The 70,425-nt window shown below is 37.9% G+C and overlaps 7 protein-coding genes across 7 annotated transcripts; 1 reads left to right on the plus strand and 6 right to left on the minus strand.

The window, feature by feature from the left end:
- Nucleotides 1-8,324: 8,324 nt before the first annotated feature.
- Nucleotides 8,325-9,953, minus strand: LOC120418779 (odorant receptor 49b-like). Its single transcript, XM_052706951.1, has 5 exons — nt 9,631-9,953; nt 8,955-9,206; nt 8,798-8,897; nt 8,645-8,743; nt 8,325-8,585 (listed from the first exon to the last, which is right to left on the minus strand). The coding sequence occupies exons 1-5, from the start codon at nt 9,951-9,953 to the stop codon at nt 8,367-8,369; spliced, it is 993 nt and encodes a 330-aa protein (XP_052562911.1). The 3' UTR covers nt 8,325-8,366.
- A 4,268-nt stretch (nt 9,954-14,221) lies between these two features.
- LOC128092654 (uncharacterized) lies at nt 14,222-14,801 on the minus strand. The gene is made up of 2 exons (XM_052706952.1): nt 14,492-14,801; nt 14,222-14,436 (listed from the first exon to the last, which is right to left on the minus strand). Exons 1-2 carry the CDS (start codon nt 14,799-14,801, stop codon nt 14,222-14,224), a joined length of 525 nt encoding a protein of 174 aa, XP_052562912.1.
- A 359-nt stretch (nt 14,802-15,160) lies between these two features.
- Nucleotides 15,161-17,028, minus strand: LOC120418787 (uncharacterized). Its single transcript, XM_039581265.1, has 6 exons — nt 16,665-17,028; nt 16,062-16,215; nt 15,757-16,005; nt 15,602-15,701; nt 15,444-15,542; nt 15,161-15,376 (listed from the first exon to the last, which is right to left on the minus strand). The coding sequence occupies exons 1-6, from the start codon at nt 17,026-17,028 to the stop codon at nt 15,161-15,163; spliced, it is 1,182 nt and encodes a 393-aa protein (XP_039437199.1).
- A 2,106-nt stretch (nt 17,029-19,134) lies between these two features.
- LOC120418780 (odorant receptor 4-like) lies at nt 19,135-20,663 on the plus strand. The gene is made up of 6 exons (XM_039581259.2): nt 19,135-19,441; nt 19,496-19,709; nt 19,770-20,018; nt 20,073-20,172; nt 20,237-20,335; nt 20,393-20,663. Exons 1-6 carry the CDS (start codon nt 19,135-19,137, stop codon nt 20,597-20,599), a joined length of 1,176 nt encoding a protein of 391 aa, XP_039437193.1. The 3' UTR covers nt 20,600-20,663.
- A 2,784-nt stretch (nt 20,664-23,447) lies between these two features.
- Nucleotides 23,448-24,907, minus strand: LOC120418781 (uncharacterized). Its single transcript, XM_039581260.2, has 4 exons — nt 24,604-24,907; nt 24,332-24,545; nt 24,122-24,275; nt 23,448-23,654 (listed from the first exon to the last, which is right to left on the minus strand). The coding sequence occupies exons 1-4, from the start codon at nt 24,905-24,907 to the stop codon at nt 23,448-23,450; spliced, it is 879 nt and encodes a 292-aa protein (XP_039437194.2).
- Nucleotides 24,908-25,037: 130 nt separating this feature from the next.
- On the minus strand, nt 25,038-26,671 carry LOC120418776 (uncharacterized). The gene is made up of 6 exons (XM_039581254.2): nt 26,196-26,671; nt 25,922-26,135; nt 25,616-25,864; nt 25,463-25,562; nt 25,309-25,407; nt 25,038-25,252 (listed from the first exon to the last, which is right to left on the minus strand). The coding sequence occupies exons 1-6, from the start codon at nt 26,500-26,502 to the stop codon at nt 25,046-25,048; spliced, it is 1,176 nt and encodes a 391-aa protein (XP_039437188.1). The 5' UTR covers nt 26,503-26,671; the 3' UTR covers nt 25,038-25,045.
- An 8,966-nt stretch (nt 26,672-35,637) lies between these two features.
- Nucleotides 35,638-40,342, minus strand: LOC120418778 (uncharacterized). The gene is made up of 7 exons (XM_039581257.1): nt 40,036-40,342; nt 39,760-39,973; nt 39,447-39,695; nt 39,290-39,389; nt 39,127-39,225; nt 38,930-39,067; nt 35,638-35,718 (listed from the first exon to the last, which is right to left on the minus strand). Exons 1-7 carry the CDS (start codon nt 40,340-40,342, stop codon nt 35,638-35,640), a joined length of 1,188 nt encoding a protein of 395 aa, XP_039437191.1.
- Between the last annotated feature and the right edge of the window lie 30,083 nt (nt 40,343-70,425).

The raw sequence follows: 70,425 nt of genomic DNA on the forward strand, positions 1-70,425 counted from the left end.
AAAGTTTTGAAAAAGTTACTTTTTGCGATTCTCTTTGTTTCGTCGTTCGTGTCTGTCGCGGGTGACGATGAACGGCCATGATCGATGACGACCAACTTTTTCAAAACTTTTTTTTCGTAAAATCGCGATAACTCGTGATGTTTATAAGCAAACCCCTTATGTCTATATATCAAAATTTTTGTAATTGTCTGCTCTACAACTTTGTAGAACATTGTTACACTCTAAAAAAGAACCTATAATTTTTTTCTAAGCACAAGTCACCCTACCACCCTTATGGTCGCTCAACAAAATTGGGTGGGTGGAACGCAACTTGCCTCAGCTGAACCTAGAGAAGCAGAAGAAAAAAACTACAGGCCAAAGTCCGTCCAGCTTCATACATCAATTTTGATGACTGGTCAATAATGCGTTTTTTATACCTCTTTATCAGGGGAGGAAAAAGCAAGCCAAAAAAAATCTGCACGACACGGGAAAGCTGCTTGGCCAGGAAAAACATATGAACACACACACACAGCTGCACGGTCCATTGTGGACAGTTTTATGATTTGATAAATTTGTTTTCGATCGGCGAAAGATATATGCTAAGATTTATATTTTTCGGTGCCACGGATGATTGATTGGGTGGAGACGGCGATAAAGTTAAATGTTTGTGATGAGCTAGCAGCTTTGATTTTGTTATTTGTATTTCTTATAACATTTTTTTTGTGACTATTTTGGTGTGAAATTGCAAGCCAAGCAAACAAAATATGTTTGATTTTGAATTAATGAATTATGCAGAATGATTAAATTTTACAATGTAATTTGAATTTCATAGCCTCATTAAACATTTTTATTTTTACTCATCTCACATGCACTACGCAAATTCCCAAAACCTTTCCAGTCAGCGTGAGAACAATTAATATTAAATTTATTGCTTTATTCGTTGAGCACACACATACGTGGTGGCGGTTAATTGATTTCCGAAGGCTGTTCTTTTCACGCACATTTGCATCGTCAGCAGCAGCAGCTAATTGTAATGCACACACGTGTCAAAATGCGATTCATTACCGAAGCAATAAATTCATCAAATTAGCTCCGTTTCCATTTCTCATTGATTGCTGAATCCAGCAGCAGCAGAATGGGCATTTACAATTGTTCTTGCGTTGCTGGCGTTGATTATGACGAGGATTATTATTGTTTTAATTCGTTCCATCATTGAACGAACCAATCGTCATCGAAAGGAATATTGTTGGTTTGAGGTAGAGGGTGACGAGCGGGAATTCCCGGGAAAAAAATCCCGGGAAATCGACCATTTTTGGACCTCTCGATTCCCGGGAAATTCGGTCGAGACTCCCGGGAAATTTTAAACTTATAAATATTGAAGCAAAATTATATAAACTAATCAAGAATTATTTGAAAAATTCAAAATTGTTTGGAACATTGGATGTCTAATATTCGATGTTCAAATTCAAATAAACCAATGCTTCTCTAATCTTCCTATTCATATTTTTTTTATTTTTTTAAATTTTAACTTGTCAAAAATTCCAATAACTATAATCGAGAGAAGCCAAAAAAATGTGGACCCCAAAATTTACCTTAAAACATACTCTGCAGTTACACCCTAGAAATGAAATTTAATGTTTTCTTTTTTATAAATCCAGAGTGTTTATAAGAGCGTTGTGAAAAAAACTCTAGAAATATTATTTTTATTTATTATTTCTAAGAGGTAAAAGCTTTTTCAAGATAAGTTCAAAGCATAGCAATCCTCTTATTTTTTTTAAATTCTAAGTACCCAACTTAATTTTCAAGGTAATTTCTTTGTTTGTATTAAACTTTGGTGCGGTAATCTTTGTAAAGTTAAGGTTCGCCAATTGTGAATACTCCGGTTTTCCTGATAACTGTTAATATATCTTCAATTAAAATTTAGGTACTGTTGACCTTAAAAAGGATGAAAAAAATTAAATTATTGTTTTGAGTCGTTATTTATCATATTGCAAAAATCTCGATACTGGAAAATTTTATATCAGCTATGTTTTTACTTCACAAAAATTGAATAATAAGAAGTTCATGGAATAAGTTTGTGAAACATTTGAAAAGTCACTCATTGCGAATTATGATTCGTAAACATTTTAAAACAATTATAGTAAACTATATAGTTCCTCAAAATTATGAGGATACTTAATTAGATAACGAATAAATAACGAATAAATAGCGAATGTAATACATACTTTTCTTTTTAAATTTTGCCACTATTGGCATAGTAAAAAAAACTCCCGGGTCCCGGGAATTCCCGGGAAATGGCCAAATTCAACTCTCGATTCCCGGGAAATTGAAAATCTCGAGAATCGTCACCCTCTAGTTTGAGGTATTGGGAGCAATTCTGTAACTGGGAAAATCGCCAAAAGAAATTTTATTTTAATTCCCCCTGAATGTTCGCCCAAAATCAGGAGGCAAAATAAAATAATATAAAGAAATTCTCTTTCGCAACATTTTCACGACATTTGATTGCATTTTTTTATGAAACTAAACCCATTTTACATCATCAGTTTTTCCAGTAAAGAGTTATATACAATTTGGCGAACTGTTCAAGCAAAATGGGCTCATAAATATATTTTTAAACTTATATTTACTTTTTAATATATGTAAAGCCGTTGCAAATATTTTTTAAGTTTTTGTATGTCGACGCTGACCAAAGAGGTGGAAAAAATAAAAGAAAAGGATAAAATTAAACACGGTTTCAACGTTAATCGAAACTGGGAAAAAAAGTATTTGTGGTGCTATTTATCGGAGTTTCATAAAAATTCAAAATGTTTTTAAACCAGTCAAACATGTCAAATATAATTACACTGCACGTGGTCCAGATCGCAAAATTAAGTGAGAAATGGATTTTCCGAAAAGTGCCTAACTTTTCTTATCGTTTTTTTTTCAGGCAAATTTTTGGGATTTTTTTGGCCTTCTACAAAGTGGTTGAGCTTGTCAATCAAAACAACTTTGTTCAAGACACCAAAATTTTATCTCGCAATCTACGCCTTCTACGACCAAATTTTGAGAAGGCATCTGAGTAAACCCTCAAAAATCATTTTTTTTTAACGTGGCAATTCAGGGTTATGTTTAAAAGAAATGTGATGTTGGGGGCACTTTTAGAGCTCTAAAAACAAGCCCTTGATATCTTAATTTGAAAATGTCTAATTTTCAAAGGAAAAGTGTACGGGACCACCCCAACGAAATTCGAAAATTGTCCAACTATATGTTTTTTCATGTAATTTTGACCGCTGAAAATGAATCTGCCAGTCAGAATTGAGCAAAAGTGACAAATTATCGATTTTTGGTCATATTTTGGGTTTCCATGTAAAATTGTCTTACGAACCCGGTCCCAGTCCTTACTTTAACCCTCTACAGCCCAAATTTTTTTTCGAAATTTTTTATTTTTCCTTTTTATGAGGTCATTTAGAGCAACTTTTGTTCTTCGAAAAACTTTACATCTCTTGTTTTATGTTTATCTTGTTTTATTTATCTTTGTTTTTGGTAGTATTTGGCCTATTCTACCACCTCCTATCATTACATTTTGCCTTTCTATTTTTCTTTTTGTTTTGAAAGTCACTTTTTAAATTTTTGCGTTTTTTCATATTTTCTGCTCTAGAATTGAACCATTTTCATTTAAATTGTAAAAAAAAATGGGTAGAGCCTTAATCTGGTACACTAGAAAAATAACTGCATACTCCTTTTTATATAAAATATAGGATATGTTAGTAAAAAATCTAAAATTTTCAAAAAAAAATAAGAATTCTTCTATCCAATGCTTTATTAACATTTTGAATTACCAGTCCGAAAAATTATATGAATCCTTTTATAAAAGCAAATGATGCAAAAAGGCATGGACAAAGCTCCAATAAAAAAAACAAAATTTTCGAAAAAAAATGCATATTAGCATAGCATAGCATTGGTGTCTACCCGTAGTTGCTACTCTGTTATTGACCAGGACCTCCAAGAATTGCTCCGTGGACCACAGATGAAGAGTAGGAACCAATCAACACCACTTCGCAACTTTCAAATGTCCCTATCATGCTAGCCGGGGAAGTGGATAGGAATTTTAGTCCGATACTTGAGTGATGAAGACCGCTAAATCAGCTGCGTCTTCGACAAAGTATCACGTGAGGTTTGAGGGTGTTAGTAAGATGGGTATGAAGCCAGGATTCACCGTGGTAAGTGATGCGGCCGGTCAAATCTATTTATAGTCCTTAATTCTTCGTATGTTCTTGGATTCATTTTTGGAAGCTTTCCAATTCGGTTCACCAAGCTTTTTGTGGTGAATTCTGGTCGTGTTGAAAGTTCAATTTTCGCCTAACAATTATGCAACCAGTGTCCTTGAATTCAACTTGCATTCAATATTGCATTTTCCTGTTCTTAGGTTCACACAGATTCCAATCAAGTTTCTTGGATTCTTATAGCATTCTTAATCCTTCTAGACAACTAAGCCTCGATGGTCTGGTGGTTAGCATTTTTGTCTGCTGACCCAAAGGACGGGGGATCGAACCCCGCCGCGAGCTAATGAATTTTTCGTTCATATTCAAGTGTTCAGAATTATTCCTTCTTTCCATAATTTCTCGATAGGGGCAGATGGGAATCGAACCCAGAACCTTCCGCTTACAAAGCGAACAGCGTAACCATTCAGCCACGCCTACCCCTAGAATTTTAGAAAAAAAAATGCATATTATAGAAAATCACTTCATTTAAAGAAAACAATAGAAAAATGGGAAGAATAAACTTTGAAAACTCATTGCAACTCGAATAAGAATAACTTACATATATTGAGGGTTTTTTTTTTCACTTTAAATCATATCGGACATCTAGGGGAAATATACCCATTTTAATCACACTAAGCCGTTCGACCAATTCTCATCACTTTTGCCGTTTTCCGCTATTAAATCAACATTTTCAGATGTATCAACAATGGAGAGTTGCTTGCTCACTTTTATTTGAGCTATTTATTACTTTGGAACAGTCAAAAACACTTTATGAAAGCTTTAATTCATGTTCAAAGTGCTGATAGGCCGATAATAGAAATAGGCTGAGAAAGGGTATAGTTCCCCTACAATCTGCCTAGCAATTTTGAATTTCAGGATCACAGATCAAAAAGACGAAAAATAACACAAACAAACAATTACAAATTTATGTATCTAGATTAGGATGTAACAAAAATGACTTTTTGGCGGGCATTCAAGGGTTTGTTCCGGTGGGCATACTTAGGCCAAATCCAAAATATGAGCTTGATTGGACGTAACAGGAGCTGGGGTCAATTTTTCGAAAAAATGACATACTTTGAAGGTCTGTACCGAGCTCCAGGGTGCTCAAATTTCAATGTTATATATACCAAAAGTCCCGCCCGTGTGGATCAATCGGACCGCGCACTGGACTCACAATCCAGAGGTCGCCGGTTCGAATCCCGCGGCGGGCGCTCTAAAATTCTTTGTGTAAATATGGGTAATCGGCGCCGTCGCTCCGTGCCATACTTTCATACACTTAGGAGCCCAGGGCGGCGAAGTCCTTGTAGATAAAAAGGAAGACACTAGTGGTTGGTACTAGCAATGGTGGCCGACAGCTATAAAGTCAACTTCGTTTTTGCCTTCCTCACCTCACTGAGGCAAGGCTATAAAATCACTCAAAAATTGAACTTTTTAAATAAGCCTTCTAGATATACCTTTACGTATACATATCGGTTCAGAATCAAATTCTGAGCAAATGTCTGTGCGTGTGGATGGACGTAGAATTTTTTTTCTCACTCACTTTTCTCGGAACTGGCCCGACCGATTTTGTCCGGATCTATGTTTTTAGATTCGCCTTCGGGTCCTTTAAGTCTTTTTTTAATTTCATCCGGTTTGGTGCAGTACTTCAAAAGTTATGTTAGAAAAACTGTTTTGGTTGATACTAAAAAGGGTCATTATTTACATAATTTGAAAGCTCCGGCGGATAGCTGTCGGAACTTTCCGCTCAGTGCACGTCGTGCACGCATACAAACACTGCAGTGCTTTCAAATGAATAATAAAAATTAATCATAGATGGCAGCACTCAGATGTATAGTGTCTTTACTAAGTAAGCGTTAGCCAAAGCTTTCAGGAGGAAGGCAGCAACCACCTTCTGGTGGATTAAGTAACGTTTTATATACCAAAAGATGCGCAAGGATCTGGCCTACACACCAATGATGTTGAAAATAAATGCTTCAGTGACCAAAATGCCTCAAAAAGTGACGTATTTGAAAAAATCTTTTTTTACGGGTTAAATCCCATTTAAAATTTAAATACAAAGCGCCAGCTCCTGTTACGTCCAATCAAGCTCATATTTTGGATTTGGGCTTAGTATGCCCACCGGAACAAACCCTGGAATACCCGCCAAAAAGTCATTTTTGTTACACTCTAATCTAGATATTCTCGATTTATTTACAAAACCATAACTGTTATCATGTGAAATCATTCTGAATTGATTTTTTTAGTATTTAAGAAATCCTATTTCTTTCGTTGTAATTTCCAAAAACAGTTTTTGGCATCACAAATAAATTCAAATATTACTCTCACCTGCAGCGAATTAGAGCAAATTTGTTATCATGTTTTGGCACAATATTTTGACATTTTTAAGGAAATTAAAATGTTTTCTGGTTTGCCCTAACCAAACGAGTCGAACCAACATCGGGAAAAGTAATTCTTTCTGTCATAGCTTTTATTTTTAGTTTCGTGTCAAGTAAGTTGATTTTGTCCTAGTTCTTATTAACTAGCATAAATAAATTTGAGAATGTTTTTATTGAAGAAATATACAGGTAAAAATAAATCACAAATGGTTGGCGTTCCGAACGAATATTAATATTGCAGCAATGCAAATATCTTTCAAAATTGTTCTCAACAAATTAAGAAAAATATAAGGGTTTTAAAAAGAGTGCAGCAAATCAATGACATCTTTCCATAATCGTTAAATGCAATCGATTAATGCAACATAATGCAACGCATTTTTGTTAAAAAAAAACAGAAAATCTGACTTGACATAAACAAATTTTTCTATGGAAATAAAAAAAAACTAAAAAAGCAACATGTGCTCAAAATAGCAACTCTTTCGTCATCAGATCCATGACCAGTAGCCAACACGTGCATTGAAACTGGATAAATAAATAATTTATCGATTCCGTGCTGCCACACACATGCCACTTTTCCCTGGGACTGTCGGCCGACACAATCCCACCGTGTAATTCCAGGTTATTTCCGCGACCACCTTGGTTTTCTCTGGGCTGGAAAACGCAAATAATATTTTCGCGCCGCTGCTGACGATGCTTATTTTGGGTTTGATTATGTTTGACCATTGTTGTTTTACAACATTGAATTTCGGATGATTTTTGGGGTTTAAAATTAAACTGTCAAAAGTTTTTCAGTGATTTCCCTGCAAAAAAAAACAACCACACAAACGACCATTCAAACAATAAAGATATTAAATCCTTTAAAGAATTGCTGCGCTTTTATCAGTGCCGCGGCAATAAAAGTAAATAAAAACATCATAATAACAAAGTAATAAAGGGCCGCGCGTGAAAAGAGTGAAATCCCTCGGACGAGAGTGGTTGAGTTGGCTGATGGTAGCATGGAAAAAGGGGCAAGTCAGTTTCGGTTCACGTGCGCCAGGGCCATTAAACTCAACAAGGCACGCGAGTGCGCTTCCTTCGGCGATTTTCCAAGAGAACATCTCAAGCGCTGAAAAAGGAGGAACTTGGGAAGGGGAAGGAAGAGATCGGACCAAGATGGAATGGTTTGGCAAATTTGGGGAATGAGAGGGAACGGCTAGAACCGAATTTTATGACTTATTACAGTTTTGATTTATATTTGTTTATTATGGTGTAAAAAGGGATGTGATGGGACTTTTAAGGTGGTAGGAATCATCTTTACTGTTATATCCAAGGTAGACATTGCACAGCAAATAAAGTAGTAATCCAGCTGCGTGTAAAAGGCCTGGGTGTAAAATAAATATTGTATTATTCTATGAAATTCTGTGTAATATTACATCCTGAAATATGTATCCCATCAGTATGGGAAACCTACTTGACCGAAATGTGAAGCTCACATATACGTTTATCCTTTAAATTTTACATCGGTCTGTTGGCCGAGCGGGCTAAGGCGCCAGTCCTTACTGTAGGTGCTGGGTTTGAATCCCGTCGGTTGCAACTTTTTTTTGTGTTTGCAAAAATTGTACATGCAGCGTGTAATATTAAGTGTTTATTTTGACGAAGGTGATGTGCATGCTTTTGCATGCGATTTTACCATCGGATTTTTTGCTGTGTGGGCTAAGAGGTTTTAAGAAAACTCAAGAGAAATCATTTTTCAAATAATCCTTTTCGATTGAAACAAAGAAATACAATCATCCTAAGCTTTGCTGGCCAGTCGATCTTTCAGCACCACGTAAATCGAGTAGGACGTTTGAACCATTGCTCCAAACCGTTCGACATTCACTTGGTAGAACCGTGCCGCCGTGATGCCTTCCCATTTTTGAGCTCGTTGCAGAATCAAGCCAACACCTTTCTGGACATCTACGGGCAGCTCAGTCCACTGAGCATTGTAGGCCTCAGTTGCGACGGCAAAACTCTGTGAATTTGTGAAAATTGATTTTAAATGAAAATACAAATTAAGCTTATTTAGAGTACCTCTTCGGTAAGCTCGTTTCCGTATTGACATAGCAAAAAGGTTTGAGATGTTATAAGGATAAGCAGTACAAGTAGATTTAAAGCGTTCATATTTGGACTCTAAAATAAAAGTTTTTTAGTAAATTTCATTTTTATCATGACTTTTCTGCATACATAACTGACACAAAAGACCATTGCAACCCAGACGATAACAGTGTTCATCAATTGTAACATCACTCCTATGCTGGAAATACTCTCCAAAATTTTGACGCACCTGAAATTTTAATTTTCAACTCTTAATGACACTATCGACATTTAAAAAAAATCAAACCTTAAAGCATCGTTATGAATATCAACCACTTCTTTCAGTTCCTTCCGAAGCTCATCGACATTCTTAAAGTCATGGAGATGACTTAGTCTTGTAGAAACCAGCCGAAAAATCGAACCAATGCTCTTGATACCACAGAAAATTGTAATATCGGTGGCGGCCAACTTAAGCCCCAGAATCACGTGAACGGGAGCTATTAGCATTGCATGGATGAAATAGAGACGAATGTCTTCCTCGACGTTGATGCCATTTTGTCTGAAAAAATAGGTAAATATTAAAGTTATCAAGAAAGTTGGATTGATGCCTTCATGTGACTTATCAATAAAATATAATTCATAAGTATAAAAATATAATAAAATAAAGATAAAACTCACTCATGCACTGACGATGTAACAAACTTCCTAACTTCAACTCCTTCCCTTTGGTTCATGAAATAAATAACAATTGTGTGCAATGCTGGAAAAATGACAAACACTGCACCAGCAGTCCCTGCGAACATAACATAATGTTTGGCCATCTTGTCCAACGTTTGGTTTGAAAGAAGAATGATTTTAGGCATCAAAGCATCTGAACTGAGTTTTGTCACTAAAATTACAGAAAAAAAGCACTTCAAATCAAATTTTTGAGCCAAAAAAATTTTTACACTTAAAAACCTTTGCCAAACATAATTTCCACCAACTTAACGAGCTCTTCCAATTTTGCCCTATTCATATAAAATATGATCGCCTTCGAGTCGATGTTGAACAAAAAAAGCAGTTCCGAGTATCCTCGAATGTTCAGATCCAGCTGATCACCAAACCCAAAGTAGGCCTTTGGAATCCCCAGTAAAATCCATCCCGCCAGTAGGAGGCACACGAAACGAAGCGACCTGGTGTGACCTGTTCCTCCTCGCATGCCAAGAATCGTGAGAAATTCCAGCAAAAAGGGAGTCACAGCCGTTGGCTTCTGTAGCTCGAAAAACTTCATGGCTGACTGAGGAACAAACTGATGAAGTGGCACCATGTTGATTGAAAAGGTATAATTTGAAATTTCGGTGGTTCCCAACTCAACTGTACTTTATTAGTCTAACTTTATTATACTGTTCCGGTTCAAAATTTAAAAAATGCACAGGAGACTAGTGAGTTCAAAAACTTGTTTCTCAAGATATCCAATTTAAAAGATGTTGTTGAATAGTTTAAACTAAAAATGGCTATAACTCAAAAATTTTCACTCTATAACAAAAATCTACAAACACCATTTTCTAATAAGAATTCAATTTTACACCTTAAAATGACTTTTAGATTTATTTTTTTTTGTGCGAACTTTCAATACTTTCAAAAAACACAACACAACAAAAAAACAAAACGTCCGTCTTAATCTGTAGCTCACTTGTTGGCACTTTTTGTCTGCTAGAACATATAAAGTTTCTAAACAAAAACGATGGTGGTAAAGTTTGGCAAAGTAGGGGAACAGCATCTAATTCCAGCGTGCCTCTAATGTTGGCAGGTCAGAACTTTGACACTCAATTAAAGCTAATTAAAAGCGTTTTCAACTTGAATCGAGTGATAAATAGCTCAATGAGAAGTGAGCAAGCAAGTTTCTATCAAAAGTTTTGCAAAATTAGTTGTTTAAATAGTGAAAATCAGCAAATTGGATGGAGTTAGGAGCGAGTGCTTAACCTGCCAAACATACGAGAATTTCCCCTACATATCGATCAGAATTTTTTTCTCGAAGTACAGATTTTCAATTGTTTTCATAGCGCTTTTCTATGAACAGTCCCAAAATTTGTATGAAGCTAATGATGCAAAATGGCTTATTTTGACATCAAATATCGATGAAAAAAGTTTCATATGAATAAAAAAATAAAATGAAAAGTCGACTGGCAAAATTTTAGTGAATTGCACTGCTTTTAACAGCTCAGATTATCTATAAAATTCGTCATTTTCTTTGAAATTTTATTTAGTTTTGTATGTATTTTTTGGTTCATAAATTTTCTATGCCAAAAGAAACCATTTTATCATCATTAATTTGTCCATACAAGTCTCCATACAATGTTGCAATCTTGCTATACAAAATGAGTAGAGCAAACTACTCAGAAAAAAAGATGGTAATGTTCATCAGCAAGACGCCAAATTGATCAGGAAATCCCTTCTCGAGGTACAGATTTTCAAATATTCGCATGCCCCATTTGCATCACCAAACTAATTGCCTCTAATGGCATCTTTTGACATAGGAAATGCATGGACAAAGTTTTTTGACTGGACCAGAATGTTATTTCAAATATTTGCTCGATTTTAAAAAGTGTACACATTTTCTTTCGTTTTTGCACGGTATGGAGGAAGCAAAATATTATAAATCGAAAACACTCATGGGAGATCTATAAGTAGAAAGTTGTGATTCAACTTCCTGATTGAGATTTTTTTTATAAAATTATTTTTATTAGGTCCTTTTCGGTACTGGGACCTGGTTTGGACCGAGTCGGCTTTTCTGATTAAGAATATGTTTGATTCAAAAGATTCTATCGGTAAAAATAACGTTTTTTCAGAAAATATGTGTTTTTTAATACTAATGGAGACGCTTGGTACTAACTAAAAATTGAGAAATTTGATTAAAAAATACTTTGTTTTAAAATTTTATGCTTTCCAAAGGTATAAAAAATGTAAAACATTTTGAAACACGACATGAAATAAGACTTATTAACAAATTATTAAAATTTACTTGAGCCACCATGCGCCTCCTCCCATGGTATTTTAATCAGTAAGGTGAAACACAACTTTCTACGTATAAATCTCCCATGGGTGTTTTCGATTTATAATATTTTGCTTCCTCCATACCGTGTTTGATTTTAAAACAATTTGAAATTTGAGAGTTTTGGAACTGGTTTTGGTTTACGAGACAGAATACGAAAATAAATCTCAATTGAAAATTGAACAAAATTGTACACTTTAATTTATTATCGACGTATTTTCATATATTTTTTCAATAAATTAAACGAAAAAAAACTATCGAACAATTTTGTTGAGAAATAACTGTTGGACAATAAAGAAAATTACTTTCTCTTCGAGTTTTTGAATATTTCAAACCAAATGTGTCCTCATATCTGTTGTTATCTATTTTTATTTTAATATTTAAACGTTATTTTAAAAACGTTACATCATCCACCTTAAGGTAGTTGGTCTCTTCCTCACATTCATATAGTTTATTAGGTTGCATGTACAATTTCTTAACTAGAACAGCAATTTTTTAGTTTCTTTTTTAAACAACTTCCCTAATTTTGGGTATAATTGTTTTGTTTTTGATTTTTATTTGATTTAAGTAAATCATTTTACACTCAATAATAAAACTTTTGATTACCTATTCAACGATGGGTCTTTAAATTAAATCCGTTTTTGTCATTTACCCGTGTTTGCACATGGGCTCTTATTTTCATCGAAATATCTAAGATCCAGCCTCCAAAATGTACTAAAATGTCATTTAAGTACTCATAACTTTTGATAGGGTTGTCTGATCATCAATCTTTTGTGCCCATTGGAAAGGTCTTTCAAATACATTTTTAAGAAAGTATAACATGTTGTTTCTGCCAGTCCAGAGATAATCAAGTGCATATTTGTCAGTTTACACAAATAGAAAGAGTAAAATTTGGCTCGTCATCTTCCTGTAAAGATTTTATTCAGCTGTATGTTTGTTACCATCAGTAAGCTTTTTTGCTTTCCTCGCCTTACTGAGGAAAGGCTATAAATTCACTCAACAAACAAAATTCTTAATTTGACCTCCTAGACCCACCTTCATGTATACATTAGGGTGTTTAATCCAAACAAAAAAGTTCTCAGAATCAGGCAAACCGAGGTTCCCCTAGTAGAGGATACCCACAGGGACTCTCATGCCAAATATCAGCCCATTTGGTTGAGAATTGGCCTGTCCCCAGCGGTTTAAAGTTTACATGTAAATTACTATGGGATTTTTATGCTTTTCGTTCAATCGTTCCTACAGGTCTGGGGACAACATGGATTCACTCGGAATAAAGACAGGTGTGTAGGGGATGGTCTAATGAACACACTTCAGAAGGAATTAGGGTTGTCCATTCTGTCCCCAAGGTGCGCATTGGATCGACGTCCGGTGTTTCCAGAATCAACGATTTACCCTTCAAAAGTACGCATTGTCCTTAGTATGCTATGATGGCTAGGTGAAAATTACGACGCCCCATGTCAGACGGTGAACACGTGGAGAAGCATCGATTGCATTATAATTACAATATCATCAGTTTACGTTATTTAGAATCGTTCAAATTGTTACAGGAACATCAATAATTATAATTTTATTACTTTAAAGAATGTTTCTGAGCCAAAACTTGAGTGTATGCTCTGCCACGTGTTCACCGTCTGACATGGGGCGTCGTAATTTTCACCTAGCCATCATAGGATTATCTCGGCACTGGCTGAACCGATTTTGACCGTTTTGGTCTCATTCGATTCGTCTTGGGGTCCCATAAGTCGCCTGAGAAAATTATAAAGTTTAGTTAAGTACTTCAAAAGTTATGCTTAAAAACGATTTTAACAGAAGTCCGGAAGATTGTAAAAAGGGTGTTGTTTTGTAAGAAACCCCGTCATGTTATACATTTTTAGAAAGGTATTCGAAAGACCTTTTCAACGAGTTCAAAAGAATGAAGATCTGATGACCCTATCAAAAGTTATAAGCACATAAGTGCCCTGAATTATGAAGATCTGGCTACCCAATCTGATGGTATGAATAATAAATCAAGTTGATAGAACACTGAAAGGTTCGCCCTTTTGTAACTATTTTAGATAGCATTACCCTCTAAATGTGAGGAAGGCACCAACCACCTAAAGGTGGATTAAGTAACGTTTTTTCATAAAAAGATATAAAAACAGTGAACTGCTCCTATTAATATACTGTTATACTTATAAAGAATTCAAAGCAACAGGTAACCAAGTGATTCATCAAATATTGTTGAGAAATTCAGCACCTGATAATGACTCTGTTATTTTTCTAAATAAGCTTGCTCAAACAAATGATTATAGATTTTTTTTCAAGATTCGATGTTTGAATTCTCCAATAAATAATGTCAATTATGAGCCTTGAAAAAAAATACCTTAGTTACAAGTTGCAAAAACGAAATATCAAATTCTGTCGATTGGATATTTAACACCCAATTTTTACAGAAGGTAACGAAAAATCAACAGAAAATAAGATTTCTTAATGTAGAGCTTCTATTAAAGAAGAAAAAAAGAACATTAAGCCGAACATAAAAACTAATTCTTCTTATACACTACTTACTCGTGCACTGACGATGTAACATATTTAAGAGTTTCAGCGCCATCTCTATGGTTCAAGGTATAAATCACGATGGTTTGCAATGCCGGAAAAATTACAAAAACGACCCCAGCAACGGCTGCAAATATCACGTAGGTTTTGGCGATCCGGTCCAACGCTTGATTTGACTTGAGAACCGTGGTGTACGACGGAGAATCTGGGCTCAGTTTTGTCACTGCAAGTCACAAAGTTATAATTCAAAGCACATTGATTTAGATCTAATGTTTCACCTTGATTAAACACGTTTTGCACCAGCTCGACAAACTCATCCAATTTCGCAATATTCAGGTAAAATATGATCGCCCTCGCGTCGATGTTGAACATAAACAGCAGTTCCGAATATCCTCGTATGTTCAGATCCAGCTCGTCGCCGAAACCGAAGAAGGCTTTGGGAATCCACAGAACAGTCCAACCGGCCAGCAGGCCACCCACAAATCGAAACAACCCGGCATGGCCTCCTCCTCGTATGCCAAGGATCTGAAGAAAATGCAACAGGAACGGCGTACAAGCCATTGACTCTTGCAGCTCGAAGAACTTCATGGCTGGCTGGGATTTGATAAACTGTGTGGCAGTAACGGAGGGATTGGCTGGCTCTGGCAAAGCTGCATTTAAAATTCATAGACCTTTAATTGGTCCGTTTAAGTCATCAACACCATTTTGCGACAACGGTAATTTTGCATGGTATCGATTGGCTGAAGGAAATTTCCATTTTTGCTATATTAAGTTTGTTTTAACAGTGATATTTTGCAAGTCATTTTCGAATAAGTCATTCAAATGCACTTTTAACACATTCGCCTTTGCACTTCTGAATTGTTATATACACTTAAAAAACTTGAAAGCATTTTCTATAATCAATAATATAACATTATAACAAACTAGCAAGAACTAAACGTTAAAATTTATGAATGCATCAATCGCTCCCTCAGTATAACGAAAATCGAGTATGAAGTTTGCACCATGGCCCCAAATCGTTCGACATCCAGCTGAAAGAAGTGCGCCGCCGTAATTCCTTCCCACTTTTGGGCCCTTTGCATGATCCGTCCAACTCCTCTCCGGATATCCGCCGGAAGTTGGATCCATTGACAGTCGTACGACGAGGTTGCAACGGCGAAGCTCTTTGAAATAAGATTTGAAATTTGGAATAATTTTAAATAAAATAAATAACAATAATAATTTTGATACCTCAGCAGTGAGTTCCGTTCCAAGACGACACAATAAATAAGATTGAGCCGTTATAAGAATGAGAAGGACGAACAAATTAATAGCATTTGCGTTGGGGTTCTACAATAACAATTTTGAGTTGTAAATTAAATCCGAGATTTAATTATGATCAAACTTACATTGCTAACGCAAAGCACCATGGCAATCCATATGATCACTGTACTGACAAGTTGAACCATTACAATGAAACTGAAAATAGTTTCCAAAATATTTACGCATCTGTAAATTTACAGATGTTTACACACTACATGCCAAAAATTTCATACTGCTTTACCTCAAAGCATCCACATGAAGGTTCACAACATCAAAAAATTGTTCTCGTAAAGTTGATCCAGAAAATTCGTGAAGTTTTTCCAACTTTGCAGACACCAATCTAAACAACGAAATTGTAGATCGAACCCCGCAGAATATCATTGTATCGATTGTGGCAAATCGGAGGCCTAATAGCAAGTGCATCGGAGTTATAAGCACGAAATGAATAAAACAGTAAGCAATATTTTCATCGACGTCCCAACCGCTTTCTCTGAAAAATGAAATAATAATAACAGGCAAATAACATACTTGTTTTCTTCAAAATACTCATGAGCAGTTGCCGTAACAAATTTCGGTACAACAGTATCATTCCCGTGATTCATGAAGTAGATTCCACAGGTTTGCAGTGCTGAAAGCACCAGGAATACTCCACTTGTTCCAAGGGTATAAAGCACGTAACTCTTGGCACTTTTATCCATCACCCGACCATACGGAAATAACTTGGGAATAACATATTTTGATATTTGAAAATACTAGGCCAATAACATTTTATGTTATTTACAACAAAATTTGTTATTCGTCGTTATGATTTTTTTGTTATTGGATTGTTATTGTAATAACAGACTAATAACATTTTTAGTTATTTGTCGAACAAATTTTTGTTATTATTTTTTGTTATTTTAACAACTAATCCGATCATCCCAATAACATTTGGAGGTATTCTTCCATAACAAAAAATGTTATTCCAAAGTTGTTTTGGCTTTCAACCAATATCAGACCAATAACAAATTTTGTTATGATAACATAAACTGTTATTAAAGCCTTATGCAAAAATGGATTTTTCATGAATATTCCATAACACTTTTTGTTTTTTTAACAGTAGTTGTTATTGAAATGGCATGAATTTTGTTATTACCGTCTGCCCGGGCATTTGATTCAATTTCAGAACCATTTTGTACGTTGAAGAATCGGGACTAAGAATGCTAACATTATCAAACGCCCTTTGCACAATTTCAACAAATTCTTCCAATTTTTTTCTATGCCAGAAAAAGATCAACATCCGTACGTCAATGTTGCACATGAACATCAACTCCGCATAACCGCGAACATTCAGGCCAAGATCGCTGCCAAAGCCAAAGATGAGCTTCGGAAGCCCAATCACGAGCCATGGTCCCAAAAAGCTTAGCCCAAATCGAAGCAGCCCTCGAGGGCATCCACGTAGGCCTGAAAATAGTAAAACTCGCTGAATAAACGGCAAAGCAGCCATCGGTTCGCGGAGTTCGTAGAATTTCATGGCGTGCTGCCTGTTCCAGGAGGACGGAATGACTAGGGAAATTGTTTAGTGTGAGCAAAGTATGCTTTGTTTACGTTTGTTGATGACTGTAATTAACGTTAAGCATTTCAAAATGTACCATTTTAATTGTAATTGAAGCGCAAAGAAAAAGAATGAAAACTTAAGACTAAAGACTAAAGACTAAAGACTAAAGACTAAAGACTAAAGACTAAAGACTAAAGACTAAAGACTAAAGACTAAAGACTAAAGACTAAAGACTAAAGACTAAAGACTAAAGACTAAAGACTAAAGACTAAAGACTAAAGACTAAAGACTAAAGACTAAAGACTAAAGACTAAAGACTAAAGACTAAAGACTAAAGACTAAAGACTAAAGACTAAAGACTAAAGACTAAAGACTAAAGACTAAAGACTAAAGACTAAAGACTAAAGACTAAAGACTAAAGACTAAAGACTAAAGACTAAAGACTAAAGACTAAAGACTAAAGACTAAAGACTTAAGACTTAAGACTTAAGACTTAAGACTTAAGACTTAAGACTTAAGACTTAAGACTTAAGACTTAAGACTTAAGACTTAAGACTTAAGACTTAAGACTTAAGACTTAAGACTTAAGACTTAAGACTTAAGACTTAAGACTTAAGACTTAAGACTAAAGACTAAAGACGAAAGGACAGAAGACAGACAGACAAGAAGGAATACAAAGATTGACAGAAGAAAAAAGAAAAAAAGACAAGACTGAATGCTAATGACTGATGACAGAAGACATAAGACAAAAGGACAGAAGTACGGAAAACAGAAAACCAAAGATTGACAAAAGACTGAAAACGTATGACTGAAGGCAGAAGACAGAAAGACAGAACGAGAGGAGAACAGAAGACAGGTGAAAGAAAACTGAAAACTAATGATTGAGAACTGATGACTGATGACTGGAGACAGCATACAGCAGGACAGCAGGACAAACGGACAGAAAGATGGAAAACAGAAAACCAAAATGACAGGAGACTGAAAACTAATGACTAATGAAAACTAATGAAGACTGATGATTCATGACAAAAGAACAAAAGAACAAAAGAACAAAAGAACAAAAGAACAAAAGAACAAAAGAACAAAAGAACAAAAGAACAAAAGAACAAAAGAACAAAAGAACAAAAGAACAAAAGAACAAAAGAACAAAAGAACAAAAGAACAAAAGAACAAAAGAACAAAAGAACAAAAGAACAAAAGAACAAAAGAACAAAAGAACAAAAGAACAAAAGAACAAAAGAACAAAAGAACAAAAGAACAAAAGAACAAAAGAACAAAAGAACAAAAGAACAAAAGAACAAAAGAACAAAAGAACAAAAGAACAAAAGAACAAAAGAACAAAAGAACAAAAGAACAAAAGAACAAAAGAACAAAAGAACAAAAGAACAAAAGAACAAAAGAACAAAAGAACAAAAGAACAAAAGAACAAAAGAACAAAAGAACAAAAGAACAAAAGAACAAAAGAACAAAAGAACAAAAGAACAAAAGAACAAAAGAACAAAAGAACAAAAGAACAAAAGAACAAAAGAACAAAAGAACAAAAGAACAAAAGAACAAAAGGAATGGATGGAAATATGGAAGGACTGAAGGACAACAGACAAACTCCAAAGATAGAAGACTGAAAAATGTAAACATAGTGAAATTCAAGTGAAATAACGCCAGAATGGATATTTCCAATCAAAGATGTCAAATGGTACCAGGCTGAGTCACTTCATGAACGTGATAAATCCTTGCTGCGTAAATTTGATTATGAATTATGAACTTTGTTGTGATAGACAAAACTGTTTTTGAATGCTATGATTTAAAACGAAAATACAGATGGCAAGGCCGGTAAAACAATCTCCCTTGATGAAAATGAAGGTCAGTAAAGGTTTGTCGATTTTTCAGTATACCTTTGTGAGAAAAACCACAACTGCTTTTGGTTTGGTGAAGTATTTTTAATCCCAGATAATGTTTGGTTTAAACAAACCAAAGGTCATCATTTCCGAAAATCAATCGTCATGACACGCATCATTTCACCACTAAACTGTGTATAAAATCTCGCCCGAACATCCCAACCATTCACAACAGTCTAACCCGACGATGAAATCCCACAGTCCCCTCAACTGCATGGCAGTGATGCCATTCACGCTGCGGTGCGTGAAACTGTTTGGATTTCGCGGTGGTCTCCACAATCGAACTCACTTTCTGGCAGCACTGGCGTACCGTTTGGTGGTGATCAACTTGCCAAAGATTGCGTTCGGTTTGAGCGATCAGATGGACGTTGCGATCCGTAGCGTTTCGGAGCTGCTGTTCCAGTGGCACATCGACATCAGGGTGGTCCTGTTCGCAGCCAAAGTGTCGGAATTTGAACAGCTGGTTCGCATTTTAAGGAGGGTTTACAACAAGGGTAAGCGGTTGGAGTGATATTGATCGTTTGTTTTAACTAGGAGATATCCGGCAGTCAAAACACTGGACTCGAACTCGTCGGAACGGAAGCTCATCGAAGACTCGAACCGATCGCTGGATCGACGCTCCAAATCGTACGCACTGTACGTGGCAGTGGCCGTTACCATCTTTTACTGGGTCCCCGTAGTTCAAACCTCAACGATTTGGTTACGAAGTCTTGGAGACAACAGCACTACCCGTCCGAAATACGTGATGATGATGGAAATGGAGTAAGTTTGGAAGATTCCCAGACATTGTTTGAATGATTTCTCCATTTTTAAAATACTCAGATTCTACGGGCTGGACACTCGCGGAAACATTTGGCATTACTTGGTTTATGCCTCCCTTTCAAGCATTGCCCACTATTATTCGGCGGTTTACTTTGCCCTAGCTGGAATGGTGATCTTCAGCTGTATCAAGTCAATTGCAGCCCTCTTTGAGCTGGTGTCAGCGAAGCTGGCAACACTGCACGAGCTTTCCGGTAAGGCACTTCGTGAGGAGTTGGCCGAGCTGGTTGAGCTGCACGTTGATGGATTGAGGTTCGGTTGAGATTTGAAGGTAATTCAAATGGAAAACGATGTCGAAAATTTCAGATGCATCAAACTGCTGGAAGACATTCACAGCCTGGTCATGATGGCACAAATGGTCAACTGTGTTCTGATTTGGATATCGATGATTCTTTCAATCAGCACTGTAAATATTTGATTTACCACAATGAGAAGTGATTTGTGGAATACGTAAGTACCATCTATTTCAGCGCTTTACCTCGGAGACCACAAGCTTGTTGGTTTTGCTAATCGTGATGACTGGCGAAACGTATGTGCTGTGTCAACTGGCTACCGAGCTGTCCAAAGTGGTTTGTACTTCATCAACCAGTGAAAGTAGAAGATTATGAAATCAAGTTTTTCTGCAGAGCCTAACCATAACAGACTCTGTATGGAACTCCCACTGGATCAAGCTACCGGTTGATGTTCGGAAAGGACTCGCGATGATGTTGCAGCGGGCTCAGAAAAAGGAAGGTCTTACGGCGGCCAAGTTCTTCTTCATGGACGTCGAGCGATTTGGGCGCGTCCTGCAGACTTCGTACTCGATTTTTGTCGTGCTGAAGGAGCGGTTGTAATGGGGTTGGTGCCTTTCTCACTCCTGTGTTTTTCGGCATAACGTCATGATTCGAAATCCGGACAATTAGTAGCATATCATTTTTTTATAGCTGGCAAAAAATAATGCAGTAAGTTGGAAATGCAGAAATATCATTAGGATGTAGTAAAAACAGTAAATTTTAAGAGAACGGAAGCAAAATATGTCTTTTCTACACATTTAAAATAAAAATGACTTGTTATGCTTCGAATACCGGACACTGATAAAAGCTGATTCGAATTCCGGACACTTGTTTTTGCATATGAATCGCACAAATTTGAACTGAAATTTTAGTGAGTGGCATTTTTTAGGTCTCAAATAAGTTGTTAACATCAAAACAATTGATATTTTACATAAAAATTTGCAATTTAAGGAAATCAGAACCATGAATTTCTGCTTTGCCTTCCCGGTGCTTCAAACGCCTATGACATATTTCCATGAAATGTTTCACATTTTTGGTAAACTCACATTTTTATTTTATTGTTTTTTCATTGACCACTGCGTCCAAACAAATTTGACATGAAATTTGATGTTATAATTCATCAAATAATACAGTTTTGACAATTATTATGCAAACTTACATACGAAAAATTGATAAAATAAGATGAGGTATCCGGGTTTCGAAGCGTCCGGGAATGCGAAGCATAACGTTACACAACTTTTGGTCACGATTTTAAATGAGAATGAACATGACTTAGGGAGCGTTCTTTTATTACGTAACGCAATAAATCGGATTATTAGAACCCCCCCCCCCCTCGTAACAAAATTTCCATACAAATTTAAAAAAAAAGTTAGGAGCGTAACCTGGCCTCCGAACCCCCCCCCCCCCCCCCCCCCACTTTGTTACGTAATAAATTAACGCTTCCTTAAATTGTGAATATTACTTAAATTAATAATCTTTGGGTTTATGTAATTTGTCGAAAAAAATTCAAAATGTATCAATTGTATTTTGTTTAGTTATGTTATTAAAAAAAATTAAAGCATGGTTTTTGAACATCTGGGATGTTCTAGTCCATCCGAAACTTCGGGGAATTTTGTGCAACAGGCTTACCAAAGAAACAAGTCGAAACTTCAAGATTTTGACAACGGATCCTAGTCAGACTGCTTCAGAAAGTGTGGTAGGCTACAGTACATTGTTGTTAAAAACTAATTGGGATGATCTGGGTCATCCAAGGACTCCATGGAGTTCAGATCTGTGGGTCTACCGCCGTAACAAGCAAGAGGTCGACGGATATTGGACTGGCGCCTTAGCCCGCTCGGCCATCAGATCGATGATGAATGGAATGGATAAACGCATACACAGCGAAAAAAGTTGAATTTTGGAATGTTGAAAATTTGGTAGGTTGATATTACCTCTTTTTTGAGTAATATTACCTGGAAAATGTGTAAAAATTTTCCTGAACCTGATGAATATTCACAAGACATTGATGAAAATTCATCAATTTTTGATGTAATATTACACATTTTTTTGACACAAAATCTGTCACCATTTCCTGATGATTTTTTTAAAATCATTTTTTTCTGTATGTATGAGCTTGACATTTTGGTCAAAAAGTTTTCCGATACTGATGGGCTACATATTTCAAGGTGTTAAATTACATAAAATTTCATTAAATAATGCAAAATTTATTTTACACCAAGGCCTTTTACACGCAGCTGGATTGCTATTTTATTAATGTGTATTGTTCAGAAAAAAAGTTTTTTTTTCATAAAATTATTTTTATTAGGTCCTTTTTGGTGCTGGGACCTGGTTAGGACCGAGTCGGCTTTTGTAATAACATTGTTCTTAATGCTAAGAGTAATTACAGAGGATCTTGTGTGTAAATGTCAGTGGGAGGGGAGCCGATTACCCGCGGCCTTATCGGGGTTAGTAAAAAAAACAGAATCGACGTAACACCTTATAATGTGGCCCTCTTAAACCTTGAGGTTTCGTCAACGGATCCACAGGCGTGTATCGTTCTTTTTGCGACAAGACTACGCCTCCCGGGTCTCCTAAGTGTGAAGGTATGGCACGGGGAGAGGGCACCGAAAACCTATATTTACACTTAGAATGTTTTGCGTCCGCCTCGGGATTCGAACCGGCGACCTCTGGATTGTGAGTCCAGTGCGCGGTCCGATTGATCCACACAGGCAGACCACTCGGGGTTAGTAGGGAAGGGATTGATGTTAAAGACAAGGCGTGGGAAGGGAAGGGGGATTGTGTAGGGGTCTTGGTTGGCTCTGCTGGCCTTTGCTTTTGTCCTCAGCCGCAACTCGGTGTCCAGCTGCTGGGGCGATCTTGCTTTGCTTCCGGTGCAAACCAAAAACGACGGCTTTGTGTGAAGGCGAGTTATACTAACTGAAGGAAAACTAACTAGAGGAAAACTAACTGAAGAAAAACTAAATGGATATTTTGGAATCTAAGAGGAACTGATAGATAGGATAGAGAACATCAAGGTCTAGTTGAGATAACGCGTCTCGCATCGGGATTTCTGGTGGTCTTCCTCGGGCCCTGAGGGTATCTTTCAACTTAATTCTGTGAACATGGTGATCCGGACACGCCCATACGAGATGGTCGATGTCCTGATAACCCTGCCCACAGTCGCATAAGTTCGTATCACTCATGTTGATACGGAGAAAAAAAAAGTTACGAAATTCTGCTTTCGTTACGTGGAGTGAAATGCCCAAAACCAATAACTACAACTTGCTGCAGACAGCAAATCGATCACAAAATGTCTTTCCATGATACAGATTTCAGGTTTGGTAAAGAGAAAGGAACGTCCAATGAAAAATAAAATAGATTTGGAAAAATTCTAAGTGAAAAATTCTAAGTGATGCATACATTCTTCAAACTAAATCACATCCTTCAGCACAATAAAGATCGAGTACGACCGTTGGGCAATGTTGGCAAACTGCTGCACGTCCACAAAGTAAAAGTTGGCCGCCGTAAGACCCTTCCGCTTCTGCGCCATTCGCATCATGAAGGCCAGCTTCCGGCGAACGTCCACCGGCATCTGGATCCACTGGCAGCTGTAGATGGCATCGGCGATCGCCAGACTCTGGAATTCATTTGAAGGAAAAGTTTGAGGTCTTTGACTTTTTTTTGTAAACTTTTAAATTACCGCTGAGGAAAGTTCTGTCCCAAGACGGCAAAGTGTGTACGTTTCCCCTGTCATAACGATGAGTAGTACTAACAAGCTTATTGAATTTAGGTTGAAGTTCTAAAATTAAACAAATAATGATAGTTTTCGATGTGGTTGATCGACAGAATCAACTCACAGCGTTCAAAGAAAGAAACATTAGTATCCATATAGCAATACAATCCACGATTTGTATCACAATGCCAAGGTGACTAACGTTTTCTAGTAGTTCAATGCACCTAAAAATAAATACATATTTTAATGTGATCGCATCAGTTAGTCACAGTTTACTTCAAACTATCGATATGCATTTCAACTAGTTCAGCCAGCTCTTGGTGAAGTTCATCGTTCGAGAACTCGTGCAGTGTTGCCAACCTCGTAGATACCACCTCAAATAGCGTCGTGATGCTTTTGATACAGGAGTACATTATGAGCCCGGAAAGGGTAAAGAACGCAGCACTGTAGTGATGGCTCGGAAGGGCGAACACTATGTAAATTATGTAGTGAATCGTGTTGCCTCGAATATCTAACCAATAAAACCTGAAAAGATGAGAGCGATTCCAAATGTGGACTGTCGGCGATTGTGCATGACTCACTCTTGTTCCATAACTGTAACGAGTTCAAGTTTGCTGCCATTGCTGTCATGCTGATGGTGGTACCAGATTGTAGCGGATTGCGCCACTGGAGGCCAAAAGAATAACGAAACTGCTAGCATCACGTACAGAACATATCTCTTGCAGTACTTGTCGATCTTTCGATTGGAAGTTTCCACAAGTTTTCTTAATGGTGAGTTGCAGTTCAATGTGTTCACTGCGAAAAATCGACAATTTTATCAGCTAAACTTCGTAAACTTCCCACCTCATAGTACCTTTATTGAACTCCCTGCGCAGTATCGTAATCAACCGCTCAAACTCCGCCCGTTTAAAGGCGAAAATGATCACCCGACTGTCAATCAGTGCGTCAAACAGCAGCTCCGACACACCCCGGATGATCAGATCGATCCGGCTTCGATACCCGAACACAATCTTGGGCACCGTAATAAACGCCAGTACGAGAAACATACCTACTCTAAAGTGCCACGGGTGGCGACCTCGAAGTCCGAAGAAGCTCAAACAACGCAACGTAAATGGCATCACTGCCATCGGGTCGAGAAGCTTGAAAAAGTGCCTCATGGTGAATACTAGGGAGTTCGATGCAGACAGTGCGGTTAGGTGGCATGTAATGGCTATTAGTTGAACGAAGTGTTTACTTTTTTAATTGCTGTTTGATGAAACCATTAACTACAGTAGTTAGCAATAACTATCTTCAATTCAAATGCTATCCTTCAAAATTACAAAGACCGAGTACGAAGATTGTGCCACGCGTGCAAAGCGCTCGATGTCCATGAAGCAGAACTTGGCCGCCGTAAGACCTGCCTTTTTCTGAGCCCGCTGCAACATCATCGCGAGTCCCTTCTGCACGTCAACGGGCAGTCCGATCCACTTTGAGTTCCAGATTGAATCCGTTATGGTTAGGCTCTGCCGAAAATGTAATTTAAAAGTTTTTTACTTACACTGTTTGATAAAGTACAAACCACTTGGGATAGCTCGGTTGCCAGTTGACACAGAACGTAAGTTTCACCAGTCGTAACGAGTAGCAGAACTAACAAGCTGACCACCTCTGGGGTGAAATGCTGGAATAGATTCAGGTTCGAAATCTGTTTTTGTTGTGGTAATTGAAATACTCACTGAGCTGATTGAGAGAAACATCGAGATCCAAATAAGTACACAATTGATCATTTGTACCATCATTGCAAGGTTGTTGATGTTCTCCAAGAGTTCGATGCATCTGAAGATTGGAACGTTAGTTTTGCTTAGACTGACCAACAATTTTAACCGAACCTTAATCCATCAACGTGCAGCTCAACCAGATCAACCAACTCCTCGCGAAGTTCCTTCCCGGAAAGTTCGTGCAGTGTTGCCAGCCTGGCTGAAACCATATCAAACAGAGCAGCGATTGACTTCACGCAACCGAAGATCACCATTCCGGACAGGGCAAAGTAAACCGCAGCGTAGTAATGGGCAACGCCGGAAATGGCCGCATATATTACGTAATGTGCGATATCCTTACGATTGTTCATGCCGTAGAAGCTGTTGTAAAACTTAGTAATCATGCACAACTAGTTACAAATAAATCAACAAACTTACTTCAACTCCATCATGGTTACAAACTCCGGCCGATCAGTACTATTTGAACCATGGGTTAGAATCCAAATACCCGTCGTTTGAGCCACGGGAACCCAGAAGAAGATTGTGCACGCGACTGCAACGTACACGACGTAGGACTTGGAGCGTCGATCAATCGCTAGGTTCGAAGCTTCGATGATCTTCCTTTCCGGTGAGTTGACGTCTAGAGTTTTAACTGCCGTAACAAGAGCAAACAATCAAAACCCTTCAAATGTTCAAACCAATCATTCCCCACCCTTATTGTACAACTTCCGCAAAAGACACAGCAACTCTTCAAACTCGTCCAACTTGACCGCAAACAAAACGGCATTCAAGTCGATGTGGCACTCGAAAAACAGCTCCGAAATGCTCCTTATCACCAAATCTACCCGATCCCGAAAGCCAAACACCAGCTTCGGAACGTAAATCACCACGACGCGGTACAGCAGGGCCAGCAAAAAGTGCACCCGATTGCGGCGATCCCCGCGTAGTCCGAACAGTCGCAGACAGCGCAGTGTGAATGGCATCACTGCCATGCGGTCCTGGAGCGGGGCGAACTTCATCGTTGCAGTTGAGGCGAAACTTGAGTGGAGGCCAATGCAATCCTTGGTGGGTTTTATAACTGACCTCTGAACAGCGGAGGTTGTTCAGTCATGATGATAAGACAATTGGAAAACTCTGAGTTATAGTAGACCTTACATTAGAAAATTACTTTCAACGAATGAATCTGAAATGCCACTAACCAGTAATTTAGCAACTTTTGAAAAACTTCACAAGAAATTCTCTACCATAATTTTATAAACTACTTAAATACATGAATCGCGGGATACAATTGGTTAAACTACTATCTACTAATCAATAATTCAAAGCTACTGAATTGATGTCCTTGTAAGCTAAGAAATAGGGACCGCACAAACATCGAAACGAGGACGCAAAGTTAAAAAAAAAAAGTGCATTGAAAAATGATTTAAAAATTAATTGAAGGTAATTAGTGCAAACCGATAGCAGTTAAAACTTCAAGTTCAAAAAATAACAATGGTTGATTGAACATTGATGGAAAACCCTTATACAAACAGACGTAAATATCTTTTGAAATCAATTTATCAGCAATTCAACGTTCAATTTGAAAGTTATCATGGAAGCTTCAACACCAACATGGACTTTTTATACGTTAAATACATTGTTATCTTTTCAAAACGGAATCAACCCCACGATTTTATTTTATTTTATACTATGTCAATCCATCAATCGACACATTATTTTTCTTAATTTCATCGTTTTTGGTGACTATCGTGGAGACCTGCAGAAAATAACCACACGACAGCTGAGTAGTTCTCTAGATTTCCACTTTTTTTTATTTATGTATCCCTGGCATCAAAAAAGTTATTTTTTTCTCAATACAATATTTGGAAACGTAAATATATAAAAACCGTGTCATTAAATAGGATTAATGTTCGATTTGGTGTCTTCAGCAAAGTTGTAGTTTACAGTTAGAGCTATTTAGAAAAAAAAACCATTTCTGTATTTTATTTATTTATTAATATAACAATAACTTTTTCACAGAACAATGCCGGAAATGATGCAAAACTTCAAGGCATCATCCTAATACATCATTCAGGATAGATACATGACATGGTCAAGACCTTCGGGCACCGGAACAGGTTCAAACCGGAAACGGTTCACTGAGCTGATGTAGTTTGGTCCCCAACTGGAACCGGCTCCGGTGCCCCTTAGGACTTAAGTATGTCAATTATTTTTGCAGGATGATGTATTAGGATGATGCCTTGAATTTTTGCATTATTTCCGACATTGTTCTGTGAAAAAGTTATTGTTATATTAACCCGAACCCCAAAAACCCCACTTTTGTTTTCGGCCGAGCTGTTTTCGTGAGGAATTGCTGTATATTTATTTTTAAATGTGGGTTTTGAAAAATAACGAAAATGAGATCAACAAAACATTATTTTATCAATAAAAATTTTCAATTAAATTAGTTCGATTTTTAATGCTGAAAAATGCATAATTTTGAAATTTGGTCCGAGATATGTATTTATTGGGAAAGTCAACGATGGGTCGCATGATTGATTCGGACATCATTTTTATCAAAATATCAGAGATCAAAAAAGAGTATAATTAAGCTCCGAGGTGCTCCGTTTTGTATGAAACTTTCAGCGGGAAAAGGGAAGGTGTAAAACGGGCTTTGAAGTTTGAGGTCCAAAAAACATAAAAAAAATCCTAAAATTGCTCGCATTTTCGTAAAACTTTATCAATTCCAACTCTCTTAGATGGGTCATTAGGGTGTAATATCAAAATCGATTCAGTGTCTTGCGAACCTTCGTGGTGAACGGACACTAGAGCTGCGGTATTTTTTACTACCTAAGCTCAGAGTTATTTCAAAAAAATTCACAGTCTTTTTAAAGACTACCTGAGTTATTTTCCCAAATTCTAAACAGTCTTTTCAAGACTAACCCCACCTGAAATTTTGTTGTATTTTACAAACGAAGCCATCTTTTTAAGAGAACTTTGCTTGCAAAATGCGTCAAAACAAAGGTAAACGCAAATCTTCTGAAGATTTGGTCGTTACGTCGGTGAAGCGTTTGAACGCTAAACCGGCTAACGGAAACAGAAAAAGAAAACAGCCTCATCCGAGGTCTGATTCTGATTCTGAAAGTGAGGTCAATCCTCCAATTCCATTGGCAAACGGTTTCGGTGTTTTATCCGAAACTGTTGACAAGGATCCTTCTCCTCGTACTGAGCCTTCTGCCGTCGAGAAACGAGTAAAGGCTCCGCCAATTGTAGTGACTTCCGTCTCCGATTTGGCCAGCTTTCGAACGCAACTGAAGAATTGCCAGGAAACTTGCAATTTGAAGGTTTCGTTCCAGCTTGGTCGAAGAGGAGAATGTCGCTTGTTGACGGAATCTTTACAAGATCACCAAACTTTTGTTGGTTATTTGAAAAACCACAAACACAATTTCTACACGTATGAGACCAAGAATGCTCGTCCATTCAAGGCGGTCCTAAAAGGTCTCTCCAACGACTTGTCGGTGGATGAGATCAAAAACGAACTTAAGGTGTTGCTTGGCTTTGCCCCATCCCAAGTAATACCAATGAAGAAAAAATCAAACGGGAATATTTCTCGCTTTGGTTTGACTTCACAATTTTATCTGATTCATTTCAACAGAAATGAAATCAACAATTTGAAACTATTGGACAAAGTTCAGTTTTTGTTCCATGTACGGGTAAAGTGGGAGCATTTTAAGAAACATGGCGGTAATGGCCAGAATCTGACCCAGTGCCGGCGTTGCCAGGCATTCGGTCACGGTACTGATCATTGCTCCATGGTTCCAAAATGCATGGTTTGCGGGGATTCTTCTCACGACAAGGACAATTGTCCCGTGAAAGAAGTCACCCAATTTAAATGTGCAAATTGTGGTGGAAATCACAAATCAAATTTCTGGGATTGCCCCATCAGAAAAAAGGTTTTGGATTCTCGTGCTAAGCATCAGCCGAAATCCAAACCGAAATTTTCTCAAAGTCAGGTTGTACCTGCATCTTTAAATCAAACGTTCGTGCTGTCTCACTCGAACAATACCCCTACCGTGGAAAAGTTAGGTAACAGCAATGGCATTTCTTATGCCAACGTCGTTTCGGGTTCGGGTTCATCCACGAATTTTAAATCCTCTACCAATTTTCAAATTGGGCAGGTACCTCAAATTTCATTTGAAAATTTTTCTGCTGACAACGCTTTGGGATCTTCTGATCTCGGCGATGTTACGTTTGAAAAAATGAGTTTTTTGCAAAACTCACTGTTTGGTTTGATTCAAACAATGAGTAATGCTACATCCATGATGGAAGCTATCCAGATTGGATTAAAATTTGCGAATGATGTTGTTCTTACCCTGAAGTTTAATCATGGATCTAAGTAATTCCATCAATATTATGAATTTTAATGCTCGCTCTTTAAAAGCGAAAGAAAATGAATTTTTCAACTTTTTACGAGTTCATAACGTGCATGTTGCTGTTATAACCGAAACATTTTTAAAAACTGGCACTTATTTGAAAAGTGATCCAGATTATAAAGTTATAACCAATAACAGAATGAATCGAAATGGCGGTGGAGTTGCAATAGTTATCCACCGTAGTATGACTTATAGCACGTTACGTGACTTTAAGTTAAAAGTTATTGAAAGTTTGGGCATTGAACTTGAAACTTCTTTTGGGAAAATTATGATTGCAGCTGCATATTTACCATTCCAATGCACTGGGGAAAATAAAAATTATTTCAAAGGGGATTTGAATAAACTTACTCGGCATAGATCTCGATTTTTGATCATCGGTGATTTTAATGCCAAACACCAATCTTGGAATAATTCAAAAGTAAATTCCAATGGTAAAATTCTATTCAGAGATTGCACTTCTGGTCTTTATTCGGTTTTGTACCCGAATGGGCCAACTTGCTTTTCTTCTGTTAGAAATCCATCAACAATTGATTTGGTTTTGACAAATCAAAGTCAGTATTGTGGTCCTTTAGTGACTCATGCTGATTTTGATTCTGATCATCTTCCAGTAACTTTTTCACTTTCTCATGAAGCAGTTATCAGACCCAATAGTTCTGTGTTTAATTATCACAAAGCTAATTGGGACCGGTATCAGCATCATATTGAGAATAATTTAAATCATGATTTTGTTTTAGAAACCAAAGCTGATATTGATTCAGCCTTGGAATCTTTAACTAATGCAATTTTGGATGCTAGGAATATTGCTATTCCTAAAGTCCAAGTCAAATTTGATTCTCCCATTATTGATGACGATCTTCAGCTTTTGATTCGTCTGAAAAATGTTCGCCGAAGACAGTATCAACGTTCTCGTGATCCTGCACTGAAGCGAATTCAAAAAGATTTGCAAAAGGTTATTGACCACAGATTCACTCTCCTGCGAAATGAAAAGTTCGCAAGAGATGTCGAACAAATTAAACCTTATTCCAAACCTTTTTGGAAACTTTCAAAGGTTCTTAAGAAACCTCAGAAACCAATCCCTTCTTTAAAAGATGGTGATAATATTTTATTAACTAATGGGGAGAAAGCTCAAAAACTTGCTCAGCAGTTTGAGAGTGCTCATAATTTCAACTTAAATGTTCTGAGTCCTATTGAAAATCAAATTTCAATAGAATTTCAGAATATTGTTGAACAACAGTTTTCATCAGATGATGTTTTTAATACGGATCTGAATGAAATAAAATCTATTATCAAAAAGTTTAAAAATATGAAAGCCCCTGGTGAGGATGGCATTTTTTACATTTTAATTAAAAAATTACCTGAAGCAACTTTAAGTAGCTTGGTCAAAATTTGCAACAAATGTTTTGATTTGGCATATTTTCCCAGTAGTTGGAAAAATGCCAAAGTAGTTCCGATTTTAAAACCGGATAAAAATCCTGCTGAAGCCTCAAGCTATCGGCCCATTAGTTTGCTTTCATCTATTAGTAAATTATTCGAAAGAATAATTCTTAATAGAATGATGACGCACATTAATGAAAATTCAATTTTCGCTGATGAGCAGTTTGGATTTCGCCTTGGGCATTCAACTACTCATCAGTTGTTGAGAGTTTCAAATTTAATTCGAAGCAACAAATCTGAGGGCTATTCTACTGGCGCTGCTCTTCTAGACATAGAAAAAGCATTTGACAGTGTTTGGCATAAAGGTTTGATTGCGAAATTGAAAAGGTTTAATTTTCCGATTTACATCGTGAAAATTATTCAAAATTATTTGACGGATCGTACTCTGCAGGTATGTTATCAGAACAGCAAATCTGATCAACTACCTGTACGTGCTGGCGTCCCTCAAGGAAGCATTTTGGGTCCAATCTTATACAATATTTTTACTTCTGACTTGCCTGATTTGCCCCCAGGATGTCAGAAATCACTTTTTGCTGATGATACAAGCATCTCCGCCAAAGGTAGAAGCCTTCGTGTCATCACAAGAAGATTACAAAAAAGCTTGGATATTTTCAATTCTTATTTGAAAGAATGGAAAATTACTCCAAATGCTACAAAAACTCAACTTATTATTTTCCCTCACAAACCAAGGGCTGATTTTCTTAAACCAAAAAGTCATCACATTATAAAGATGAATGAGGTAAATTTAAAGTGGGAGGATAAAGTGAAATATCTTGGACTTGCTTTTGACAAAAACCTTACTTACAAGGATCACATTGAAAGTATCCAGGTTAAATGTAACAAGTATATTAAATGTTTGTATCCACTTATAAACAGGAATTCTAGACTTTGTCTCAAGAATAAACTGTTAATTTATAAACAAATTTTCAGACCTGCCATGCTTTATGCTGTGCCGATCTGGACAAGCTGTTGCTTAACCAGGAAGAAAAAACTTCAGAGGATTCAGAACAAAATTCTGAAAATGATTCTGAAACTTCCTCCCTGGTTCAGCACCAGTGAACTTCATCAATTAGCCGAAGTTGACACTTTGGATGTTATGTCCAATAAGATAATTGATGCATTTCGACAAAAATCATTGCAGTCTTCAGCTGCATTGATCCGCTCTTTATATAGTTTATAAGTTAGTTTTAAGGTATCCCTTTTCCCTTTTGTACATGTAGGACCTCCTACATTTGAAATCACTGAATAGCGAAAGCTACAATATTTCATGAATAAATGAAAGTTGCTAGTATTTAAAATTGAGGTGAAAAGTCATCGATTGTGATTGGACACTCAATAATATTTTAACTGAATGAATGTACATGGAAGAGAAAATCAAAATAAATATAAATTAAATAAAAAAAAAAAAAAAAATAAAAAAATCAAAATCGATTTTCCAGCACAGCAATTTTTCAGTTCATTTTGGGGTCCTAAACAACTCCCCAAAGTTTGGCAACGATTGGTTTAGTCCTCACTTTGCGCAAAGCGATTCAATTTTTCATATAAATTTGTATGGGAAAACCGATTTTTTTGAATTTTGATTTTTATAAAAACCACGTTTCACGCTGTACTAAAACCAGATTCATATTCGGATGCTCTGGAAGGTGCTCTACAACTTTCCTGAAGAGAGTATGGTGCTAGCTTGTCCCTAAAGAAGATACAGCGTCTTCAAAACTCGTCTAAAACGTGATTTTCGAGCAAAAAACACGTTTTAGACGAGTTTTGAACACGCTGTATCTTTTTTTAGGAGCAAGCTAGCACCATACTCTCTTCGGGAAAGTTGTAGAGCACCTTCCAGAGCATCCGAATATGAATCCGGTTACAGTACAGCGTGAAACGTGGATTTTATAAATATCAAAATCCAAAAAAAGGGTTTTTCCCATACAAATTTATATGGAAAATTGAATCGCTTTGCGCAAAGTGAGGACTAAACCAATCGTTGCCAAACTTTGGGGAGTTGTTTAGGACCCCAAAAGGAACTGAAAAAATGCTGTGCTCGCTAAATTTGGACAACTTTATTTTTTTCCCATACAACCATATTACACCCTAATGGGTCATTCTCCACCAACTCACACAGCAGTTGGCCCGACCCCTCTTCGATTTTCGTGAAACTTTGCTCTAAGGGGTAAGCGGTAACACGTTTTTCAGTGATTTGTAGCTCGCAACCGTGAAGAGATAGAAATTTGGTGTCAAAAGGACTTTTGTGTAAAATTAGACGCCCAATTTGATGGCGTACTCAAAATTTCGAAAAAACGTATTTTTCATCAAAAAAAAGTTTTAAAATCGCTGACATTTCCCGTTACTCAACTGTCAAAAATCGTGAGACATGTCATTTTATGGGAAATTTAATGTACTTTTCTAATCTGAAATAACCCAGAAGGGTCATTTTTTCATTTAGAACAAAATTTTTCATTTTAAAATTACGTGTTTTTTCTAACTTTGCATGGTTACATTTTAGAGTGTAACAATTTCTACAAAGTTGTAGAGCAGACAAAAACAATAATTTTGATATATAGACATAAGGGGTTGGCATGTATTCTTCACGAATTATAAGAATTTTACAAAAAAGTTTTTTGAAAAAGTTATGATTTTGACCATTTCTGACAAGTTTTTCGAATTTTCAACCCCAAAAACTCAATCGTGTGCTTTTGAAAGTATTTATTTCGGAAAGTTTAGCTAATTTTGCATAAGAATGACCCCTTGGACGATTGTCAAAAGAGTCAAAGGGGTCAAAGAGGTCAAAAGTTAGGGAATTTCATGGACTATAAGCCTATACTGTATTAGCTTTTTGACCAATCGCAGTTTTTCTCATAGTTTTTCGATTTTTCTATAATAAACATTTTACAACGTTAGTTTTTCCCTGTAGGCTTCCATAGCGGCACTTTTTGGTCTTAATTTTGTCATATTCGGAATCCTCGAAAAATTTCACGTGAGTTAGAAGTATTGGAGTTGTAAATTTGATTTAAAAAAGGTGCAGGTGGTTATGTCACACATGACCAGTGTGACAAAGAACTTTCCAAGATGATTGTTGAAATTTTCGATTAGAATGTCCGGTCCAAATTTCCCCATGATTCCCTAATAATTAACGTCCTATCAAACTAAGGGGACGGAAATTGCAAGTTGCTGAAATAGAAATCGAGGTGAAATCAATTGACTTTCCTTCACCACTCGAAATTCACCAAGATGCGGGAATGTTTTTGCAAGGCTGTTGCAAGCAATCGGCGGCAGTAAAGGGCTCTAATTGATTACGAGATAGTTATTCTAAATTTCCAGAAACAGATTTTCTGAAAATGTGCATCGCAGTAATCTATTTATTACTTCCTGCCTAATAAGCAATTTATTTTAACTGCTTATCTTCAGATAAAGGCCAAATGCAACTTTTTATGTCCAGTATCAAAAATCATAAAGTTTGATACCCATATTGCCCCAACTCTTACGGTCCGGCAAATGTCCCCCCATCGGAACATCCGCGGGGCCTCCAGCCACTCCAGTCCAGGTGGTGGCCAGTTCCAATGATCAACTCCCGTGACTGGCATGTCTTAGCTGGTCCTTGCCTCCAAGCCATCTGCTCCCAGACCTCCAGGCTGTCTGCTACCGGGCCACCAGGCCATCTGCTTCTGATGTGTTCTCGTCGACGTCCAGCAATAGAATGAATTTTCGGGACCGACCGAGCCGCGTTTTGTTGCCCCGTCGACGATCCGAAAATTATGAGGTGGAGTGGGGGTGATTTTAGATACATCAATCTCACGTCTCTCGATTGACTGATTGGGAAACGTTCGTTCATCCAACCAGCGTGCACCAAAAAGAGGGGAAATTTGCCGAGAGGGGAATTCGTCACGTAACGTTTTCGCTTCGCGAAAATTTTGGATTGACACCACGTATAGAAACCTTAGGACAAAGTTCTTTGTCAAAATAATTAAGAGGCAGTATTTGTAAATATTGCTCGGTTTGTTCTAGAGGTCGTATCGAGGTGCTCCGATTTGGATGAAACTTTCAGCGTTTGTTTGTCTATACATGATATGAAGTCATGCCAAATATGAGCCCTCTACGACAAAGGGAAGTGGTTGGGATGTGGGCTCTTCTGAGCCCACCGGAACAAACGCCTGAATGCCCACCAAAAAGTTATTTTTGTTTCATCCTAATATGTATGCACAAGCATGAATTCAAATACATATATTCAATCAATGTATTGTTCAACTCCATGAAATAACACTTCAACGTATTTAATAGCATATTATTCTAATTCCCGAGAAATTTCAGCCAACCAGTTCACATTCTTTCCTTCAGCACGACAAAGATCGAGTAAGAAGTCTGTGCCACGCGGCCAAACCGCTCGACGTCCATGCAGGGCTGAGCTGTAGGTTAGTCGAGGTTAGTCGTCGACTAACAAGTTCTTTAACAAAAATGTCGCCCTCATTAAACCATTTGGCGCCCTCAGCAGGGCCCAAGAGAAACTTTGCATTTTGCAAATTTGCCAAGTTGCCGATTTGTGCTGCGCCTTCTTGAAAAAGATAGAGCGCCCCCTCAGGAAGCCCCAGGGCGCCCAAAATGCCATTTTTGCAAATTAAAATAAAAGAGCCTAAGGGAGATCAGGGCTGAGCTGTAGGTTAGTCGAGGTTAGTCGTCGACTAACAAGTTCTTTAACAAAAATGTCGCCCTCATTAAACCATTTGGCGCCCTCAGCAGGGCCCAAGAGAAACTTTGCATTTTGCAAATTTGCCAAGTTGCCGATTTGTGCTGCGCCTTCTTGAAAAAGATAGAGCGCCCCCTCAGGAAGCCCCAGGGCGCCCAAAATGCCATTTTTGCAAATTAAAATAAAAGAGCCTAAGGGAGATCAGGGCTGAGCTGTAGGTTAGTCGAGGTTAGTCGTCGACTAACAAGTTCTTTAACAAAAATGTCGCCCTCATTAAACCATTTGGCGCCCTCAGCAGGGCCCAAGAGAAACTTTGCATTTTGCAAATTTGCCAAGTTGCCGATTTGTGCTGCGCCTTCTTGAAAAAGATAGAGCGCCCCCTCAGGAAGCCCCAGGGCGCCCAAAATGCCATTTTTGCAAATTAAAATAAAAGAGCCTAAGGGAGATCAGGGCTGAGCTGTAGGTTAGTCGAGGTTAGTCGTCGACTAACAAGTTCTTTAACAAAAATGTCGCCCTCATTAAACCATTTGGCGCCCTCAGCAGGGCCCAAGAGAAACTTTGCATTTTGCAAATTTGCCAAGTTGCCGATTTGTGCTGCGCCTTCTTGAAAAAGATAGAGCGCCCCCTCAGGAAGCCCCAGGGCGCCCAAAATGCCATTTTTGCAAATTAAAATAAAAGAGCCTAAGGGAGATCAGGGCTGAGCTGTAGGTTAGTCGAGGTTAGTCGTCGACTAACAAGTTCTTTAACAAAAATGTCGCCCTCATTAAACCATTTGGCGCCCTCAGCAGGGCCCAAGAGAAACTTTGCATTTTGCAAATTTGCCAAGTTGCCGATTTGTGCTGCGCCTTCTTGAAAAAGATAGAGCGCCCCCTCAGGAAGCCCCAGGGCGCCCAAAATGCCATTTTTGCAAATTAAAATAAAAGAGCCTAAGGGAGATCAGGGCTGAGCTGTAGGTTAGTCGAGGTTAGTCGTCGACTAACAAGTTCTTTAACAAAAATGTCGCCCTCATTAAACCATTTGGCGCCCTCAGCAGGGCCCAAGAGAAACTTTGCATTTTGCAAATTTGCCAAGTTGCCGATTTGTGCTGCGCCTTCTTGAAAAAGATAGAGCGCCCCCTCAGGAAGCCCCAGGGCGCCCAAAATGCCATTTTTGCAAATTAAAATAAAAGAGCCTAAGGGAGATCAGGGCTGAGCTGTAGGTTAGTCGAGGTTAGTCGTCGACTAACAAGTTCTTTAACAAAAATGTCGCCCTCATTAAACCATTTGGCGCCCTCAGCAGGGCCCAAGAGAAACTTTGCATTTTGCAAATTTGCCAAGTTGCCGATTTGTGCTGCGCCTTCTTGAAAAAGATAGAGCGCCCCCTCAGGAAGCCCCAGGGCGCCCAAAATGCCATTTTTGCAAATTAAAATAAAAGAGCCTAAGGGAGATCAGGGCTGAGCTGTAGGTTAGTCGAGGTTAGTCGTCGACTAACAAGTTCTTTAACAAAAATGTCGCCCTCATTAAACCATTTGGCGCCCTCAGCAGGGCCCAAGAGAAACTTTGCATTTTGCAAATTTGCCAAGTTGCCGATTTGTGCTGCGCCTTCTTGAAAAAGATAGAGCGCCCCCTCAGGAAGCCCCAGGGCGCCCAAAATGCCATTTTTGCAAATTAAAATAAAAGAGCCTAAGGGAGATCAGGGCTGAGCTGTAGGTTAGTCGAGGTTAGTCGTCGACTAACAAGTTCTTTAACAAAAATGTCGCCCTCATTAAACCATTTGGCGCCCTCAGCAGGGCCCAAGAGAAACTTTGCATTTTGCAAATTTGCTAAGTTGCCAAGTTGCGCCGCGAAACGCTGCCGCGTTTGTTTTGAATCAACTAGCAGTGCGCTTCAACGTGTTCCGTTTTGATGATTCTTTCCTTTTTCTAGATGCTGCTACGTTGCTGTTCGCTCTGTTCACACTGTTCGTTTTATGCATCGCTAGCATACAATGACCGGTGTTATGGTATATCAGGGTCTGATCTGTGTTTGAAATATACATTTTTGTTCGCTGCGATGATTTAATTTATTGCGGCTGGAGTGGCTATTTTTGCCAAATCATTAATAAAGTTACCTCAGTAGGGGTGCAATCGGGTCAAAATGATTTTTTTAATGGAATTTGCAATTCCTCAGTCTTTTCAATGAAACTTAATGATGTTTAAAGGGTAGAGTAGGATACATCTAAAAAACGTTTGCTGAAAATGTCACATTCCAAGAACAAAACCCGCGATTTTGGCAGCTTTATATATGTGGGGTACGGTTTTCACCAAAAATGATTTTTCAAAAAATCAACCTTCTAATAGGTTCTTTGAAATGGGTCGATTCCTTTGAAAGAGTAACACTGCTGAGTTACTTGTTTTGATCATTACTTCGTATTAGAGCATTATTTTAGTTTCAATTTTTAAACGATTCATCAAATTCCATCATATTTTTGGAAAATGTTGGTAAACTATCTAAGATCAATCCTTCGCTTTTTCGCTATCATTTAAATTGTTTTTGTTCGTTAGAAGTAATTAGATTAGATTAGATAGATTAGATTAGATTTGTTCGTAAGAAGTAATGAGAAGTGATTTTAAATGAAATATGTTTGTATGAAAATTGATTACCTTTCCGAATAGGGGATTCATACTCGTACTGTTGCTAAATAACTGTTGCAGTTTGCCGATGGGCAAATGGATAAAAGTTATGTGGCTTTCTGAAACTCACTTTTTCATTTGCTAACGTAGCTGTTATTTTTTTTTTGTAATCAAAAAACGAACAGCATATTCTACCCCCCCCCCCCCCCGCTCATCACTTGGCGCCCCTTGTACAAATATAGGCGCCCTACGAGGAGAAGCGCCCTCGCCAAAAACATTGGCGCCCTAAACCCGCCAACAGCGACTAACTAGTTCAAAATCGTACAGCTCAGCCCTGCGTCCATGTAGAAGAACTTGGCAGCCGTGAGGCCTTGCCTTTTCTGAGCCCGCTGCAACATCATCGCCAGTCCCTTCTGCACGTCAACGGGCAACTGGATCCACTCTGAACGGTGGATGGAGTCTGCAACGGTTAGGTTCTATCGATTAAAAAAGTAACTTGAGTATTTTTTTCATGGAAATTGACTGAGGAATGTACCACGTGCGATAGCTCGGTTGCCAGTTGACACAGAACGTAAGTTTCGCCAGTCATCACGATTAGTAGAACCAACAGGCTGACCACTTCTGGGGTGAAATGCTGGAATTGAATGCGATTATGACTTCCGCAAATCAATTTGCATTGAAGTAACTGAAATATTTACGGTGCTGATTGAGAGAAACATTGAAATCCAAATCAATACGCAGTTGACCATTTGTACCATCATGGCCAGATTGTTGATGTTTTCCAAGAGTTCGATGCATCTGCAGTTTTGAATGTAATTTTCGTATAAACTATAACAAGAAAAATCTTAACCGAACCTTAATCCATCAACGTGCAGCTCAACCAGATCCGCCAACTCTTCGCGAAGTTCCTTCCCTGAAAGCTCGTGCAGTGTTGCCAATCTGATTGAAACAAGCTCAAACAGTGCAGCGATTGACTTGATACAGCTGAAGATCACCATTCCGGAGAGGGCAAAGTAAACCGCAGAATAGTGATGGGCTACGCTCGAAAAGGTCGCATAAACGAAGTAATGAACGATGTTCTGACGATGATCCATACCGTAGAACCTGGAAAAATGATAAGTCTTTTTGAAGTTCATAGCAATAATAATCAACTTCGATCAAACCCAACTCTAATTCCATCATCGTTACAAACTCGGGGCGATCGGTACTGTTCGAACCACGGTTCAGAAGCCAAATAGCTGTAGTTTGGACCACGGGAACCCAGAAGAAGACGGTGACTGCAATTGCTACGTACAGTGCGTAGGACTTGGAGCGTCGATCAATCCCTAAGTTCGAAGTTTCGATGATCTTCCTTTCCGATGAGTTGGCGTCCAGAGTTTTAACTACCGTTGACAAATATAGATTTAAATTAATCTCTGCACAAATCGACCAAGCCCTAACTTACCCTTATTGTACACCTTCCTCAAAATTCCCACCAATTCCTCAAACTCTCCCAACTTTGTGGCGAACAAAACAGCCCGCAGGTCGATGTGGATTTGAAACAGCAGCTCCGAAATGCTTCGAATAACCAGATCGATGCGATCCCGGAAGCCAAACGCGAGCTTTGGGAAATTCAGCAACATAACGCGGTACAGCAGGGCCAGCACAAAGTGCACCCGATTGCGGCGATCCCCGCGAAGTCCGAACAGCCGCAGACATTGCAGCGTGAATGGCATCACTGCCATGTGGTCCTCGGGTGGGGCGAATTTCATCGTTGGACTCGAATCAAAACAAAAACTTCTGTGAGGCCAAGGCAATCCGAGCTTTATAGGCAGATTGAGCACTATTGGTGTTGTTTCGTCATGATGATAAGACATTTTTGAGTTGTCGGTGAAGTTGGCCTTACCTCACATCTTTCGACCTCAAAATTGTCATCTTTTTAAAATTCAGTAGCCATTTTGTGATGCCACGTGTTTTAAAATAACGTGGACGTGGACGGTGGTCCTTTGGAAATGTTGATATTTTTGGAATAGGGGAACTGTCGATTAACTATAAAGATCATAATTTTTATGTAAAATTGCGATTTCACAAAAACCATGTTTAAAAACCCAATTTAATCCCACCTGGGGTGAGATAAAGCCTTTCTTACTAAAGGAAGAAAACGGCAGTTGATTATTTTTCAAAGAAGAAGCAAAATAAAGAATGGTCCAAACTAATCTAATCTAATCTAATCGAACACAAGCGCAGCCAGTCCGAAGAAAGCATCCGGGAAGAACTTATGGTTAGATTACGCCTCAAGTTCCTTCTTGTCGTTATTAATGATTGCAGTACTTTCGAGAACCCCCGAAATGTATTACACTCACTAAAGCGGCCCGGCCTACTGTGTTGCATTAACCGCAAGAGACAGATTCTATGAACGGAACCCACATTTCATGGAATCATCAGGGGAAAAAGAAGAAGTGGGGACATACCGTACCAACCACTTCGAGTTATTTATAGAATATGGTGTGTAGTGTGTGTAGGGAAATCGTTGGGAGAGGGATTGTTGTATTATTTAGTAAATGACCTTGTGACATTATTTCACCACTACGGATTAATTCACTCAAGGGGTGTCAACCCCTCGGTGGCCGAGTGGCTAGAGCATCTGACTACCAATCCAAAGGTGTGAGTTCGAATCTCACCTGGTTCCATGCGTTTTTTGTTCATATTTAAAGTTCAATTATAGTCGAATAATTTCAAGGAGACCGGCCGGGAATCTAACCCGGAACCTTCCGCTTATGAGGCGGGAGCCGTAGCCATTAAGCCACGGGCAGGTCAAATGAAAATTGTTCTTCTAAATGAAACAAAAAATTCCCTTCAGGATTATTGCAGATTCAAAAAGTATATTAAATTTCCCATAAAGTGACACGTCTCAATATTTTTTACAGATAAGTAACGAAATATGGCAGAATTTTTTAAACTATTTTTTTTATGGAGAATATGTTATTTTCGGAATTCTGATTACGCAATCAAATCGAGCGTCCAATTTTACATAAAAATATTTTTGATAAAGCAAATGTGATAGCGAATTTAATTTCCAAAACCGGTTGCGTGCAAATTGAAGCAACATTTTGCTATGGCCATCATTTTTAGTTTCTCTGACACAAAATGTCCAACACAGAAAAGAAAAAAAAGTTAAAATTACATCTGGAAAGGGCTACATCTTTTATGTCAGAAAAAATGTGTAATTTTACCTCTGAAAATATGTAATGTAACCACTATTCTGGTGTAATGTCGCATTTTTAGTCTAAATTGAGGTAAAATTACATCATAAAAGAGGTAATATTCAACCTTCTAATATTAAACCTTCCAAATTTACATTTTTTTGACTGTGAAATCATCACCACCAACCACACGTCTTTTTTCGAGTGTTCAAAAATGGAAGGGGTCGTACCGTCCCACCATCACGAGATATCGAAAAATGTGTGTGAGTTGGCGGAGAATTACTCATATGCAAAAGTCAAGGTTTTTAAAGATAATATTTTCGAGAATGAATTGGTTCTTAAAATGAAGCTTAAATTTGTGATATTATTTCTCACAACGATAATGCTTATTTTTCTGAGTGAAATGACACTTCGTACGACCGGTAAGGATTTAATTTTTAATTTAATTTTCAAAAAATAACTTCGCAGTTCACTTGACAGCTCGTTCCGAGGGGACCATAGTTGATTCATCGAAAAAATGTTGTCTTGTCAATTTATTTTTTTGCATTAAAATGAAAAAAGTAGTTAGAAATGCTTATTAATCGTGTTTTTCACCGCTGTACATCAAAATTTACATAGGACTTTAGGACCCTCCCTAGTAACATTTTAGGTTTAAATAGGCCATAAAAGCCTATTTAGGCCGTATGAGGGTTTGCAGAACCATGATAAAACCTGTATGTTTAAAAATGTTACTAGGGCTATTACGATGACGATAACATTATTGAGGATCGACGAATTTAATAAAATTATCACAATAAAATGGGATCTAAGGGACCTCCTGAGCCAAAATTTACACCCAAAAAATTCACTTAACGGTGCACATCAACCAGAGCTTTTTACACCAAGATTTATGTTACGCACATTTAAGTATCTATAAAATACGGGAACTAACGATGTAATTTTTGTTTATCCCCTAAAGTACTTCCTGTAAAATCATTTACAACCAAATTCGACTATTTTTAATATCAGGTACTTGCAGGATTGGGTCTGTAAGTTTGACAGTTTTGGTATAACAATCACAAGAGTGTATCCCTTGTGTACTCTTGTTTACAAAGGTTATGTGCCCTTTTGAAATGTTAGGCTCCAATTGTCAAAATTACCAAATTTTCCACAATTACCAAGCGACTAACAAGACCAAAACGAACAAATCAACCAAAATGTCGGTCAAAAAAACTTTCAAAATTTCCAAATTGATTGAATCGATCAAAATGACCAAACGGCCAAAACTACCTTAATTACCAAAACGATCAAAATCCAAACGACAAAAATTTCCAGAACTGCCAAAACGATCAAAATAACCAAAATGACCGAAACCGACCAAAATGTGTATCTTTTTTTTTCCTGAATTCTCCTTACCTATTCCAACCACTTTCCTAAAGCACCAAAACGGTCTGAGAGTTGCTTTCAAGATGCAGATTTTTTAATCTGTACGCAACATTTTTTGTATGGACGTAGCGTCATGATTCGAATTCCCGGACGCTTCGAAACCCGGACACTTCATCTTGTTTTATCAATTATTTGGATATAAGTTCGCATTATGAATGTCAAAAATGTGTTATTTGATAAATTCCAACATCAACTTTCATTTAAAGTTTGTTTGAACGCTGTAGTTAATGCCAAAACAATTAAATACAATAAAATTATGAGTTTACCAAAAATGCGAAACATTTCACTTGAAATATTTCATAGGCGTTCGAAGCACCGGGAAGGCAAAGCAGAAATTTATGGTTTCGATTTTCTTAAATTCTTGCTAATTTTTATATAAACAATCGATTGTTTTGATGTTAACAGCTTATTTGAGACCTAAAGAATGCCATTCACTAACATTTCAGTCCAAATTTGTGCGATTCATAAGTAAAATCGAGTGTCCGGAATTCGAAGCACAAGTGTCCGGATTTCGAATCAGCTTTTATCAGTGTCCGGGATTCGAAGCACAACAAGTCATTTTAATTTTCAAATTCTGATGAAAAATTGTTAGAAAAGACATATTTTGCATACATTTTCTTGAAACTGACTGTTTATACTACATCCTGATGATATTTCTACATTTCCAACTTATTACATGATTTTTTGCCAGCTATAACAAAAATGATATGCTACTTAGTGTCCGGATTTCAAATCATTAAGTTATCCACGAGGTTTTAACCAATGGTCGTTTTCGTATAGAGCTGCTCACATGGCTAACACAATTCTAGGCTTGATTTCAGTTCAAGTGGGAAGGTGATATTGTACGAAAAAATCAAACTACCTTTCATTTTGTTCGAAATTTCCATTTCCACTTTCTGCTTTTCTTATAAAGAAAATACATTAAAGACCGTTGAAAAAGGAACCGAGACATTTTGTTTTCTTATTTTTCCGTTATTTTTTAAGACTTTTCAATAATTTTCAGAATGTTTGCACCACATCTTCTATGGCACCAAAATGGTGTTTTCTTCGTTTCGAGAGCCCCCAAAAATTACCTCTAAAAATTTTGATTTCACCGTTTTTGTTTTATCAGTCGCCAATTGGTTTGCGTTCGCCAATTGTTTAATATCGTTACTTTTACTCCATTTCAGGATGCCCTAGAAGATGCCCATCGATTCAACACACTACCTGGCCTCTTTCTTGTTTTTTTTTGTTTTGTTTTTCTTACACACTGGAAATTTTACCGAAAAATTGACCGAAATATTTGCATGATGATAACTTTACAAGAGCTCTATAATAACTATACGCTAGGTTACTTTTTGTTTGGTTTCCAAAACTCTTTTTTTACTTGGTTTGTTTTGCCAGTAATGTTTTCTAGTGATGCTACATAGATTTCGCTTTTTGTTTGATTTGATTTTTTTGTTATGTTTAATTTTAGAAATGTTTGCCTTAGCCCAAACGATGCTTTTTATGTAACTTTTATTAAGGGGGTTTGCTCTTTTAGGTTACGTAAGTTGCCGAATTGTGGGATTTGATTTAGATTTTACACAATTTTGAATTTTCTGGTTGGTTATTTTTGTTACTTTAACTTACACGTTTTTTTTCTCGTTCTGTTTTTGCAAGCTCGAAGTTTTTTTTAAAGAAGTTTTTCATAATTTTTTTATACACAATTTCCACCTCTTTCAATACTGTTTTCATTTGGCATTTACTTGCTCCGTTGCTCTTTTTCTGCTTTTCTGTTTGGTTTTGTGTTTGTTTGTTGATTTGTAAATAAAATTCGCCAGTCTATTGTTTTCGATGGAATCAAGTGCGTGTTTTATTCTTTCACCTTCAACACTGTCTTTTGTATCTGTTTTGATAGTTCTGTAAAAATATATCTGCGTCTGTTGCTTTTGTATTGTATAAAAAGTTAAACAATGCTTCCGGTTAACTGAAAACGATCAACTGCATTCTATTTTCTTATGTATTGTTTGTTTGTTGCTTGGTTTGTTGGTTGCGACCGGTAAATACCACTATATATTCATTCAGAGTCATAAAAATTCAATAGTTTAAGTATATTTAGTAGCATTTTCCTCTCTTGTGACTGTATTTTCTGTTACTGTTTACAATAATAATTAATTTAATTATTTCTTTAATAATATTGTATAATTGAAGGCAATATTTAGGTAATCCTCATCTTTCATTTAGTTATATTTATTCTTTTTTATATTTTCAATCGTTTATTCCGAGGTGAACACAAAACAAAACTTTATGCTAAATCCAAGTTGAAACCAAAATTGTTTTAGAGTAAACGTAAAGCAAACTAGAAAAGTTCACCTCAAAAGTATCTCAATAAATCGTAATTCGATACTGTAAGCTCTCTTTTATTGAATGTAGAATGTACTAGAAATATGTGAGATATCGAAAAAAAAGGATTATTTGTTTATTTTTTCAGTTTTTGTTGAGCAATGCTGATCCACTCTTTGCCCTCACTTTTGCTTGCCAGAACTACTTAAACATGTAGTGTTGTAAAGTAATTTTGAATTTAGATACATTTGTTTTTTTAGTATATCGCTATTTTCTGTATTTTTTTATATAAAATTTTGAATTTCGACAAACGTCACTACAGCCAAAAATGTCTCATGCCAAAAGGAAAACGCCAAACCACTAAACACTACAGTTTAAGTTTAATTTTGATTATTTTATATGGTTTTGAGAGTACATCTAAACACTAGTGCCAGAATTTTTTGCTTTTGTACAGAATCGTTTTTTGCCAAACACATTTTTGTTATTTATTTCCAAAATTTTGACCGAAATTTCCAAACTTTTTACCACTGTGATCATTTTTTTTTGCTTTCTTACTGTTTATTTTTCTTAGAAAAATAATCTGACTTTTCCGAGCACCCACTTCAAAGTGCCAATATAATCGCTCCTTTTCCCGAAAAATGTTAATGAGTTCAATTAGAGGATTTTCATCTCGCCTCAAGTGATCCCGTCTCTGTTTACACCCCCCAAAGTAAACAAAAAGTAAACAAAACCAGCAAAAACTCCGCGCAATCACTCACAGCTCATTCACTCAAACAACCGCCAATTTTCATTAAAATCGGTCAAAATGTGGACACATTTTCCAATAACGCCGTCTCGCTCTCTCTCTTTATTTTCCCAATTTTTCCAAAACCGGAAGGGAACGCCGAAGCCAAACACTTCATTAATCACGATTTCAGCCGGGGCACACTTTTATCATATTTCCCCCTCCCACTCCATCTTTCTCTCTCTCTCTCCAAAAGTTTCACACCCCAAATTTATCGAAAATCGCACGCCTCAGAAAAGTCGTAGCCGGGGAAGGGGAAAACCTCATTTTCCGATAACCTCCCCCAAATGTGGGAGAGGAAAGAGATCTCTTATTTTTGGAGTGTGCCCTTCGGGCGGGATCTTTTAATTAAATTTTTCACTGACCAAATTTGAGGAGGGAGGAGATTGGGTTTGGGACGAGCGTTGCCGCCTCCCGCCAATGTCTATAGTTTGCTTTAATTGGCTGAAAGTATTGATTTGTCTAAAGTTGTGGGTTGAAGATAGTCCGGAATTGGGGCTCTGGACACAGAAGCGCATTGAATTGCATTTGAGCTGGTGCTAGGAATGAAGGGGATTCAAGCCACTTGAATTTGGGTGATTTGTGGGCACGGAAAGTTTACTAAGAATTTGAATTGTAAATGAAAATTGTCACGGATTTTGTGTTTTATTACTTTCTTAATTTGAATCTAAAAAAAAAATTAATCGATATTTTTTTAAAGTATTTATTTCAATCAAAATTAGCCTTATTTTGTATTAATAAATGAAAAAATAATAACCACTGAATTTAAACAATTCCAAAAAAAAACAATTTTTAAATATGTGTTTCTGTCTAGGGGTTAATCACTTCGAGTATACTGCATACGCGTATCATACGCACATAATATTCTCATTGTCTGCATGCCGTATTGACGATATAGACCCCATATTCGTCGCATATGAGGTCATATCTACCCAAATATCAGCGTCAATATCATACGCGCATAATACTCGCGCAGTATTCCTAGGTTGCATACCGTATCGACTCCAATATTGGCTTCATATTGGTGCAGTATCAGAGGTGAATTGCCCTTTGGTTTCTGTAAATGTAAATTGACAGTTTCCACTTGATTGAGAAAAATAAAAATCATGGCTTCAGTAGTTTGCATTGCATTTCCATTTTTTTATCAGTAAAAGGAAAGGAAAAGTATAATCACAAGTTGCATAAAAATCTGGTAATAAATATATTTTTTTATTATGAGTAGCAAAAGATTTTTACATATTTTTTTTCGATTTTATAGGATTTTTCTCCAGAAAAGTAGATGGATATCGATGGGTTCATGTTCATATCTAAGAAATTTCTAAAGAATACGCCTTAAGAGACTCCTAATTACATATATTTGCACCCCAAAAAATGTTTCTGAAACCAAATTTACCAAATTTCTAGCTTTCTTTGAAATAACCCAAAGATCTAAGCTGGAAACGTCAATGTGATTGAACAAAAATCTTTTCTTTGTACAATTTGTCATGCCCGGATACAAATTCGAGCTTTGAACACCGCTGAACTTAGAGTATTTTATTTAAAAAATATTTATTTCTAAAAAGGTTCCTTAAATTATTTTTTTAATCGTCTTCCATATAACACTATAACATTTTAAAACATTTTCGTATCAATCACATTGTAAAAGACAGTTTTTTGAACAAGTTCCACAACAAAGTATCAATTTTGATCCAATATAAGCCAATTTATACCCTTTTCGTAAAATAAAAACTGACCTTCTCCAAAATTTCAGGATTTAATTCTCATTCAAGCGATCGCCTACTAATTCTAAACAAGATTGTAAATTTTAGAAATTTTTCAAAAACTATATTTTTTTCCAAAATTAATAACTTGTTTAAAAATCATTCGTCTGTCATTCAAAATTAGGCACTTTTAGTGCAAGTTAAGTTTACCAAACTCGATTTTTTTTTGGGATAAAATGGGATTTTTTGAGAGGGAATATCTCAACCTACAACTTTGCCAAAGATACCAAAGTAATCGAAAACTCCCTTCTCATGATACAGGTTTTCGAATATTTTCAAAGGACTTTTGTAGGATAGCGTCAAATAATTGTACAGAGGAACCAATGATGCAAAATGGCTTTTTTGGATTCAAACAATCTTAGGACCTACAAATTGCAAAAACGAAGTTAATTGTTTAACTGAGAAAAATTTCTCACAATATACATTATCGGACTTAGTTCTTAAGAAAACTGGTTGCAACAGTGAAAACTGAAACTTTTGTGAAGTTTACTTCTCTTTTTTTTTTCAAAAATAAAAATAAAAATAGACTGATATTTTAAAAAGTTTAAAATTTGCAATTTTAGCCTTTAAAAAATGTATTTTAAGATTTCAGATATGCCTATTTAACAATTTAGGCCAAATATTTTTCAAAGTTTATGTCGACCCCCTTCAAAATTGGTCCGAAAAATCAGGGGGCAAATTTTTTTTTTTCAAAAACTTCAAATTTTTAATGAAAATAGAAGTCAAATCAACTTGAAACAATCTAAAACGCATTTTTCTGCATTGATAATCATGTTTAGCATGTTTGGGCTGGATTAAAAGTATTTAGAATTTTTATTAAATTCCAATGTACAGCACAGTATTTTTTTTTTGCGAAAGAATAAATTTTCTGCAATACTTTGGTATTTTGGAGACTAATGATTGCAAAACAATTGGGCAGGTGTAAAATGCATTTTTAAACACTTTGTTCATTCAAATGTTGAAACCATGGCTCGTGAATTCAATTTTTATTTTTATTTTTTTGCCCCCCCCCCCCCCCCCCCTCGACTTTGGTCAAATCGAGGGACATAAACATAAAAAAATATTTGCAACGGCCTTAGCAAAAAAAAAAAAGAAAAAAAAAGCAAAAGTTACATTTTTCAACATTGGTAATAGGAACAATATTTGAAAAATTAATGCTTACTAGATACTGAAACAAGTAAAACAAAAATTCGGATTTCGGAAAATTTATTTTTGGGAAAAAAAGTAAATTTAAAAATTGGCAGTTAGAATATTTACGTACCATTTATGTATGAACAGCTGCAATATTGTATGGAGCCTATGGGTGAACCAATGACACAATATGGCTTCTTTGGTCATAGGGAAGAATCCCACAAAGTTTGAGCAGAATAAAAAAATACAAAAAATAAAATTGATCTAAACCGACCGATTTCGTAGAAAATTGCTTTTTGTGAAAGCTGTGATTTATTATCAAATTGCTGATAGGCCGATAGTAGAAATGGGCCGAGTAAAGGTATATTTTCCTTAATCTAATCTAATCTAATCGAACACAAGCGCAGCCAGTCCGAAGAAAGCATCCTGGAAGAACTTGTGGTAAGATTACGCCTCAAGTCCTTTCTTGTCAATATTAATGATTACAGTACATCCGAGTTACCCCGAAAATGTATAGCAAAAATTAAAGCGGCCAGGCCTACTGCGTTGCATTAACCGCAGAGACAGATTCTGTGAACGGATCACATTTCACAGGATCATCAGGGGAGGAAGGATGCGTGGACATACCGTACCAAACGCTCCGAGAAAAGGTATATTTTCCTTATTCAATAAAGTTCACAAGCATTTAATTTCCAATGAAAAGTTCATTTCAGAGAATTTTTGGATGGAAGTAGCGCACCCTGCAGACAAACGCAAAGCAAATCTTCGCGACAATCCATCCGGTTCCAGAATGCCGCACACGATGACGCCGGGACGCACGCTGCAAAGTAATGAGGAATGTCCCCGCCCGCCGTACACAGTCGAGCCACCCAACTGCTCCAGCATCGGTTTAAGAACGAGCCAACAGAGACGTCCCGGCCCTGTGAACGGACACGGTAGCGGGGACTTCCGACCTCAACTCTCAGGCGAGTACTCTAGTGCTAGTTCATGTGGCCCCGCACTGAATCTCAATCAATTGCAGCAAAACGTCTCGGTTGGCAATCGTACCAGATCGTCCAGTTTCGCCACTGTCTACTACCAGAATGCTGGCGGAATGCGTTCAAAAAGCAAGCAGTTTTTCCTAGCCCTTGCCAGCAGTGACTACGATGTGATCGCGTTAACGGAAACGTGGCTGAGTGACGACATAGTGGATGCTGAGCTGTCACCGAACTACACCATCTTCCGGCAAGATCGTAGTGCTCGGACTAGCGACCGTAGAAGAGGAGGTGGCGTACTTATCGCCGTTAGGAACTCACCTGTACACGCGTGTACACGTGTGGTTTCGGAAGGATACGAACACTTGGAACAAGTCGCGGTTCGCGTCAAGGTCCATAACCATCACATCCTCGTCTGCTGTATCTATATCAGACCAAACAGTGACCCTGACATATATGTCTCGCACGGAGCCGCTGTTCAGGAACTATTGGACCTTTCTACGCATGATGACTCAGTCATCGTCACCGGTGACTACATACAACCTGCCTCATCTTTCGTGGTACTTTGACGACGACTTGAACTGCCTGATCCCACTGAACGCGTCATCTGAGCAAGAGTTAGCGCTGACTGAAAATGTCATCTCAACCGGACTCCAACAAGTCTGCTCGCTCACGAATGTTAACGGAAGGACTCTTGACCTGGCCTTTGTCAACGACGTGAACTCCGTTGAGCTCATCGAACCTCCTACTCCTATTCTGAAAACTGACCGACACCACAAAGCGTTCGTTTTGAAGGCCGTCTTCTATGCTGGCGCCAGTGAGTCAAGTCCGCTGCCCGGTTTCGAACCAGACTTTAGTAACTGCGACTACGTACGAGTGTCTGAAGCGCTCAACTCCGTCGACTGGGATACTCTTCTACGCGATCAAGACACAAACGGTACAGCAATTTGTACCAACGAGGCGAATTTCTTGTACTCGCACTGGAAAGCTTCCTTGGTGGACTGCCGACCTTCGACACAGTCGGAACATACTGCGGAAAGCTCGGAAAAGGTTATTTCGAGCCGAAAAAACGAAACTATTGGCACTACGCCCCCCGGGGCATGGCCTTCCTCTAACGTGGGATTTCTGCTCCAGCGCCTCTGACGAGACAGGAGAAACCGGGACCGACGTTTTACTTCACCATCCGATAGAAGCTCAGTGGATAAGGCGGGAATCGAACCCGCGTCTCATAGCAACATCGGGATCGGCAGCCGAAGCCGCTACCCCTGCGCCACGAGCCAGTACGCCCGAAAATAACGCAATTGTGGAAACATTGGAAGCCGAGTACGAAGCACTACAAGATTTGCGGTACCGAGAGTATCTGAGCCGGGTTGAAGCAGACGTTGAGGACAATCCATCATCTTTCTGGAGCTACATAAAAGGAAGGAAACGTTCCAGTGTAGATCCCACGAAGATCTCGCACAACGGCCGTTCTGCGGATAATCCAGTTGACGCAGCAAACTTCTTCGCCGACTTCTTCAGCAGTGTTTATGATACCGTGACGCCTACTGCTAGTGCAACTTACCTAGACACGCTCCGGACGTTTGACATCGACCTCCCTCGGCCAGTTTTCACTCAAGCTGAGGTAGAAACGGCTTTGAACGCCATCGATCCTGCGAAGGGTGCCGGGCCCGATCGACTTCCGCCTGCGTTCATCAAGGAGCTCTCCAGTTCATTCGCCAGACCTATCAGCACTATCTTCAACCGCTCCCTGTCCGAAGGCGTTTTCCCCGACGAATGGAAGCTGGCAGCAATAACTCCCATTCATAAATCAGGCAGTACACTGAATGCGGAGAATTATAGGCCAATCTCCATCCTGTCCTGCCTGCCCAAGGTCTTCGAAGTGCTAATACACTAGGGGATGTACTCGGCCGCCCAAGAAATTGTGTCTACTTTCCAGCATGGTTTCGTAAAAAAACGGTCAACGGTTACGAACCTGATGGCGTACGTCAGCGCGCTGAATGCTAACCTGGAAAAGCGAAAGCAGACCGACACGATCTACTTTGATTTTTCCAAGGCGTTCGACACCGTTCCTCATGTGTTAGCTGTAACAAAACTTAATCGTTTGGGTTTTCCTAGCTGGCTGACTGTGTGGCTCTCGTCGTATTTATGTGGAAGACAAGGTTATGTGCGTCTCGGTGCTGTTGTCTCCAGGAGGTTCTCCATCACATCCGGTGTGCCGCAAGGGAGCCATCTAGGGCCGCTAATATTTATCTTGTTTGTTAACGACATCTGTCAACGTCTCCAGTCCCAGAAGCTGTTATATGCGGATGATTTGAAGGTTTTTCGTGAGATCAATTCCGTCATCGACTGCGTCGCCCTCCAACAGGACATCGAAGCCATCCGCGAATGGTGCGACCTCAACGGGATGAAAGTGAACCCCGCCAAATGCAAATGCATAAGTTTCACCAGATCAGCTGTCCCAACCCAGTTCACAGACAGCACTCAAGCAAGTTAGACGTGCTTACAGTTTCTAGCGCATATTGTTTGAGATTGTGAAGTTTTTTTTCGGCTATTGTTTCACTGGCCGAGGTGCCAGCCAGTGACCTTGGAAATCGCTCGGCGTAGCACCAAAATGGAACCCAAACGCGAGAGTACGATCAAGCTCCGTTTCGGAGCCGGATCCAGGGGACCGAACAATGCGGAAGTGTTCAAGTTCTTCGGAAAGCAGGAATGGACCAACGAGGAGCTAAGTGCGATGTATCGAGATGACTACTCGATTTTCGTGAAGTTCAAGACGGAACAGCAGATGCGGGAAGCTTTGTCGAAGCTCGGTCCCCAGACCAGATTCGAGTACGATGACGGAACCTCGATGATGGTACCGGTCACGGCAGCAGCGGGATCCTTCAAGTACGTCCGGATTTTCGGACTGCCTCCGGAGGTGGACGACCGGTTCATTGCTACGGCAATGTCCAAATACGGAACGGTGCAGCAGATGATTCGGGAGCGTTTTCCGGTGGAAACCGGGTTCCCGATTCATAATGGAGTTCGCGGAATACACATGGAGCTCGTGTCGGAGATTCCAGCGCAGCTGACAATTCAGCATGTCAAGGCGCGAATCTACTACGACGGTCTACAAAACAAGTGCTTCGGATGTGGAGCTTTGGACCACCTCAAAGCAGCGTGTCCAAACCGGAAGGACATCAACAAAAGGCTGACTCCGGCGCAGAAACCAGGGACTGGTTCCTTTGCCAGCGTGGTGGCCAATGGAACAAGCGGAAAGGCAGAAGAGCTACCACCCATTTCTGGGATGGTTTTGCTGGGAAAGATTGGTGCGGCGCCGCCAACAGCTCCGGCAGAGTCGGTGCAGCCATCGGAACCGACGCCATCTGGACCGCCGGAAAGCGGCCCATCCGATCAACCGCAGCTGCCAGCAGACCCGGTGATGCAAGCGGACCCGGTGATGCCACCGGTTCCGATCGCACCGCAAGAACCGACGCCACCGAAGCCAGCGGACATCGTGGAAGAAAAGCAAGATCAGCCAATGGAGGAAGATGGGGAGAGAGAGCAGTCGGAGAGCGACGACGAACCGATGGAGAAGGATGGTGAGTGGATTGAAAAAAAGGGGAAGGGAGGGAAGGGGAAGGGGAAGCGTGGTCGTCCGAAGGGCAGGCCCGGTTCGGACTCTTCCGAAGTTGACACGAACGGCCGAAAGAAGTTCATCGTGCCAGGACAGGGCCACGATCTGCTCGATGCACAGGGCGACCGAACGAGATCGCGATCGCGATCAGCAGCCAAACCAGCAGGCGGCGACCTGCAACGAAGCAAGTAAAAGAACCGAATTTTCCGGCGTTGACCCATTGCACTCACACATGGACTTGATTTTGATTCGTGGACCATTTACTAACACAACCGATATTACTAACCCTTTTACTAACACCTTAACAATAGTTTACTTACTAACACAAAAGAAAAGACAACTTCTGTAAATATGAACTTTGTATATACTATAGCAACACTAAACTTAAACAGCAGCAACGCAAATGTAAATAAAAATTTATTGAAGGATTTTATTTTGGATTACAATGTAGATATAGCTTTTTTGCAGGAGGTTAGTTTTGAAGATTTTTCGTTTATTTATTCACATAATTCATTGGTAAATATAAGTATTGATAAGAAAGGCACAGCAGTGCTTATTAGGAAATCCTTTTCATTTTCTGATTTTATTCTAGATCCATCAGGTAGAATTGTTTCGGTTAGGGTAAATGATGTAAATTTGATTAATATTTATGCTCACTCTGGGAACAATTTAAGGAAAGAGCGGGATAATTTGTTCACCGAGGCTTTGACAGTTCACTTAAATAAACCTGGAACCAAGTCGATGCTGATTGGAGGTGACTTTAATTGCATTTTGCATGCAGAAGATAATAGAAGTTCACAAAAAAACTTTTCTTGTGGATTACAACATTTAGTTGATTTGTTTAAATTAAAAGATATAGCGAAAACACGGAAAGAATGCAAATTCACATTTCACAGGGGAGAATCTGCTTCCAGGTTGGATCGATTTTACGGATCTGGTAACATCATTGGGAATGTTACAAGTTGTTCAACTATTCCACTTGCGTTTTCAGACCATCATGCTGTTCTGATCATCTTTCTGCGCAGTGTCTCTGGCAACCGGTGGGGTGCTCATCCTTCTGACCTGCTTCGACTGTACAAGACAACGATACTCTCGGTGCTGGAATATGGCAGTTTCTGCTTCCAGTCAGCTGCGAAATCACGCTTGTTGGTTCTCCAGCGGATACAGTACCGAAGTCTTCGCATTGTCTTGGGATGCATGCACTCAACTCACAACATGACCCTCGAGGTCTTGGCGGGAGTATTGCCTCTGCGAACTCGTTACTACGAACTGTCTTACCGGTTCCTGATCCGGTGTGATTACAGGAATAAACTGGTAATTGACAACTTTGAAACGTTGCTGAACCTTCACGTTGAGTCTCGGCGCATGCTTCTATACTATGACTTTATGTCATCGTGGGAGTGGAGCCCGAGCACAACGGTACAGCGCACGCCTCCGTTAACCAACAGCACCCTGATTGGCTTCGACACGTCCATGAAAGCCGATACTCGCGGTATCCCAAACCATCTTCTGCGGGGAGTTGTACCGTCGATCTTCGCATCAAAGTACAACCATGTTCCTCCAAACAACAGATTCTTCACCGATGGCTCCAAGCTCGACGGCTGTACGGGCTTCGGTGTTTATCATGAATCTTATCAGCTGTTCTTTAAGCTGAAGGACCCGAGTTCGGTTTACGTCGCAGAGTTAGCCGCGGTTTACTGCGCACTGCGAATCATCGAGACCATGCCACCTGACCACTACTTCATCTTCACCGATAGCTTTAGCTCTGTTGAGGCTATCCGGTCTCTGAAGCCGACCAGGGAGTCTGCGTTTTTCCTCACGGAAATACGCAAGACTTTAAACAACCTGGCGGCTCAGTCCTTCAGCATCACGGTGGTGTGGGTCCGCGCTCATTGCTCGATTCCGGGTAATGAGAAAGCGGACTTGCTCGCCAAGAAGGGTGCTTTGAGTGGAGACATTTTTGAAAGGCCAATCAGCCTACAAGAATGCTACGGTTTGCCGAGGCAGCGTGCGCTCCTGGATTGGCAAAAACAATGGGACGACGACACCAAGGGACGTTGGATGTATTCCATACGACCTAAGGTGCAAAGAAAAGCCTGGTTCAAGGGAATGGACTTGACGCGTGGATTCATCAGAACGATGTCCCGCCTTATGTCGAACCATTACTCGTCCAAGGCTCATCTTTACCGTATCAACATGAGTGATACAAACTTATGCGACTGTGGGCAGGGTTATCAGGACATCGACCATCTCGTATGGGCGTGTCCAGATCACCAGGCTCACAGAATTAAGTTGAAAGATACCCTCAGGGCCCGAGGAAGACCACCAGAAATCCCGATGCGAGACGCGTTATCTCAACTAGACCTTGATGTTCTCTATCCGATCTATCAGTTCCTCTTAGATTCCAAAATATCCATTTAGTTTTCTTCCAGTTAGTTTTCCTTCAGTTAGTTTTCCTTCTGTTAGTATAACTCGCCTTCACACAAAGCCGTCGTTTCTGGATTGCACCGGAAGCAAAGCAAGAACGCCCCAGCAGCTGGACACCGAGTTGCGGCTGAGGACACAAGCAAAGGCCAGCAGAGCCAACCAAGACCCCTACACAATCCCCCTTCCCATCCCACGCCTTGTCTTTAACATCAATCCCTTCCCTACTAACCCCGAGTAGGCCGCGGGTAATCGGCTCCCCTCCCACTAACATTTACACACAAGATCCTCTGTAATTATTAAGTCAAATGTAATTACAAAAGCCGACTCGGTCCTAACCAGGTCCCAGTACCGAAAAGGACCTAATAAAAATAATTTTATGAAAAAAAAAAAAAAAAATGCTGTTCTGATCAAATTAAAATTAGATGATAATAATTTATCCACAAGAGGACGTGGATACTGGAAAATAAATCCATCCTTCTTGTCGATGGAAGACGTAACTGACGTAACAAGAATATTTGAAACTGAAGCAAAGAGATATATTTAATCGTGATTTGAGTAAATGGTGGTTTTTTCATTTCAAAGGGAAGGCAAAAAACTTCTACAAAAGCGAAAGTTGGCATTTTAATCAATCGAGCAGGAATTGTAAGGCTGTATTATTAAATAGATTAAATGAGCTTTCTGACAAATTAGCAAATGGTGATAATGTGGATGATGAAATGTCCGTGATTAAATCGAAATTGATGTCATTAGAACAAAATCGTTTAAAGAATTTAGGGGAAAAACTACCAGCTTGTACTTTAGCAGAAGGAGAGAAAATAACAATTTATCAATTATCCAATAAGATACACCGTGGAAACATTTTTGGCTTACAACTGAGAGACGGTCCAAGTCACGAAATTTTAACCGATAATGCTAAACTCGGGCCAGTTATTCATCAATATTTTTCTAATCAATTTCAACAAAGTGAAGATAATATTAGCAGTGCGGAAATAGATAATTCAATTGAATCAATTAGTAAAAATTTAAGTAATGACCAAAAAATTAATTTAGTTAAACCAATTACAGTAGAAGAACTTTACGAAACTTTGAAAAAATGCAATCGTAAAAAGTCGCCTGGGCCTGATGGATTAACTTACGAATTTTATTTATGCCACTTTGATATTCTCAAAAATGATTTATGTCGTCTATTTAATCTTTATCTGAGAGGAGAGAGTTCACCTCCTAAAGAGTTTTCAGAAGGAATAATTACTTTAGTTCCAAAGAAAGGGGATAAAACACTTTTGGAAAACCATAGACCGATTTCTTTACTTAATACAGACTACAAACTTTTTACTAAGCTTCTCGCAAATAGAATTCAAATATATATGGAGGATTTATTAGGTTCAGGTCAAAGTGCATGCATTGCTGGACGATCATGTACTGACAACTTGAATGATGTTAGACGTTTAATCACGAAATCAGTTGAAAGCAAAACCTTTAAAGGAATGCTACTAAGTATAGATTTGGAAAAAGCCTTTGACAAAGTCAATCATAAATTTCTTTGGAAAATTCTGGAAAAGTTTGGATTTCCAGAAAAAATTATCAAAATTTTACAGTGCCTCTATACCAAAGCAACATCAAGAGTATTATATAATGGATTTCTTACAAATGAAATTAAAATATTTTCTTCTGTCAGACAAGGATGCCCGTTAAGCATGATTTTATTTGTATTGTATATTGAACCGTTAATTCGTAAAATTGATCAATGCATTCTCGGGGTTCTTACTTACAATAAGTTCCTCAGAGTTGTGGCATTCGCGGACGACTTGAATGTATTTGTTCGAAACGCAGAAGAGTTTGACAATGTCCTGAGTATTGTTGACTCCTTCTCCCGATATTCGAAGGTTAAACTTAATTATAAAAAGTCTTGTTTTCTCAGAATCAACAGTTGCATTGGTGGACCTTTTATAGTTCAAGAAACTGAACAATTAAAGCTTTTAGGTATTACTTTCAAGAACACGTGGAAGGATATCGTTGATATAAATTATTCCAAATTAATCAGTGACATGAAATACAGAATTAATCTCAACAATTTTCGAATGATGAGTTTATTAGAAAAAGTTTGGTTCATTAACACTTTTGTGTTATCAAAGCTATGGTATTTATCACAAATCTTTCCACCAAAAAATCAGCACATTGCTACGATCAGGAAAATTATTGGAATGTTTTTATGGAAAAATAATATTTTTCGTGTTGATAAAAGACAACTTTATCTAGATGTGGATCAAGGAGGGTTGGGTTTAATCGACCCAGAATCAAAATGTAAAGCATTATTTATAAAAAATATTTTAAAGGAGCAAAATATATCTGCGACTGATGTTAGCGAAAAATATTTATTAGGTTTAAATTTTACATCAAAATTAACAAGAAATGGGAAGGAGTGGATTATGGTAGCTGCTGATTTAAACTGTAGTAGTCCGACTATAAATACAGCAAAACAAATTTATCGGAATTTCATTCATGAATATTCGTTTAAACCACGTGTTCAAGTTGAGCTTCCTCAAGTCAACTGGGGAGCTTTGTGGAAAATCATGGGCCAAACTTTTATTCTGGCCAAGGATAAAGCTAATTTGTACTTATTAATTAATGATTTAGTGCCAAATAAACGGAAACTGAAGCAGTACAACATTGGAAGAATTGATAGTGAAATTTGTGATGAATGTGGACAAATAGATACAAACTCTCATCGGTTACGAACATGTACAGCAGGTTCTGAATTGCGTGAGTGGATGATAAAAGTTTTAAGAAAAAGATTCGGAATCCAACTTGGACAGATTGATGATATTTTGTTTTGGCAAATTGACGAAAATAGTCACCTCCAAAAAGCAGCAATGTGGTTAGTAGTACATTATGTCGCCTTTTGCGTGGACAAATTTCCCGGTCTTAGCTTATTTGTTTTTCAGAAGAGTATTAGAGAATTTAGATGGAACTCGCGGACCTTTGTAAAACGATATTTTGATACTAACTTAAACATTTGTTAGTTATATAAAGGATGGATCTTGTAGGGCTTGGTAGGGCAAACTTAATTGATACTATGTACATCAGGGAATTTAAGAATCCTCAAAAAAGTTGCTTGCTGTTTGAATTGTAATCGAAATGGTAAACAGTTGCTAAATAAAGAAAAGTTTTTAGAAAAAAAAAAAAAAAAAAAAAACCGTGTACGCGTATTCATTCAGCTCCATTGACCTTGACAGGGTTTCTTCAATCAGGGACCTCGGCCTGCTGATTGACCGGAAACTAAACTTCTCGGAACACGTCGCCGCTACTACAGCCAAAGCATTTGCGATGCTGGGGTTTCTTCGACGCAACACTGCTGACTTCGAGAATATCCACGCCCTCAAAACTCTCTTCGTCAGTTTGGTCAGAAGCACCCTGGAGTATGCAGTGCAGGTTTGGGCACCTCACCATGCTAATCAACGGGACCGGATTGAGAAAGTTCAGCGTCGCTTTACTCTGTACGCCCTGCGCCGTCTACCCTGGAGGAACGGTGTATGGCAAACAAGCTACAGTGACAGGTGTGCTCTGCTCGGCATGGAGTCTCTCGAACAGCGACGAACTTTCCATCAACGGATGTTTGTTTTCGATCTTCTGACGGGCCGCATCGATTGCTCCCAGCTGCGAGAAGAAATCTCGAGTTTTTTTTGATTAGGTCCTATAAACATATGAAAGACAATGGTTTATTGGTCCTTTTCAAAAAAAAAACTCTGGAAATCAACGTGCACAGGCCAGTACGAGTGCTGAGGAACCAGCCCCTACTAAGGATTCCCTTCCACCGTACGCTCTATGGTTACAACCGACCCATCGACCGTTGCTGTCGCATCTTCAACAGTGTTTCGAACGAGTTTGAACCTGGAATGGCTAGAGAACGTTTTAAATGTAGAATTCGTACCCTTCAACTGTGACGTATTTTATGTATTCCTGTGTTAGAACATGTTTATTTTTATGTTAGTTTTAAGTTATTCAGTCTGTGCGACCTCAGTCGAAGACGGTGCAAATAAACAAACCAGAAAGAAATACGAGTTTTTCATACATTTTTCCGATTTTTCCCATACAAACTTCACCTTCGAGTGTCAATGGGTAAATCGATGCCTGCGAGCTCTTTTATGCTAACTAGATAGGAAAATTAGCAAGCTTAGTGCAAGAGAGCACAGTGGCATCGAAATTTTGACCAAATTTGCTCATGTTTGGCTCATTGTTTTTAAATAGCTTAAGGAATAATATTCAGTTTGTAGAGCGAGGTTTTGACAAAAGTCACATCTCATGGCATATTGCGGATTTCAGAGATTTTTAGACAATCGTGCAACTTGTGGAAAGCTTTCCAACAAAGTGCACACCTCAAACTACATAGCATAGCATAGCGAATCTATGACATTTCCCCGAAACCCATATTACCGAAGGGACATTTCCCCGAATGCCACTTCCCCGAAAAGACACTTCCCCTAATAGTCATTTCCCCGAATTCCATTTACCCGAATTTTCCATTTCCCCTAATCGTCCACATCCCCGAATGCCATTTTCCCGAATGGGCCACAATCCCGAATGCCACTTACCCGATTAGTCATATCCCTGAATAGTCATTTCCCTGAATGCCATTTCCCCGAACGCGGTCAAGCGGAAATGCCCGGTGCCCCGGAGCGCGCGCGCTCCTGGGCACCGGGCATTTCCGCTTGACCGCGTTCGGGGAAATAGCATTTTAATAGAAAAAATTGATGACATTTTTTATCACATCAAACAACATATTTAAAGGTTCGCCTTGAATGATCAACTTTCTTTTTGGCTTCATTCAGAACAGACGTAGCATTTTAGGGGGGATTCAATACAATGAATATTGTTACAGACTTTTTTTTATACATATATTCTCAAAATAAATACTTTTTTTTCTTATAGACATGATAATAATAATACAATAGAAGTTTTGTTATTTTTTATTATTCAAAAAACATACCCTGCGATTTTCGTAGTACAGAACCCCGTACACACTGATCATTTTATTCACATTGCTGGTTTGGGATTTGGCGAAAAGTATAATCAACAAAAACTTTAAATAAAATTTGTACCAGCCTTATGTACCTATTTGTCCGATTTTTGGGTTCTTTGACAAAATTCGAAAAAAGACAAATTTCCTTGCAAATTTCTCAAAAACAACATCTAATTATGCGGTTGAATACAAATGTTAATTGAACAAAAAAAAAAATCTAGTACAGTCCACACTTGATTATCCGAAGGCTTCGGAAAAATTTCATTTCGGATAATCGAAACTTCGGATAATCGGACCACGAAAAAAAAAATTTTTTGATGCCTAATTTTTTATTATTGAGCGTATGTCCCCTAAACTACGTTAAAGTGATTTAGAACTTTTAAATCCAAGGCCAATATGGCGGTGTTGAAATATTGAAAAAAAGCATTTTATTATTTAATAGGCAATCAACTATTCAAATTTGACTAAAATGGGGTTGCAGTACTCAAATTTGATGTTTAAAACAAGAAAAAGAAAAAAAAAACGAAAACAAAATTTTGTTCTTGATTCGATTATTCGAAGTCCCATACAAACCTTCGGATAATCGAAACTTCGGATAATCGAGGCTTCAGATAATCGAGTCTGGACTGTAATTGGGTCCTAAAATTAAGCTTAAATTTGTGATATTATTGTTCACAACGATAAGGCTTATTTTTCTAAGTACAATGACCCTTTGACGACCGCAAAGGATTTAAAATGGATTTTTAATTCGATTTTTAAAAATTTACTTCACGGTCCTTCTTGGCAGAAAAGCTTCTACTTGACAGCTCGTTCCATGGGGACCATAGTTGATCCATCAAAAAATGTTGTCTTGTCAATAACTTTTTATTTGCATAAAAATGAAAAAAACGTTATCAGAAATGGTTTTTAATCATGTTTCTTACCGTTGTTTATAAAAATTGACAAAGGGCTTTACTACCCAATTTACAACATTTAATCAACAGCATACCCAAAAAAGCTGTTTATTCGGTAAAATTGAGAAAGAAAATAACTGTTAGTCATGGAAAAAGGCTTTAGCGAAAATGATGATTAGGGGACATGAAAATTTAAATTTAAATAAACGGCAATTGGCGTAAGTGTCACTTCGGGGAAATGGCATTCGGGGATATAGCCGATTAGGGGAAATGATATTCGGGGAAATGGCATTCGGGGATGTGGCTGATTAGGGGAAGTGTTATTCGGGGATGTGGCCAATTAGGGGAAATGATTTTCGGGGAAATGGCATTCGGGGATATGTCATTCGGGGAAATGAGCTAGACCCTAGCATAGCATAGCATAACGGGTCTGCACCACGCTGTAGGGGGTGCCACAATGGTCAATTCAATATTCTTAGACAATTTGATTGCTGCCCGGTACAACCAAGAATATCTAAGAACGTAAATTTCCACACTGTGCTCCAAGGCTACGTCCATACAGTCCCGTGGGGATTTGGGAGGGAATGTTTTTGTTGTTCACTAGTGGCAAAAGTGCAGGGAACCCATGCGACTTTTAAAAGTGAACGGAATATTTTTGGGATGTTTGGAATGGGGGTTAGGGGAATTTCATCGGGCCGATGAAAATGGTTGAATGCGTAATGTTTTAAATGATTTGAATGTTTGTAAGTGTAAATGTGAGTCTGTAGTGTATTATCTAATAAGCATATAGTTTTGTAATAATGATAAATAATGAATATAATAAGTATAGTAAATAGAATAAATATAATAAATACAATCAAGATGATTCCAGGAAGCTGTGAAAAAAAAACAGTAATTTAAAATATAAATGCTCCAGATGGTTCCCATCCCAAGTAACATTTTTTGTTGCGGATCCTTAAATGCAACTATTTCGTAACACCCAAAATGTGCTATCACAACATAGTTAGAACACTCGTGGTGCCCTAAAAAGCGCACGAAAATTTGGTGTTGGCAACATTTAGCCGCTTGTTCCAACTTTGTTACGACGAAGTTCCAGAAACAATTTATTTGTCTAAATATGTCGGTAAAGTAGATTGTTGTGTTGTCATAATGTTGCCATTATGTTGCGTTTAATTTGCGCGAAACAAAAAAAAATCTTTTTAAACAAAAAAACTAAAGTGCCCCCCTGTCGGGAATCTGGACTGGTACCTTCAGATCTTCACACCTTGCCTCTACCACTGAGCCAAGGATGAATTGATGAAAGGGCATGTGGTTGGGCTGAACTGTATCTAAGGATTTTTGATTTCAATATTATTCTTAGCACACAAATCGGGCTAAGTCACATGTTGCAACAATGGAACCAATAAGTTTTCAATATGTTTCGATTACAAAACGAAATGGATTGTTGTAAAGTTGTTATCAATTCGAAACGTTTGCAACATTGCAACGTATTGTTGCTAAAATGTCATTTATATGTTTCTGCAGCAAAACTAAACAAAACCTGGACTTAGTCAAATTTATCATGTTGCCAAATGCTACTTGGGTATGCTGTTTTAGAAAGTTTCGTTGTTTTAAGCAATTTTATCATATATGGTATGAGGAGATGGTATGTTACAGGAAAGGAATAGGATAAGGAATAATATGAACATTTAAATAAATCATGTAGTGAGTAGATAAATTTACATGTAGACATTTAATTTAAAATAATTCCAGGAAGCTGTAAAAAAATTAAAATAATTTAAAAACTAATACTACAGATGGAAACACAAATAAAACAACAAAGACACAAGAATCCTAACACGCGGCTTCGCACCTTCCACATAATTCAACATGAACACGATCACGAATACAGCACAAAAAGAACGCCACAAAAATCCATCTTCCCGGCGCTGCTGCCAACACGATAATCAAGTGCACACCTCAAACTACAGTAGAAAAAAACTATCCAAGACACACACCCTAGTTTGAAACTGTTCTAAAGTGGTCGAAAGCAACAAAGCTCAGTCGAGACACGCACCACTCTAGGCGAGCGGGGGGAGAAGGGGTAGGATTTCAAGTGTGAAAATATTTCGTGTGCAAATATTATTTGCAAGGGTGGAGAATTTGGTGCAAAGTGTGCAATACAAGTTCGGAATATTGATTTGCTCCCTGATTCGAGCCATTTTTAAACGGTTAGGAATTTTAGCAACAGCCGTAGTGTTAAACCTTGTGATTAAAAATATGAGTATTATGACTTATAATAAGTGAAAAAAAAACATAACAATCGCCTTTCCGTGCCCTTAACAAAAACCAAACCCTCACAAAACCATAACTTTCGATATCGCACTCACCTTTTGGCAGGTCAACCGAGCCACTCTCTCTATCGCGGTCAAACGAGGCAAATCAACCAGCACTAACGATAATGGAGCACGCGGGCTTCAAATTTGCACCAATTTGCGGAGCGGGGGTGTTCGGTGAGGTGAGAAGATGGCTAATCATGATGACAGGGGGAACGACACTCGACGGCGTGAATTTAATTAGTTGACTCGCGAGACAAATCAACCAAAAGAGAGAGAGAGGGAGAAGGAGAGACTGTCCAAATTTCACCACTCAATCGTTTGCGGGCACTTTACTCACACACAGTTTTTGGGGTCATTCACACTCACAGACACACGCACACACAAACGCGTTTTCATTGGCGTCATAATTTTTACCGACATCATCTGATATAATTTTAATCGTTAAATATAGTGCCACCCCGTGCATAAAATCATAGAATATTTTATCATTTTAATTAGATACATAATCAGGAATACACCGTGTGGCGAAAGTTAGCATTTTCCTACAAAATTGACAAATGATCGTGGGTTTGACAACGGATGTTATGAAGTTAAAAGTGTACAAACTGAAAAAAGTCAAACTAACTCGATTTTAAGATAGAAGACGTTAATAATACTGCTATCTTACGTTCAGAGCTGTGGTGAAATTTTGATTTGCAGTGGTGAGTATTTGATTATTCAAACTGACCGTTAAATTGTTGATGTTTTTTAAAGAGATGCACGTCTTTATGTCTGTGGTTTCAGTAACAATGCAATATCAGTTATTAGAAGGTGAAAAGTATAAAAACAAAATAAATATCTAACTTTTGCCACACAGTGTAAACAAACCATTGCGAGATAAAACAAAACAAACGGAAAAAATAATGCATCGAATCTCGGCCCCACTAAAAGTAGTTTGTGGTGGTGCTGGTGACCGGGATTTTATAATATACTTTTTTGTTTGGTTTTGCATTGCATTTCTCTACACCACGAGAGAGGAGAGCACCATGAGCCACCGTAATGACACTGATAAAACATGCATAACCGGGGAATAATTGTAATTAAAGTCAATAATAAATGCCCAATGGAGCGCTTATATTGCACAGGCAACACACATATATCGCAGTGACTGAGGGTGGAGCACTTTTTTCCGCTTTATTTTCCCATTTGTAAGCGCTCCTTGGTGACCAATAAATTTCACCCCTTCCACCCTCTGGGTTGGGAAATCGACGAGGTACAAGTGGGACACACACCGAGAGAGAGAGATTGCATTTATGATGATTTGCAATTTGCAGGACTTCATGGAGGGTTGTGGGGTTTTACTAATTGACCGGATTTTGATTTTTTTTTTTTAGAGCTGCTGGTTGTGATTCAACTGAATTTTTTTCGAAGAAAGGCATTAGTGTTTAAAAAAACTAAATAAGTCAACATTAAAGTAAATATTCACTTTTAAAAAAGTATGTTTGTCTGGCATGACAAACATACTTTTTTAAAAGTCTTTAAAAGACTTATTTTCAACCATTAAAAATAAAATAAAAATAAAAACATTAGGGACACACCTAGCTGGCTCGATTCTTTAGTTAAAAATAAGAGTCTGTGCAAGTTCCGAGCCAAAACGGTTAAGGTTTATGGGCCGCTATTTAGCGTTGAAGTTTGTGTGGGAAAAATCGAGAAAATGTATGTAGAAAAAGATCGTTTCAGGATATTGCCAGCAGGTGGTGCAGGTCTCGCCTAAATCTATTCTTTTCAAATCAGAATAAAAAATATCATCGGATTCATAGGCTTTTGCTGTAGAACAATATTCTTTATCAACGAAATCTATATCTTGTCATTTTTCAATTAAAATCAAACTAGAAAATATTTAAATGTGATTTTTTCAAATGAAACATTGAACCATAATTATGGTGAATTATACATAATCAATTGAAATTGTACACTTTTATGATGAAATTTCTTTTTAAAAAATCAACAAAAGAAGGTATTAAGCAGTCTCTAGAAGTTCGCTAAAAAATTGTTTTCAATTTTTGTGTATTTTTATATTTGAATGAAACTCTGTCCATCAATTCCTTAGGTCCAGAGGTAGCCATTTTGAATCGGTTTCTTGATACAAGTTTCCATACAAACTTGCTATGCAATCGTTTGAAAATCAGTATCTTGAGAAGACATTTTCTGGTCGATTTGGTGGCTTCGGCAAAGTTTTAGGTTATGATTAAGACTATTTGGAAAAATAGGTAAATGAAAAAAAAATCTTTTTTTGATTATCTTTTTATTACAAAAACTCGATATTGACAATTCTTACCTTCTAAGTGTGACGGACGATTAGATTTTAGCCAAGTTATAATCTTTTCGTTTTCGATTTAAAGCAAGGTTGATTTTTTAAGAAAAACGCATCTTTGAAAATAAAAAGCTGCAAAAATTATATTTTCTGTTTTCTTGTTTGGACATCAATGATGAGATGTGAGAATATTATGAGGATGGAAAAAAATCATAAAAGTACTTTTTAACTCCAAATTCAATTTTACATCCAAAAATGATTTTGGGGGGTGAATTTTTCAATAATTTCCAAAAATCATTTTTTTTAATTGTAATTTTAAATAATAATAAATTAAATTATTTTTTCAAAAAAGTTCTAATTGTCAATGGAAATTTAAGTGTAATCAACTAAAATTATTTTAAAATGCATTCCCTTGCGTTAGCAGCAAGGGTCCTGATTTTCAGTTCAAAGATCAGAAATCACTCACTCATCACCGAACGAATCTTTGCCGACTGGAGCGCGCAACCATTCGCGAGCGAACACAACAGGCTGGCGGCCAGCGGCTTGCTCAATCGCTTCACTCAGCGAAACAAATACTTGGTGAATTTCTTTTCCTACTCCGTCCGTCCACCCGAGTCACAAACGAATATGCTCAGAGAGGAGAGAGCCAAACAAATACTAGCGCGGTGCTCATTTGGCCTGCACTACCACAGTGTGCCGTCAATTAGAATTTGGTATGGTAGAAATTGCTACCAAATGTGTCTTTGATGTTATGTAAACTGCAAAATATTATTTATATCATTGTGTTTCAGCAACTTCTTAAATGATCAAAGCCAAACGATCGCAAATTATTCTCAGTCACCTTTGAGCGACTTAAAGAAATCGGTTTCTCTGAACCATTCGCTATACTACCCGATTGGAATGAGAGGGAGAGCAAAGAGAGAGTAGCGATTGGTTTGGAAGTGACAAACGATAGGAATACATCTGAGCAGTTTTTCGTCGCTCTAGATTTGTGCTCGTGAGTGACTGAGTCTTTTTGGAGCAATCAGGACCCTTGGTTAGCAGCAATTATTATGAAATCTTCTGAATTTTCAATATCTTAAATTTTTTGAGAGCGAAGTATTGCATATCAACTGTACGAGTGTATAATGAGTTTTCCAATAGTTTTTCGTTGGAATTGGAAATTCTGTCTTGTCGTTTCAATTATTATATTGCAACCTTAGGCCGATGTAAATGTAAAAAACAAACTTTTCGAAGCACTGTGGTTTGAAATTACACAAAAATTGAAAATATATTAAAATGAATAGTAATGAAGAGCAAGTAATGAATATCAACGCAATAAAATGCATTTTAAATTGTTTTCAGTTGATTGCTATTTTGAGCAATTCTCTACCAAAACCGGAAATGGATTTTATTGGTATTTTTTGATTTGGCTCAAACTTTGTGGGGGCCTTCCCTTTGACCAAATAAGCTATTTTGTGTCATTGGTTCACCCATACAAGTCTCCATACAATTTTGGCTGCTGTCCATACAAAAATGGTGTGTAAATATTCAAACTGCTGTAACTTTTGAGTAAATTTTCTGATCAATTTGGTGTCTTCGGCAAAGTTGTAGGTATTGTTGAGGACTAATGAGAAAAAAATAGGTACACGGAAAAAAAATTGCAGATTTTTAATCAACTTTTTTTTAGAAAAACTCAATTTCCCAAAACAAACTTTACAACCAGCTTCCAGAGAATGCAAAGACAACAAGCAACATCAACGAGTTTAAAAGAAACTGCAAGGAGTTCGTACGGACACGGCCGTTGGAGTAGAAGTGACCCACGATGGTACTGTGAGGAAGAGCACGTTATGACGGTCGGCCATCTTCATTATCGGTACGCATTCGCATGGGATCACTTTGGGCCGCATATGATAAACCTGATCAAAAGTAACGCGAATCTGGGCGCGGTTTAACCCTATGCGCTCATATGCGAGTGGAATAGCAAATGGTTCCAATACCCTAAATTCGATGCAATCTGAGTGATGAAAGACTCTACATAGGACTTGTAAGAGCGCCTTGAGACGAGATAAGAGAGATATGGATGGGCATACACGGAAGTGGAGTAAGATTACAGGACACTCTCTAAACACGAACGAAGAATTATCGAAAGATATCTGCTCGTAAATCTTCCATACTACAAAAACTGTGTATGGGTATGAGGTGGGCCATCCAAGGAAAATTTCCCAAAACACGTATTTTTTTTATTTTCGAGATTTTTTTATATGTTTAAGGGAACAAAAATCCGCAACTTTTGAGCTATAGAGAAACATGGTAAAAAAATCTGCCACCGAGTTATGAATTTTTGAAACAATAGTGATTTTTGGAAAAAATCGAAATTTCATGCAAAAACAAATTTGACGTTATTTTTTATTTCAAAATTGAATTTGCAATCGAAAACTACTTTACAGATTTTTTGATAAAGAGCTCTGTTTTCAAGATATAGCCACCGAATGTTTGATTTTAGCGAAATATTTGCAGTTTTTCGATTTTTAAAAATAGTGACCATGAATCACTATTTCTGAAAATATTTTTTTTTTAAGTTCAGAAAATTTGCTATAAAATTGTCTAAGAGACATTGAAGATTGGACCTCGGGTTGCTGAGATAGAACCGCTTTAAGAAAAAGAAACACGAAAATTTATGTTTTCTAAATCTCACCAAAACAACCCACCATTTTCTAATGTCGATATCTCAGCAATGGTCCGATTTTCAATGTTATAATATGAAACATGCGTGAAATTTTCCGATCTGGACAGCAGCCAAAATTGTATGGAGACTTGTATGGGTGAACCAATAGAGCAGTTCTCCACGGAATCGGTCTTTTTTCTTTGATTTTAATTTTTGTATTTTTTAATCCGGCTGAAAGTTTTTCGGTGCCTTCGGTATGCCCAAAGAAGCCATTTTGCATCATTAGTTTGTCCATATAATTTTCCATACAAATTTGGCAGCTGTCCATACAAAAATGATATGTGAAAATTCAAAAATCTGTATCTTTTGATGAAATTTTTTGATCGATTTGGTGTCTTCGGCAAAGTTGTAGGTATGGATACGTACTACACTGGAAAAAAATGATACACGGTAAAAAAAATTTGGTGATTTTTTTATTTAACTTTTTATCACTAAAACTTGATTTGCAAAAAAACACTATTTTTATTTTTTTTTATTTTTTGATATGTTTTAGAGGACATAAAATGCCAACTTTTCAGAAATTTCCAGATTGTGCAAAAAATCTTTGACCGAGTTATGAATTTTTTAAACAATACTGATTTTTTCAAAAAATCGAAATTTTGGTCGCAAAAATTTTTTAACTTCATTTTTTGATGTAAAATTGAATTTGCAATCAAAAAGTACTTTAGTGAAATTTTGATAAAGTGCATCGTTTTCAAGTTATAGCCATTTTTATGTAACTTTTTTCAAAATAGTCGCAGTTTTTCATTTTTTTAAATTAGTGCACATGTTTGCCCACTTTTGAAAAAAATATTTTTGAAAAGCTGAGAAAATTCTCTATATTTTGCTTCTTCGGACTTTGTTGATACGACCTTTAGTTGCTGAGATATTGCAATGCAAAGGTTTAAAAACAGGAAAATTGATGTTTTCTAAGTCTCACCCAAACAGCCCACCATTTTTCAATGTCGATATCTCAGCAACTAATGGTCCGATTTTCAATGTTAATATATGAAACATTTGT

Source organism: Culex pipiens, chromosome 2 (genome assembly GCF_016801865.2).
Source record: "Culex pipiens pallens isolate TS chromosome 2, TS_CPP_V2, whole genome shotgun sequence".
In the NCBI taxonomy this organism is placed as follows: domain Eukaryota; kingdom Metazoa; phylum Arthropoda; class Insecta; order Diptera; family Culicidae; genus Culex; species Culex pipiens.

Bases quoted from the DNA above. Each gene is read 5' to 3' on its own strand.
- LOC120418779 (XM_052706951.1), bottom strand. From the start codon at position 9,953: ATGGTGCCACTTCATCAGTTTGTTCCTCAGTCAGCCATGAAGTTTTTC. The intron at 9,207-9,630 runs GTTGGTGGAAAT...CTATTTTTTCAG, and splicing joins AAATTGGAAGAGCTCGTTAA to ACAAAATGGCATCAACGTCG. The intron at 8,744-8,797 runs GTATGCAGAAAA...CTTTTATTTTAG, and splicing joins TGGTCTTTTGTGTCAGTTAT to AGTCCAAATATGAACGCTTT.
- LOC128092654 (XM_052706952.1), bottom strand. From the start codon at position 14,801: ATGAAGTTCTTCGAGCTGCAAGAGTCAATGGCTTGTACGCCGTTCCTG. The intron at 14,437-14,491 runs GTGAAACATTAG...TGTGACTTGCAG, and splicing joins GCAAAACGTGTTTAATCAAG to TGACAAAACTGAGCCCAGAT.
- LOC120418787 (XM_039581265.1), bottom strand. From the start codon at position 17,028: ATGAAATTCTACGAACTCCGCGAACCGATGGCTGCTTTGCCGTTTATT. The intron at 15,702-15,756 runs GTAAAGCAGTAT...GTAAATTTACAG, and splicing joins CTTCATGTGGATGCTTTGAG to ATGCGTAAATATTTTGGAAA. The intron at 15,377-15,443 runs GTATCAAAATTA...CTTATTTCAAAG, and splicing joins GAACGGAACTCACTGCTGAG to AGCTTCGCCGTTGCAACCTC.
- LOC120418780 (XM_039581259.2), top strand. From the start codon at position 19,135: ATGAAATCCCACAGTCCCCTCAACTGCATGGCAGTGATGCCATTCACG. The intron at 19,442-19,495 runs GTAAGCGGTTGG...GATATCCGGCAG, and splicing joins AAGGAGGGTTTACAACAAGG to TCAAAACACTGGACTCGAAC. The intron at 20,019-20,072 runs GTTCGGTTGAGA...CGAAAATTTCAG, and splicing joins CTGCACGTTGATGGATTGAG to ATGCATCAAACTGCTGGAAG.
- LOC120418781 (XM_039581260.2), bottom strand. From the start codon at position 24,907: ATGAGGCACTTTTTCAAGCTTCTCGACCCGATGGCAGTGATGCCATTT. The intron at 24,546-24,603 runs GTACTATGAGGT...GATTTTTCGCAG, and splicing joins GCGCAGGGAGTTCAATAAAG to TGAACACATTGAACTGCAAC. The intron at 23,655-24,121 runs GTATCTACGAGG...AATGAATTCCAG, and splicing joins TCACGACGCTATTTGAGGTG to AGTCTGGCGATCGCCGATGC.
- LOC120418776 (XM_039581254.2), bottom strand. From the start codon at position 26,502: ATGAAGTTCGCCCCGCTCCAGGACCGCATGGCAGTGATGCCATTCACA. The intron at 25,865-25,921 runs GTAAGTTTGTTG...GTTTTACAACAG, and splicing joins GTAACCATGATGGAGTTGAA to CTTCTACGGCATGAACAATC. The intron at 25,253-25,308 runs GTTTGTACTTTA...CATTTTCGGCAG, and splicing joins CAACCGAGCTATCCCAAGTG to AGCCTAACCATAACGGATTC.
- LOC120418778 (XM_039581257.1), bottom strand. From the start codon at position 40,342: ATGAAATTCGCCCCACCCGAGGACCACATGGCAGTGATGCCATTCACG. The intron at 39,226-39,289 runs GTAAATATTTCA...ATTCAATTCCAG, and splicing joins TGTTTCTCTCAATCAGCACC to CATTTCACCCCAGAAGTGGT. The intron at 35,719-38,929 runs GCAGGGCTGAGC...CCTACAGCTCAG, and splicing joins CCAAGTTCTTCTACATGGAC to CCCTGCATGGACGTCGAGCG.